This window comes from Uloborus diversus, unplaced genomic scaffold (assembly GCF_026930045.1).
Source record: "Uloborus diversus isolate 005 unplaced genomic scaffold, Udiv.v.3.1 scaffold_324, whole genome shotgun sequence".
NCBI lineage: Eukaryota > Metazoa > Arthropoda > Arachnida > Araneae > Uloboridae > Uloborus > Uloborus diversus.
In genome coordinates this window covers 119,872-181,678 of record NW_026558488.1, presented here as the reverse complement: position 1 = coordinate 181,678, position 61,807 = coordinate 119,872, and the positions used below count along the sequence as shown (strand labels likewise).

The 61,807-nt window shown below is 32.7% G+C and overlaps 1 protein-coding gene across 1 annotated transcript; it reads left to right on the top strand.

Annotated features, from left to right (window-relative positions):
- Positions 1-1,812: 1,812 nt before the first annotated feature.
- Positions 1,813-58,915, top strand: LOC129233308 (eukaryotic translation initiation factor 3 subunit B-like; the record flags this gene model as incomplete). The annotated part of the gene is made up of 17 exons (XM_054867357.1): positions 1,813-2,008; positions 4,960-5,079; positions 20,068-20,125; positions 21,908-22,036; positions 23,492-23,649; positions 25,220-25,357; positions 29,254-29,320; positions 29,396-29,442; positions 30,145-30,379; positions 43,567-43,639; positions 43,725-43,847; positions 43,926-44,004; positions 44,113-44,251; positions 49,483-49,608; positions 53,484-53,561; positions 56,458-56,566; positions 58,378-58,915. Coding segments are annotated over 17 exons (1,976 nt in total), but the record flags the coding sequence as incomplete, so codon positions are not given.
- Between the last annotated feature and the right edge of the window lie 2,892 nt (positions 58,916-61,807).

Below are 61,807 nucleotides of genomic sequence, written 5' to 3'. Positions count from 1 at the left end.
TAAAAAAATCAGAGTACTTTATTCTGCGGAGAGCGACATCACAAAAGATGTTGCAAAAATGCTTCACGCACGCTGCTGTCTTGTACAAAGCTATACCAAACTTACAATCGGTACACCATGTTGTACCGATCGATATGGGTACAATTCAAGTGGCAGGCACTAACTGTAGAAAGTGCACTGAAGATAGTTTCATTGCTGCCTCAGTCGGAAACGATCTCCCTTGGTAATATAAATGCAATTAGAGATTTTGTAGAATTAGTTTTGTTTTCTACCTCAAAAAAAAAAAAAAAAAAAAAAAAAAAAAAGGTCAAATCAAGCAAATAGATGGAGATGACATACAAGTAGAATACTTGGAGAAAAAACCCTTCAGAACATGTATACATCTGTCCCAATCAGTCAGACATATCATGGGAGAAACAGAACATTGTAATAAGAAAACTAACACCCCCTGAAATCATCAATTCTAGATTGGAAATGAGATTTATGTTAAAAAAATTTCCTTAGTTATTTGCAATTTCTCTTATTTATTACTGTGCTAATCATAAAATGTCTGATTGATAACTATTTGTGTATGTTGTTATTTTATTGGCCACACAAGTCACACCCGCAACGGGGTGTCACACCCGCAACAGCAACTTTGAATATTTTTTACAGTGAAACTAATTGAGTGAGTATCTAAATTTTTGTATAGAATAATTAGTTAAGTATTACTATCTAACATAAAAAAAAACCAGTTCGATCAGTTGATATAATTCAGAGTTTTGAATGTTTTGATCGCAAGGTGAAAATGCATGTCCTTTTTATGTCACACCCGCAACGGGTAGAAATTAATTTTTTAAAAAATAAATAAAATATCAATCAACTTGCAAATTGGCATCAATGTACCTGCAAGTAATCTTTATTGAAAAATATAAAAATTGAAACCTATACTCTAAAATATTTTTGCTGATGACTAATTTAGTTAGTGTAAATGTCACACCCGCAACTTTGGATTGGGCGCTCAGTTACCTAATATAAGGCCTCAAAATACAGATTTTTATATCTATTTTTCAAAAATTTTCTTTTGAAACGAGCTGATGTGTGCATCAGATGACTTCCTTTTACTCCAATTTGATGTCATTTGCCCATTATTGGCAGTTTTAATGTGATTCAATAGTTTACTCTCTAAATATCACCAACAGTGACCAAATCAAAACCAGATTTTAAAAAAAAATCGCCAAGTTGGTGACAAAACTTGCCGACCAAAAGACTGCCGATATATTGCTAAGTGTCCGCCAAATTATAACACCACTTGAGTTTACATTGAAATTAACAATGATTTCCAAAAAGGGGCAAAAGACCCCCTTAGAAACATCCAAATGCAACCAAAAGGGAAGGTGCACAACTAAGGCCCCACTAGGAGTCTACATACCAAATTTAAACTTTCTAGGACATATCGTTTTTGAGTTATGCAAGATACATACAGACGTCACGAAAAAACTTGTTGTAATTAACTCTGGGATCGTCAAAATGGATATTTTGGGTGTCTGTGCGTCCTTAGGCATATATCCACATGTTGTCGAGTCGAAAGAAAAACCCAACATTCATTCAGGGTGAGCAAAATAGAAATTAAGGCCGATTTTTGAGTGAAATTTTTTTTGCGAATACAATACTTCCTTTTTTGTAAAAGGAAGTAAAAAGGAAATTTCCTTGAAAAAAAATTATTTTTCATGTTCTGTTTTTAGTTTTTTAATGACCCAGAAAAGTATGTTAGCAATAAAATTTTGTTTTAAATTTTGTAATTTATGCTAAAATAATTTTTATTTTTCACAGAATTGTTGGGCGATTTATTGAAAAACAAGCCTCAGGAAACTGATGGAGTCGAATCTGTCATAATTGTTGATGGTGTCCCAAAAGTTGGACCAGAACGAGTGGAAAAACTTAAAAATGTGCTCCATAAGCTTTATTCTAATTTTGGGAAAATTGTAACTGTTGATTATCCTTTGGATGAAAATGGAATTACTAAAGGGTATATTATTTTATTATTGTTCTATTCCAGTGCTATTTTATTATGTTACACTAGCTACATTGCCTGGCTTTGCGCGATCTACCTTGAAAATAAAAACTGTATCAAGTGACTTATATTCAACAATCAGGCTTGAATAAAAGAAAAAAAAAATCATACAAAATTTCCCTTGCAAAAAATGACGAGAGATATTAAAATACTTTTAAGAAATTATTATGAGAAAGATGGATTTAAAAAGCGTAAGCATGGAAAACATGAAATAAAACAAATTTTAGCAATTAAAATGAGAAAGGTAAAAAAGCGTAACAGTGGAAGGGCAAAAATAAAATAGTTAACTTGAATGGAGATGAGATTTTTCAAACTTGATTTAAAAAGTCTTGTAACTTTTTTCCTTGGGAGATAGAAGTTTAGTTTTTCGACCATAGGTGGAGATACATCTGGAGTAAAAATGTTGCTTTTTCCTGTGGTATCAAAAAGAAAACTGTGGGACAATTCGTTCACTTTTTATCAATACATTTAATGAAAAAAGTAGTGCTTAAATTTCAGCTAAGACTAAAAAATTTCAAGCTAAAAATGCAAATTACTTTCGCCGTAATTAAGTTATAACATTAAAATAATTTGCGTAGAACGCGGTCGCTTTCCAATGATATACAATATTAATATGTGCAGGTAATTTTTCATCCCCATATTCGGTAATTAATGTGGAAATTGGGCCTAAATTAGAATTTTAAAAAAAAACTAATCATCGATTTTTTTCAAACCAGGCTGCAAACCTTTTCCTTTTCCGGAGTTAAAGAACAAACTGAAAATTTCATGGAAATTGGACGGGTAGTTCTCGAGTTTTGAGTGTTTAAACACACAGATGCTGTTTGGAGACTTTAATGTAGATATAAGTATTTTATATTAAACATTAAGTATTTACTGATATCTTTGCCTGCATTGATCAAGGCTTAGTTTCGATAGGTGCTCATTGGAGCTGAGCTCCTCTACTTTTCAATTTTATGCAATTTTAAATGTATTTTAGAAAAAAAAATTGGGTATATTTCCCCATGAAAATAAGTTGTGGGGACTATGGAGCTCTTGTTTTCTTTTGGCTGAAGAATCCCTGTTCGAGATATGTTTTAAATATTGGTAAAACTGGTTGTGAGAATTTTGGGTTGACAGTACCAGTGATTGAGAATATAATCATTGTCTCAGGAGTATACTTATTATCAAACATTGCCTGTATGTTCATAAAAATTCTACTAAAGTGAGAATTGTACAAAGGAGTTAAAGGTACATATGCAAATTATGCTATGAGTTAAAATTAGCAAACATTTTAAAGCAAACCAAAATAACCTTGTGGGAAATGGGAAAATGATTCACTTCATAATACATGTTGTGTAAGACTGAGGGAAAAATCAGTAGTATTCCATGTCGAGTTGATGTCAAAACCAGTGTCTCCACATATAAAGGTCAAGATTCAGAAAATTTCTAAGTGAGCAGTGGCCACTAGACACAAAAAACTTGGTAGCCACCACTGTTGCCGAGTGTTGAAGTACTACTTTCACGAAAAAACAAATAGAACTTTACAGAATTACATTTTTAAAGCTATAAACATGTTTTTTCGCCCAAAAATAAATAGATAAATAAATGTAAATCAATGAAAAGTCGGTAAAAAATTGCATTTTAGATGAAATTTGCAAAAAATATAACTTTGCTGATAAAATTGCACTTTTCTTGAAAATAACTAATTTTTTTAAAAAACCTACTTTCTGGCCCTTTTTATGTTATTTTCAGTATTTTGCACTGAGATTGGATCCAATTCTGTTTTTGGAAACCTAAGCAATTAAATAGTCTTGTCTGCTTCCACCTTGCAAATGATCAAACACAGCGAATGCACTAAAATTTAAGATTTAGGTTTTTGAATTTGTAGCATAAAAATAATTATAAAATGTAAAATCCTCATTAAACATCAATTTAATGTAACTGTTAGAGCTTTTAGCGCATTAGCATCCAATGCAATAAGGATAAGATGAAACTTTAAATACAAAATTTTTCATTTCTTGAGAAAACTGTTTTGAATAATAAAAAATAAATAAAATGCCTTACAGCACATTTTATGTTTTAACATTTATGTTTAAACATTTTATGTTGTTTTTATTAGTTTGCATTTGAATAAACATCAAATTCTGCTTTGTTTTTGCAAACTTAAGCACTTAAGTACTTTGCCTACTTCCATCTTGTGAGTGACCAAACATGGCGTCTATGTTTCTCACGAACTGAAAAGTATTGCCGTTCTGGTCAAAAAACCATCTTCCTTGATGTGTTTTTCTCAGGCATATGCTTCCAAAGCGATTTATTTTCTTCCACTCTCTTAGTTTGCATAATACCTGTTCATCCCAAGATTTTTTTTCTTAGGAACAACAGGGAGGAAAATAGCTACTGAGACGCTTTTTTAGGTTGCCACTTTTTAAAACTAGGTCACCACGTGGCGAGTGGCGACCGTGAATCTTAACCTTTATCCATATAGAAATTCCACAAGTAGAGACTATTTTAGCAAGGAGGTATGACGTCAATCTGATGTGGAATAGGAATGCTACCCTGTTTTTTTTTTCCTTGAGAATAGGGTCCTTAGATTAACAAATTCAGCTCTCTAATATTAGTACTGAAATCTTCTGTATATTTTTGTAGAGATTTAAATAATAACACATGAAAAAAAAATAATGAGAAAAAAAAAGTTTGCAGTATCATAAGACAGACAAATGAAATAGTTGATTCAAAATCAAGAAAGTTTCTAAATATTCTTCATCTGTTTGGCTTTAACAATTAAACAGGCATTAGAACTATCACTGAAATATGAATGCTGATCTGTTAATTGAAATATTGTGACAATTTTCTACTTTTTCTTCATTTGAATTCATTACTTTCTAAAAATCACTAGTTTTGATAATTTCATTATAACGCGTTTTCAGGTACGTCTTCTTTGAATTTGCCTCTCCAGAAAATGCTATTGAAGCTGTGAAATCAACAAATGGGTACAAGTTAGACAAGCATCATGTGTTTGAAGTAAATCTTTTTACAGATTTTGAGAAGTAATCATATTTTTCTTTCTTTCTGAAGCATGTCTTGTATTTGTGTTTTACAGTTTGTTTATCATGAATGTGATAGAAATGTTTTTGCCAGAGTTGCTATATTGTCCACTTTTTTGAAAAATGTCCAAAGCAGACTTGCTAACTTTTATGGATCATCTGTAAAATTTATGGATGTCCCTTAAACTTTATGGGCTTACCCATAGACCCCTGATTTTTATGGTTTTTAGTTACGATTTGCTTTAAAACCGTGTTTTCAATCATGTTATAGATATTTGTTCAAAAGAATCTTTGAAACAGAAAATTTATTTGATTTGCTTGAAAAGAAACCAAATAAAGGTTCTGTTCCCCCAAGCTATCTCCTAAATGTAACTGGCTGTTTTGCCTCTTCTTTTCTTCAGAGCATTTATGCGGCTACGGTGTTGCCAGATTGCGTCAAAATCGCCCACTAGGTAATTTCCCCCCCCCCTTGCTGGTGGCTGTTTCGTTTCAATCCGCTTGCTCTCTGGAAAAATCTGGCAATCCTAGCCACTAGCAGCTTTATTTCTGTAGGCTCATTGGTCTACTCTAGGACGGTTTTCGATCCATGGGTAAAGAACGAGGCGGTGCAGAACGAGTTTTGAAACACAACGTGTGTCTGTTTCGAATCTCGTTGTACAAATGGAGTGGGTTCAAAGGGAAGAATAGTTATTTTCAAATGGACAAAAAGTCTTATACTGCTGAATTTCCATGTATGAAAAGTCGAAAAAGAAATTGGGAGAATATGTATATTGCAAGATTTGTGTGAGTGATTTTATGATTTCTCACGGCAGTCGAAACAATGTAGATCGCCATGTGACAAGAGGGCTCCATTTGAAAAATGTAGAAGTGGCCGAGAAGAGAGTTTAATGAATTTAAAAAAAAAAAATTATTAAATTCAGCTGCATTTTCTGCATATGCTGAAGTTGCTGATTATGAAAATATTTTTAAAATATGAAAGCATCTTTTTATCTTGTAAATTACAAATAGTAGTATACCTTGTAAATAAATATATTTTTTAAAATTTGAAGTATCATGTAACACTAGCATTTGTTTTTTGAAATTTTGCTAAATATAGTAAATTGATGTGTGATTTCAATATTTGCTGCATTATTAATTGGACTTGAGCTTGTAACAAATTTTTACTCCAAACTTTGACTTTTGAGAGGTTGAAAAAGTAAATATCTTTCAAGAAAGTGAAACTGTTTAAGTTATTATAATATACTTCTAAAAGGCTTATAATATTGGCTTAATTAAATACTATTGGCAAAATTATATGAATATTCATTTTTATATTTAATTAGATTTTGTATATTTTCCATAAACTAAAAGTGAATTTACTATTTAAAGTGCAGTAATTAGCTTTATTTTAAATTTGCAATTACATAATAAATTTTATATTCATATATTAGCATTGTGCATGCATAATCTAATGTTTTTCCATCAATTTGTCTCGGTTTTATTAAATGCTCGCAAAAAGTTTTACTGATGCCAGTTTTGAAAAGTTAGCAAGTCTGCCAGAGCAGCAGAAAAGTTGTCCGAAATGAAAGTCCCTCCGATTACCATATGTTGATACGTACAATTACTGTCCTCCCTGCTTAAACGAATACCGTCGGTTCGAAGATATATTATTGATTAAGCGGAGAAATTTTCTATACCATTCCATATTGACTACATTTTTTCTTAAAACTAATAATAATAAATAGCTAGTATATAACAAAGGTAATTAATATATTAGTAAAATACTTTAGAAAAAAGCTAAGTTAATAAAAAAATAATACAATTAAGTACAAAATATACATGAAAACTATAAAAAAAGAAACTTACAACCATAGCTAGATAATATAGACGCACGCCATGGATGCAAGACCTTCCGTCTCAGGACGGATTTCCGTCTTGGACAAAATTTTCGAGACGGAGGTCAGGACGGAAAGAAATTCGATGACTTTCCTTCAGCTTTTACTCAAAAAAGAAAAATGGTGTTTGAAAAATATGCTTTATGCTGCGCCGTTCCATAACCACAAAATTGCATCGACATTCTTTCGATTTTCGGACATAGACTTGTTTTTTTTGCAACGTGCTTTTGTAGGAGTGGCTATTAGACTCGCGCTGTTTAACTTTTTTTAGGTTGCTCTGTTATTTCTAACTCACTGCTTTCGATTTTTCAATTTTATTTTTATATGATAGAGTAACATGTATGAACATCATAGGTGAAAAAATTTTTGCGATACGATAAGTAGTTTTTTTTTAAATTAATTTTTAAAGTTCAAGTGCTTGTGACGTCAAATGGCATAGGAAGTGACGTCATGCGCTCTTCCGATAGGGGAGAAGCCGAAGGTCACGCATTCGACTTCGAAGACGAAACGTAAAAGGCTTATCTTCTCAATTTTAACAACTCGCATTTCTAGAACATTAAACCTCTCATCCTCTGGGAAATATTCGAATATCATCATTGATGTTACATGAGGAAGATCATTTAGATTGTGCTTTAACGAATCCGGTCTCCATAGTTTGTTCAAAAGGATTATTGAATTTCTAAAAAATAAAAATATCAGCGCGCTCAAAATGTCCCTAGCGAAAACAAGGGATCTTCGGCGGAAGGCTGCCCATTCGCGCCCTGTGACGTAGGCTCGCGACGTTTCAGAAGCGCGCACTTTTGCGCGTGAATTTTTAAAAATTCATTAAAAATCAACCACGATGTTTTAAAATTCGGCGATGGTGAATTTTTTAGTTTTGAGGGTCAATTAACAATATCCAATAGCCAAAATATGAATATTTAATAGGTTGCAACTTCCCTCTTCTCCCTGATTTATCGAATTTAACGTCTCTATTTGAAAATATAGCCTTTTCTCTTTCTATTTTCGATCATCCTTTCGGATTTTTTTTTTTTTGCAAAAAATGTCTTATAGTTGGATTTGAATCACCGATTGAAAGTGATTGCTGACGGGATGAAATGTTAACGCCACAGCAAAAGGCGTCCACATACCAGGCAAAATGGGAACTATCATGGACTTTAAAGATTTTAATAAAAAGTGGGAATTTCAAGCTGGTTTGAAACTCTGATGGGCAACTGTTCCTGCATTTTTGACATGTTTCTGGTAAAATATTCTAAGACTTGAGGAATCACTGAATTCCAATTTCTTTCAATCTAACATTCGCTAAAATGGAAATATGGGGCAGAGGGGGGGAGAGAAAAGGAAATGAGAAAAATAACGGCAGCACGATTTTGCGAAAAAACGCTGTTCCTGCAAAGAGGGTTAGTCCACAAATTAACCCATTATGCTGAGGTCAAAAAAGTTTGTCATTTGGACAATGTAAGAGGGGGAGGAGGTGGGGCTACTCAAAGGCTTCATAATAAAATATCGAAAAACTGAATTGAAAGTCATTTTTGAAGCTAGGAATGGTTCGGGAGTTTCCCTCTGCTAAAAGTCAAAAATGTTTCGGCTGTCTTTAATGATGTAAAAGTGGGAGATTTAAAAAAAAAATCGTAAACTGGATTCTTAAAAACACTAATTTAGGCAATCTTTGGTGAATTGATGAGAGATGGTTTTGGTGCTCTAACCTGAAAATGTTTTGTAGTTGATGTATAAAAAACTATTTGAGGCTATAACTTAAATTTCTTAATAGAAAGGGAATTTGGGACCCTCTCCGGAAAAGTGTTTGTAATTGAAGTCTTAAAACTTTTAGGCTGTCTTTGGCAATGTCAAGAGGGGGGTTAAGCGCCATCCTTCAGGGCCCGAATGATTGGGGGGGAGTGGGCTCTCTTTAGGTGAAACTCCGAATTTGGAGTCAGCTTTAGATTATCTTTGAGGGACTTAAGAAGGAATTCAAAGACTTTCTCTCAATAAGTTTTAGATGTTAAATTCTTAAAACTTCGGTGATGAAAAGGGGGAACCGCAAGTTTAAGTCAAATTTAGTGAACTTAGAGGAAGTAGTTCGGAGGGAGGGGTTGGGTCTCTCCCCCGAAAATTTTTCCATGCTGAAGTATTGGAAGGCTATTTTGGCGTTATTTGAGTGAGTTAAGAGTTGGGCAATTCGGGGGTCTTTCTCGGAACATTTTCGAAATTGAAGTATTAAAACTTTGGGTTGTCTTTGGTGATGTGAGGAGGGGAGTTGCTCTTACAATAGAAAAATAAATCTCAAAAACAAACTTGCACTGCCCTTAATAAACACAAAGAGAGGGGGAGCGCGGGTATTCCGCCGCCTAACCCGAAACATTTCCGTTTCTGAAATTTTAATAGCTATGTTTTGGACTATCTTTAGATGACTTAAGGGGGAAGGGAGTAGGAAGCTTCTTTCAAAAAGTTTCCAAAATTATGGTATTAAAACTTTTAGGCGGTCATAAGTCATGTTTATAGGTAAGGAGGGTACTGTTCCTAGAAAAAAATTTTTTAGAAACTAAAGCCTTAAAACTCAAGATTAGGATATTTGTGGTGAATTCAGAAAAAGAGGTTCGGAAGTTCTGTTCCAAAAATTTTTTGACGCTGAAATATTTAAAACGCCACTTTAGACTATATTTGAGTGCCTTAAGAGGGATGTGATTTGGGGGCCCTCCCTGGAGTGAGGATTCAGTCCCCCTTTTGCTTTTCTATTTAATGAATATTGGAAACTGTACCTCGTTTAAAAAATGTATCTACTTCACTGAAGAGATTTTTTTATGGCTATTTTCACCTCCTGCTATTTTATAAAAGAATTCGTTTTCAAATGAAGATTGTGTAGTTTTTTTTAATTAGTCACGCATACCCTTCCCCACCTTTCCTTCTTTTCTGGTTTGTTGGCGCTACCTTGGGCAGACTTTCCGATCATAACTGAGTTATGTTGCAAAAGTGAAAATCTTATGTCCCAAACAATTTTATTGCTGCAATAAAAATGTTTACGATCGGCAAAAATAGCGTTCCCGTTATGCGTTTTTCAAAGGGCGCGGCGCCCTGCCCCTTTTCTTTAAAGAGCTGATGCGCCCTGCCCTCTTTAGACCCGAAGAAACGCGCCCTGCCCCTGCAGTAGAATTTTAATCATGCGCCCTGCCCTTTTACTGGTGTACAAACAATTTATATTTACGATATCCGAAGGGGAGAAAGGAGGAAACGATGTCCGAAAGGAAGATTCAAAATCATGACGTCAGCGCTTTCGCTCCCCATCGAACGTCGATGGAAGGAGGGAGGGGGAGGGGCGGGAACTGACCGACCCAGCACCTCACATCTTGCACCTTTATTTATTTTTTTAATTCCATGCGGTGAACTGGACAAAGCACGTGCGAATTTGTGGTCCGATCTCTGCCTACGTTTTTATGAGACCGCTATTCTGATTTTTTCCGTCATGCCTTCTATGAATCGCAAACGAGAAGATGCAAGAACAAAGGAAGGAGCATTCTGTAAGAAAATTGTAGATATGGTCAAAGTAAGTGCAAGAATTTTATTTTTACATTAATTTTTAATACTATCTTAGGATCGACATCGCTTCAATTAGTGTCGAAAATCGGAGCAGCCACGTGCTGTTATAAAGTAGAAATTGAATTACAATATTTCCTCTTTAACATATCTGAAATTATCATTCTACAAAATAAAATAAAGAAAGAGGAAAAAAATGTTTCATAAATGAACTTAAGATTTAAAAAGTAAAATAGAAAAAGGAACTAGTTTGCGCAAGAAGTGCGAACCTTGGTGATGCGAAAGTATTTTATTGCAATTTGTTGTGATCATCATTTTTTAAAATTTTAATTGTGTCCCAAACGAAACAAATAGTATGAGTAATTTCTTTTTTTTTTCTTTTCATTATAATCGTGAATGAAAGTTGATTTTTGCTTTCTTCGTTTGTTGAGCACATTTGCTGCAACAATCTTTCAACATCTGCTTTTGGACAATTTTCCATATTCCAAATTAGTGAACAAAATTAAAGGTATTTATCGAGAATTCAGAGTTAAATTTAATTTTTAAAGGATGAGTTTCATTTACACGATACTTAGTGCGCAGCAATCTTTGAACACGTGCTTTTGATTGCATGTGGCAAAAACGCGTGCAGTATTTTAGCACTCTGTATTCAGTTGCTTTTCCTTAGGCGTTGACCAATGGCGTAGCCGGGGTTTAATTTAGGAGGAGCTACAAGCGGTTCGCACATCGGGACAACTCAATCTCACTTCTCAAAACTCCTTGCCCCTCCACTTTTTTAATTTCAAAACTACAAATCGATCGAAAAATAATACTGTTGAGGAATTCATATGTTTAACAAAAGTAAAATTGACTTAATAAGTGTGTATTTTATATTTCTCATTAAAAGGGTACATCGCGGCGATTTTTTTTAAATTTATTGCTTTATAATATTGCACTGTTTCTTTCCCCACAATCGTTTTCAGGAAAATATTTATTAAATGAAATATTTGCAACCATTCGCATTTATATCGTAATATCATTCATGTCGTGAATAAAGGGCGTGAATCAGTGATGGGAGATCGCCAAGATCTCCCCAAAAGGTCCTTATTCATCAAATCTAAATCGTAACATTTGATTTTTCTTTTCCTTTTTTGGATGATTTTCTTCTAATTAAGTATAATGTAAGTATGGTATAAGTGCATCGTTCAAGAAATTTCATTCGGTTAAATTAGAATCCCCACCCTCTCCTGAAAATGTAAGTTTCAGCCCCCCTTCTATAACCATTTGATTTATTTATTTACGCTGCTTTATTTCACGTTCATTTTTAATTACACATGCATAATTCTAGCACAGCGCTGTAAGCCACGGGGAAGCTCTTTATACTATCGCTATTTTTAAAAATTAGTCTCTTTATGTCTCTATTTGAAAATTTCGTGTATTTTAGATCTTTTCCCTATTTCTTAATCACATGTGACTATCTTTTTTTTTTCTCTCTCCTTTTTATTTTTCTGCAATCTTTACGCGCACGCCGAAGTTCATCGGCAACGGAGTGTACGCATGACGTCATCTTCGTGGAATGGTGGAATCCAAGCTGAACTCCTAATAAAACGCTATTTTTGGGCTACGGAGACAGCCTCCCGAACAATAATCGAAATGCTAATTGCGACGATCTTTGATGAGCGTAGGAGAAGGTGTTAAGTCCAACCGTTCCCGTTTTTTTTTTTTTTTTTTAATAAAGCTGAATACAGCCTTTTTTTTTTCTGATACAATTGTGCGACTTAGTTGTCCTGAAAGGTTATAAGCCCAAAGTGGAAGAATTTGGGGGATTGTTAGTATCGAAAATGGGGCGGGGGGGATTTTTGGGATACAAATATGCAAGGAGGAGTGGATGCAATTTTGTGATACAATTATGAGAATTAGTTTTTCTAGATGGTATTGGCCCAAAGAGAAAGAATTCGGAAGTTGCCAGTCTCAAAAGTGATCCAGGGGGGAGTGGGGGAAATTTTTGTAATACAATAATGGGAGAGGGGGGATATTTGTTGTACAATTATGGGAGTTATTTTTTTCTGAAAGATATTGGCCCAAGGAGAAAGAATTTGGATGTTACCAGTCTTAAAAATGGTGCAGGAGGGCATGGGGGGGGGGGGTTGTGATGCAATTATGCAGGGAGGAGTGGGGATGATTTTTGTGATGCAATTATGGGAGTTAAGTTTTTCTGAAAGTCATTGGCCCAAAGAGAAAGAATTGGATGTCGCCAGTCTCAAAAATGGTGGTGGGGAAGAGGAGGAGGTTGCGATATAACAATACAAAGGCGGGAGGCAATTTTCGTGATACATTTATGGAAGCTAGTTTTTCTGAAAGGTATTGACCCAAAGAGTTGTTGAACTATGCACGATTTTTGCAGACAGATTATGTAGTTGTCGATGAAAGCTTTTCGCAGACAGCTACAAAACTTTATGCCACTGGGGCTGTTGGAGATACTCCCAAAATGTTTTTGAAACAGCTGTCTTAAAAAATCTCTTTAGCAAAAGCATTCACTGTGAACAAAATTTATATTTCAGTTTGCAATGATATCATGATGTAAACCAAAGCATGGAGACCTCAATTATTTTCATTCATTTGTTCAAAACCGTTAACATTCAGCAATAACTTTCTGAAAACACGGTAATAGTGCATAATTCCTTAATGCTGCATGTGTCGCATGTCATGCTTAACATTACCATGTTAGTGTAATCGTATAGCCATCTTTTAATCTCCGCTTTGGGTTTACGAACCTTTTTATTTTCGCACTTTAGTGTACAATACTATGCATATTGAACTAAAATACAAAAAAAATTTTCGCATATTTATTTTTGTTTCTTTTATTGATTGGCTATTTGTATAAAGCACAGTAATAAAAGGTGAACTTTAGCAGGATGCCCCCTGGGGGGGGGGGGTTCATAGCGCAGATTGAGCCTCGCCATTGAAATTTTTTAAGTGGGGTTGTTTGAGGGCATTTTTCTTTTTTTTTGGGGGGGGGGGACTGTTTATTTTGAGTGGAAGGTCTTTGCGATAATTAGGGAGGGGTGAGCCCTTGCTGGGGGGGGGGGGGAACGATTTGGAAAACGGGGGATGTAGTAAGTATCTTGTAAATAAATTTGTTTATTTTGGAACAGTTTATATTTGGTAAATAGAATTAAAACTGAGAAATTTTTCTTCATTTTTTACGTCCGACACCATAGAATTGCCCAGAACGTCCTTTTAAAGAAAATGTAACAATCTCTGCTTACATCTTGAGAGTTACTTAGTGTTATAAAAATGAATTATTGATGGTTGTACCACATCTATAAAACAACTTTCATAAAACTTAAGTGATGTTCCTATTGATGTGATGCATAAGGGAATCAGCTATCAATATTTTCCAAGACAATTTGATTAGACCAGATCACTAGATATATAATTTTAATCTAAATTTGAAAATTATGAGTATATTCCTGTGAGTTTCTTCCTTTTAATTTCATGACTGTAATACACATAGTTAGTACATGGTTTAATATGTCACAAAAGTGTCTTCAGGATCACTCCAAACTCGATTGTTTAGGAAGAAGAAATTCGCAATTTACTCAACTTAAATTTGACCCAATTATTAAATACGACCATGCACTCATACCTAGATCTAATAGGGGGGTCATTAAGTGTTGTTGAAAAAGAAAAAAAAAGTATGTTGCATTATTGTCAACAAATTTGCAGAATCGAAAATTTTTAGAAGCTCACGTTCTTCTTTTTTGGCTGAGCGGGGGGGGGGTCTTCCTGATTTTGGAGGGGTATGCATCCTTGCTCTTGAGGGGGGGCACCCCTTGTGTTGACTTCCTACTGGGTCATCCCCGAGTGCCTTTTTACTTCCTAAAAAGTGCCCCTTTTTAAATCGAAAATGCCCTCTCTGAGAAATTTACCCTGCCCCTTTTTGAAAAAAATGTGAACACTAGGCAAAAAACTAATGGCGGGTTGCCCCCGAACGCTTTTACCCCTAACATTATCCAACATCGTCTAAAATTGTGTTTTTGGAACTTTAATTTCGACACATTGCCGAAGGAGACCTCCTGAACTCCATTCCTTCGATAATGCATTCAAAAAGCATATAAACGTTGTGAAAGGTGGAGTACAATTTTGTTTTTAAAGCTTTAATTTCGGGGAGAGTCCAGAGCGCCTCCCCCTTTCTCTAATGTTTTTGAAGGTCGCCCAATATTGTGATTTTGGGACCATCAGCTTGAAAAAATTGATGTAGGAGTCCCTGAACCCCTCTTTTCCGTGAACTTTATCAAAATAGCCTACCATTGCGTTTTTTGGACTTCAATTTAAAAAAAATTCTGGGGGAGGACCAGGGTTGGCCGGATTGGACCCAATTGGGTTGGACCCAATGGGTTTTTTTTTGAAAAAACCCATTTAAAAAAACCCATTATTTAGCCCACTTTTGGGTTTTTTTTAATTTTCTGAGAAGTTTTTTAAAAAATTAATATAAATACTTTTACAATTTAAACTTCTTTTTTATTTGTTCTGCACCACAAACAATGGACATAAAAAATGAATTTTGAACTTTAATAGTATTTAACTCTTAATGGCATTAAAAAAATAATTCAAAGATTAAAAAATATATATTTAACTTTTTCTTTAACTGGTCAATAAATAACTCAAATTATCTTGACTAAGTCCTGTCACTTCTGATTTTCTCAATAGTTGTATATTGTACAGAGGAAACTACTCTAGCAAAAAGGCTTTCATGTGGATTATTTTCGGAAACCCAACGTGTCACAAATCTCGAATAAACTAGGTATATTTTTTAGAAATTAACAGGTTTTACAAACAGTCGGACAGAAAACGGAATAGGATGTACAGTATTTTCATTATCTTATGAAAAAGTTTAATATTTCTTACTCTGTGCACAGAAATAGAAAAACAGGCAAAATAAAATTCAAAGAAATGTCTTGATTAAGCTGGAATTCAGTAAATAGGGATTTAAACTACTTGAGCTTCTACAGTAGTTTTGCATAACAAAATAAAATACAATAAAGTAAAATGCAAAAAAAAAAAATTAAATAAATAAAAAATGTAGTAATTAAAAATGAACAATAAAGTTTATCACTCCAGAAGTAACTCTGCCTTACAGGGTTCGTACGGGTCATGGAAATCCTGGAAAGTCATGGGAAAAAAATAACGAATTTCAGACCTGGAAAAGTCATGGAAAATTGAGATTTTCACTGAAAGTCGTGGAAATTAATTTCAAGTCATGGAAAAATGTCCTTTACAAAGAGAAAGTAACAGTAATTGAAGGAGCATTAGAAATCTTGAGTGATTTAACAGTATAGCACATAAAAGCTATTAAAAGTGGAAAATTGAACGATCCGAAAGTCAAATCTGAATTTTGAAATCTCATTGCATCCACTTCTGTCGCAGCCGCTTGCCTTTTTTTGCGATGTGATTTTACTGCTTGGACATCACTTATTTTGAATTTACTTTTATTTTCAACACTTCTTATGTTTCATATTCTGTAGTAGCGAAATTTACGTTCTTAGTTTTGTCCCGCCCACTCAAAAAAAGCAATTCAATTGCATCCGAGTTCGATTCCATCACTCGTAGGAACTTTATTATTACATTTATCGTAGTTTATCTTAATTTGTTGAAGGTTTTAGAAAATAAAGATCTTTAGTCAGGCGATGAATACAGAAAAAGAGGAATTCTAATACTCTAAAACAGTAGTGCCCAACATACGACCTGGAAAACTAATCATGCAACCCACTGCTACGTTCAGTGTCGGGAATTAAATGTGTTCTGGAATTTCTGAACCTATTAATTTATATGCATTTGAAAATGTACAAAAAAGTGAACAAAACAAGTACACTTTTGAATCAGAAGATTGATTCATTACTAAATGGTTTTTTTTTTCAAAAACAGCTCTGGTTTAGAAACAGAAAACTAAACTATGTGGCTTTACTTTAAAGAACCAAAATACTGTCAAGTTACGTGGATGATAATGCACTGTTGACACTAAAAGGCAACTTTTGAAGCAAATTTATTGAAACTTAGTGATGACTCATTCAACCTTTGCCCCATTCAATATCATTCTGCCTGTTTATAAAAAAAAGAAAAAAAAAATTAAGCATCATCATATTCGTTTCACTGCATTTTTACTTTACTTAAATTTATGGTGAAGACAAATAAGAATAGTTTAGTTTTTTAAGTGTTCACTTATATTTTTTCCATTATGAGTAAATGCTTCAATCAGGCTATAGCATTCCATGTAAACGTTTTGCTAATGCTCATTTCCAAAAATTAGTAAGTTTGAGAGAAAATAGTGCTATTCTCTTCCTGTAATGAGGTCATGAAAAAGTCATGGAATTTTTTTATCCAAATAGAGTATGAACCCTGGCCTTAACTGTTGGTAATCATGGAAACTAAAAAATCTAAAACTTCACCATTCTTAAGTTTCGTCGTCTTTTATACTTTTCTTCAGAAATCGCTGAATTTTAACTAGTTTTCTAGCTTTTTTTACCCCAAGAAAACTTTTGCACTTCGTCCATATGCTTACGCTACAATATGCTACAAATACCCCACATTTTCTTTAAAAAAAGACAAAAAAAAAAACACATTACTTTCAAAAAACCCAGCTTTAGTTGGGTTTTTTTGGGTTTTATTTAAAAAAACCCAAAAAACCCTGGGTCCATGGGCTTTTTTAAAAAACCCCGGGTTTTTGCCAACCCTGGGGAGGACCCAAAGACCCCCCATTATTGGCAGTTTTTAGGTTTTGGAATTACGATATCAAAATGCTTAAATATTACAATTTAAACTAAGTTTATGTTAGAAAAGTCAAAAGCTTAAAATTCAAATCAGATTCCAAAACTGGCATATTTAAAATCTTTAACATTTATACACATAAATTTTTCTTTAAGCACAATTGCTTGGGGGGGGGGAGCTGAAAATATTTTCCGTCTTGAACACATCACCAAACTTGCACCCATGCCCACGCCCTGGGCAGATACATATGCTGCTGTGCAGATACATTTGCTGTAGATATGTGCATTGGCTGAAAATTATTAAGAATGATCCATAATTAACACTTATTATCCTCAAAATTTGGCGATAATTTCACCAATATATGTTTGAAAGCAAAAGGCATTTTCTTACTAAAACTTTTATTTACCCACTGCGTGTTAATTTTTCGCTCCTGCAGATAGTTTTGAGCTATGCGCGCAGCAGGGCTAGAAAAATCTTTAAAATGTTACATGCTCTGCCAGGCATGGTTTTCTAAAAAATATATGCCCAAATAAATTTTTACATGCTCAGATTTTTTTCTTGTATAGTAATAAAAATATTTGCATTCATCGTATTGCATTATCAGACAAAAAATTAATTCAACAGCTATATATCTGAATCAAGAACTATTTCAATATAAAATATAAAAAAAAAAGCTTAGATAAATAACATAAGTCATTAAAATTACCAATACTAAATTAAAAAATTATAATAATTACATGCCCAGCCGGGCATGTAAAGGTAAAAGATTCATGACCGATTGAGATTCTTACATGGCCTGGGCATGTCGGGCAGTATAATTTTCGAGCTCTGGTGCGCAGATACTTTATATTTTTATCTTACTCTGCTTACAATTTGAGTTATAAAATCATTGTTTTTTGGCACAATTTTTAAGTACTTTTTTTTTTTGAAAAGATCCATAATATAATATTGCTCCATCAAGGTCTTTTGGGAAAACTTTTCTAACTCATTGTTTCCCTTCTCGTGTGTTATATTTTACATTCAATATTCATCAATTTATTATCTTCTATAATGTTTATATTTGTTTTTATTATTTAGTTTAATTATCGATAGCGCTATCTATTATTTTTTCTTTTGTAATGGCAACATTAAGAGAAATTAGAAAAATAGAAATCTTTTGGGATGGATTGGGAATGTTGTTTTTTTACCCGTTGTTGGCAAAAAATATTTAAAAATAATTTTAAATCAATGAGGCTCTGTTTATGCAGCTGGATTCAACCCGGATTTGCGGAATAAGGCCGTTTTATGCATCCAACCCGGCTTCAAGCTGCGTTCAATATGCAGGAGGTAATTCCCACCACCTACATTGAAGGATTATTGGCGGCTTTTTCCCACAAGAAGTACAATTTGAAGTAATTACTGCGGATAAAGTTCTGTATATGTGTTTCGTCAATAAAAATTTTATTTTTAAATGAAATCAAAAACCGAAATAAAATAAATTAATAAAAATAAATCAATTTGAAACAATTTTTTCAGAAAAAAAGCATATCTCGGAACAGTTGTGAAAGTTTTGTTTAGGGTGTTGGAACCCTAAAAACCCAGCGCTTAAGTGCGGCCATAATATTGACAATCACAAAATTCAAAAATTTTAATTTAGAAATGATTCAGAAGATCCAGGCATATTTTTACACAATTTACTGATTAATGCTAGTTCTCACAGTGCTGATCCCCTGTCGAAATTAGTAAAAGCTATTGCATTTGTCAAGCTATTTTTTATTAAATTTATGAAATTCAAGTAATAAATTAAAAGGATGAAATAATAGGATATTCATATTGAAATATAATATTACTCACAGTGTAGTTGTGATGAGTAATTAACCCATTATGCCCCACATTATTTTCAGAAAAGTTCTGTAATTTTTTTTTAATGCTCAATTTAAATATAAAAAAGACACACACAAAAAAAACTAAATTGTACAATAATTTGATGAACATAAGCGCATGGTCTGATGGGAATGTAAAGGAAAATCCCTGATTTGACAAAAACGGGTCTTCCCATCAACACGGCTGCAATCCCCTTTTATCCACCTTCCGCTTCAACTTGGGGTGAAGCCGGAGTGTGCATAAACAGGGCCTAATTGTTCCTACTTTATTTTTAATTTATTCAAAAAAAATTTCAGAATAAATGTTTGCGAAAGCTGATTAATATTATTCGATTAAGTGGGCATATTTAACATTGCGTCTGTGAGGAAATATTTGGTTCCAGAAGGTTTTAATCGTATAAGCTGGGTATTTGTTTTTATGTTACCTGATTAAGTGAGGCTGACAGTATTTATTATAATGATGTAACAGAATTATAACATAATTTGATTGCATTAATTATTAAAAATTAAATAATTTAAAACAAATCACTTAGTTGAAAAACAGGATGTATGGTTAATCATGATCAAATAACTCAACAAAAATATCTTGTTCTTTAGTTCAACAAATTTTATTCACTTTTTTGCTGTCAAAGTAATAAAATTTAACAAAATGAATAAGCTATCAAGTATAATTGTATTATATTACATATTAAATTTAAAAAGATATTTATCATTATATAAATATTTAAAAATCGATCAATAAATGTAATGGTAATAAATTGAAGAAAATAAATACTGCCATTAGTTAGTGGTGGCGGATAACACCAGGTTAGGAAGGTAAATTTTGATGAATGTTATAATCAAAATATCTTGCATTATAAAAAGAATTATAGCAGTTGTGCGCAAATGAGCTGTATGCATATATTTTGTTAAAGCAGCTCTAACTTAATTTTGAATTTATGCCATTACATTTTTTTTAATGTAATCATTTTTGTTAGATACGAGAATATTCCTGATGAGTGGGAGCCCCCAACACCTCAACCATATGTAGATCATGTAAGATTTAGTTTTCTCTTTTATTTAATTTTTTATGATAATTTTTCATAAACAAATGTTGATTGATAAGTGTATTATTCATTAAATTTTACTTTTATGAAATTTAATACAGTCGACACTTATTATAACAAACCCTGTGGTCCAAACAAAATCGATCTCTGTTAGGAGAGGTCATTATGATGTATTGCATGTTATTAAGTAATTTTTTTTTTAATTCAAGAATAATTTACTCAGTTATGGTTCATTTTAAAAGAGCCAAGAAACAAACAAAGTGACAATAATTTAAAAAAAATTGTTAGTTTCTTTCTCTTTTTAAAAATATTATGCTGCAATTGTAGAAGCCTTGACTTTTTCAAAAAATGTAATTCGTAAAGTCTACCATTTGTGTGCGATTTTCATCGTTTGACCTTATACCTACAAATAATTCTTTTCAATGGAAATATTTTACCTTCAGAAACATAAAATGTTTAAATGTTAGTTTTCGAATTAGTAATCCTGAGGATAATACAAAAATTAAAACTTAGTTTTGGATGTTATATTGGAATGAATGGTTCAGTTTGGAAGTTCTATTGGACGGTAAAATAACATTATGGAATAGGAAGTGGGACTTCATGCATCAATCTCTCTAACGGAAGGGTTGCAGTACCGGAAGGTCGTTCTAAAGAGCGTTGACTATAGCATCTTTAGTCTTGATTTTAATAACATCGCTCATTTAAGCATAGAGTAGTTGATTTCTATCTTCTGTATATATAACTAGTGAATAAGTAAAAATTATTTAAGTTACTGAATATGTTACAATTATTAGCTAGTAATATATTTTTTAAAAACATTTTCCCCTCGAAAAACACTTTGAATGCATTTAATTTAAGGTAAGGTCAATCTTATAAAAGATTTTCCAAAACAGTTCTTTGAATTAGAATCGTTAAGGGCTGTAGGTTTATCTAATATTTTCTTCATGTTTTGCAAAACTTTTAATTGTGTATGTGTTGAAACACATTTCACTATCTGAATTGGGATTTGGTTGTCTTTCTTTAGCCCTTCATTTCTGTCTGTCCAACCAAATTTTCTCCTTTAAAAGTTAAAGCCTTGACTTTTTCAGAAACATATTACAGGTTGCACAACATATCATCAGCATCATGCTAAACTACCAAATGTTAAAATTAGCTCTTTTCAAGAGAGTCAAAATACTGAATATAATTTTTTTCCACCTGACGCGTTATTTTCAATGCTGAACTTTGATTGACCCAAGATTTCCAGCAACTTTTCTCAAAAGTGGTATTCTACAAAACTGCCATAATTCACAATAAGTTCTTGTGTGGGGATCAATCTACTTCAGTTAGTACCTCATGTGAAATTAATAAATATATATTAGCTAAAAATCACTGGTTTCTTAAGTAATGTTATAGTGAGAGAGCAGGAGAAAAGAAAGTGATGATAATCTTTATAATTCATCACTAAACACTTCATTAGTTTCATTCATGGTGTAGAGAAATGCTATTTTTGACGTTTTTATTTATCCTTATGAGTGGTTGCGTACGGAAACATTACCCTTCCCTTCTTCCTTTCCTTCAGAGTCATTTCAGAATATCATGTAGTTTTAGTTTAGAAACTCATTATCAAAATATTAAAGTGATTAATTTTTTGAACATTAAAAAAGTTCATACTTCCCCCTTAATTTTTATATCAATAACAAACATGTTAGCTGTTGTATGATAGTACGTTTGATGTTTAATTTTTTTTCGTATGTACTATTTTGCATAATTAACAAAATTCCTATTCTAGGGTAATTTGAGATATTGGTTGCAAGAGCCTGATGCTTGTGATCAATACAGTGTAATGTATGATGGTGGTGCAAAAACAGCTATATACTTAAATTCCAACCCTGAACCAGGTCTTCTGCAAGAAAGAGAGGTATGTTTTTGATGATATTTAAAATTAGTATTGATAATTATAAAAGTTCAAATAATGAATATTTTTAAATCTGAAAATTAATTTAAAAAGAAAAATGTTTAGAGCTCTGTAGAGAGCAAATGGTAATGAAAGTAGAGTATGAGTTTTCTTGATTTAAAAAAAGGATAATGTTCTAAAAATGTTAATTTTCTTATGAGATGTGCCAAAGCAACCTACACTATACCACATTGTTTGGTTTTTATAATGTTTGGCAGTTTTCTCTTGTTTTCGAAAAACGCAACAAGGAATCCAAACGATAACTGCATACTTCTGCGAACAACAACTGCGCCAAATGATTGCTCTTTATTAGCACATAAGCGCAACTTCTGATGTGGTGCTGTTAATACTTAAGTACCCAAAAAAACTGCTAAGTGCTCATTATTGTGGTATATGCAGCAAAACTCATACCAAAAATTATGATTTCATTTAACATTGCAACTCTGTCTCCTTTGTTTCTCCCTTTTGCAGCAATCCTTAATTTTAATTTTCTTTCAAAAGAGAAAAAAGCTTCTCTCCACCTTTTTATTGAGGAAGAAGGGGTCAGGCCCCCTTAATAGTATATCTCTTTTTGCTTTACAACCAGTAGAGTGTTATAAGCTGTTCCAGGATTGCTCAATTCAATTCTAATTAGCTGGGCTGTGATGTCTAAGGGAAAGACTATGGAAGTACTGAGAGTTACTGACTTTGAGGAAAAATGACCAATACAGATTCTTGGAATTTTAGCCTTCTGCTTCCGACTCCACAGCCCTGCTATTTCGGTGTTTTTAAGTGTTATAAATAGTATTTTCAGAATACTGAATTTTCTGAATATACCTGCCTTGCCTGCAATATTCGAGTTGAACCGAACCATTGTTTCGGTCACTCGTCTGGTCAGTGCTAATTCTATGTTAACTACCAGTTTGTTTGGCACTCTTGGCTTCCTTAAGAGGTTTTCCACCTCCAGCTCAGTTAGTCCTATGCCGGGCTGATGAGTGCTAATAAGCATGAAACTGCAGTCCTCGGCTGGAATTGACTGATCTGCCGGTGTATTTCATGTTATAAATAGTGATTTAGATTGAAAAATATTGGTTAATTTATTGTTCACTTGGGCAGAATGTCATTGTTTAACTTTCGGAGAAAAAAAATTGTTTTGGCATCTTCACGGGACATTACGTTATGAACTGTAAGATACTCTGTGTTGAGTTTTAGTTATATTAAAAGTTTGGATTTTTCTTTAAAAAGTTAACTAAAAAGGTTAAATCACCCTAAGTGAAAAAAAGTTCCATATCAAAGTGATATTTGTGTTACAGTAATTCTGTGTTGATATTTTTGCTGCTGTGTGTGCTCTCTTTTACGTACTAAGGATCTTGTTTGCATGTATTTTTGGTATTAATGTATGTTCTGATCTAACTGTTTAAAATGCTATTTATTTTATAGTCATGGACAGAAACATATGTAGAGTGGTCTCCTTTAGGTACCTACTTAGCAACATTTCATCCACGAGGTGTTGCCCTTTGGGTTGGTGAAAAATTTGATCAGTTTATGAAGTTCAGTCACAACAATGTCCAGTGTATCAGTTTTTCTCCCTGTGAAAAGTAAAATTTTGTTTCATATCTGTTTCTTTTTTGTTAAAAGCAATTTTAAATATTTTTCCAATATTTGCTGTGAATTGTTGATGGGAATAATAGTCATGACACCAAGCACAGTTTGGCCAAAATGCTGAATATCGAAACTGTGGCCAACTTATAGCTGATGCTTCGACTGCTATGCATAATGATCTTTTTAGCATTAACACAATAATATTGTACCATATAATTTGATATAATCTGTAATACTTTTTCAGCTTACAGTCTCTTTGAAAAACTAATTTCACCAATTAAGGTACAGAAAACCCTCAATTATCCACGGGTGGCTTATCTGCAGCCCTTCATGCTTTCAAAAAATTTTTTCCCGGCGATGATTAATTGACTGTAGAAAAATGTACCCATGTAAGCAAAACAAGTAAAAAAATCTATTTTTAGACATTCATATTTCTTTTTTCCCATTCTTCAAACAACACTTAACATTCCAAAATCATCTAAACCTGACTAGTTGAAACCAGGTTTTTAGATCTATATTACCTTTTACTTAAGATCACAGTTTACTGATTTTTTAGATCTACACTACTTATGCACAAAACTATTGACCAGACCAGTTTTGTTCAAAACAATTTTATTCCTTCCCCTGTATTTTTTTCGTTGTAATCTAGTTTGATGCATTGTTGTTAATCCGTTTGCACAATTTGCTCACATTTGTGTCAAATTGGTTTACAAGAATAAGCAATCTTTGTTTTACATGCATTGTACAGATACAGTTATTGTTTTTAGCTATAGGTAAACGGAGTGTTATTGATTTTTTTTAAGCCATTGCATACATTAGTATTGTTTTAACCTATTTTGCAAATTATCCACAAAATTCGCTTATCCATGGTTATTGTTCTATCCTATTCCATGGGGAGTTTAGAGTTAACTGTATTTATATTCATGTTTTGTTCGGGTAGTGCCGAAAAGACGATTATTTCTCTTTTTTAATTGCAAAATAAGTAATATGAGGCATTATTTGGATTATTAAAAGCATGTTTTGCAGTCAAATTAATGTTTACCATACCCAAATAATGTGATCAACCAACAACCATTAAATCGTAGACAGAGCCGTCGAGAGCAGAAGCAGGTTCATTCTCAATTAAGTTACTGGACCTCCTCCCCTTAGACCATGAAGAGTGTGTTGGGGGGGGGGGGGAGCTTTCTTACAGTTTCCTAAAACTTCGCACAATCTTCAGAATTTTTTATTTGAGTCCACTTGCATCCCTGGGGCAATTCTCCCTTGTTGACCATGATCTGAGGATAATCCAATTCAAAATGACTTTTCTGACTTCAAGAACTGATATTTCAGTCAAAGTAATGTAACCAGAAAGAATTGCCCTAACAATCTAACAGGAGCAAGCAGACAGGAGACACTTCTGTGAAATTACAGAAATCTATTTTTTACAGTTTCTGGAAATTCCAAATGTGCAGTAAAACTTGAGATGTGCATAACTAGTTTTGTTTTAATTTTGAATTATGGATGGTTTATGTGTATTTTTAGGTATCACTAACAGTTTGAAAATGGAAATTTTTTTCTTTGCAGGTATTTAGTAACATTCAGCAGTATTCCAGAATCAAGAGATGATCCACATTGTGTTATGATTTGGGAAATAAGAACAGGCATCAAAAAACGAAGTTTTCATGCTGAATCTCATCCTCTCTCAACGTGGCCTATGTTCAAGTATATATTTTATTTTTGGATCAAAGTATTAGGTTTTTTTTTTGTCTATTGGTTGATTTGGATTTTTAAGTCAGGGATCTTTCCATGGTTTTTCACAGGACCTTTTTTTTATGAATTAAAAAAAAAAAGTGTAAGTCTAATGTTTTTGTGACATTTTCAATAAACCAAAGAGTTTCTCTTTAGTTGGACTATTTGTGAAAAGCCCTTAATCAGACCTAAACTGCTGCCACCTCTACCTTATTAGGCCCGTCATTTAGGGTTGCCCCCACCACGGCTTTGAGAAATAAATTCACATTTAGGTGGTCGTGAGTTTTGCTGTTTTCCTTTGAAACTTCCATTGTATTTGCATCCTTTGACCCCATCACTGGAAGAATTTGAAATGGCGGGCCTGCACCATGGTGAGTCCTGAGTCATTTCAGTGCAAGAGAAATATATGTAAAACATTAAAACGGATGTTTAATAGTATATTTTTATAGCTTTATGTTATATAAAGATTTTTTGAAATAATATGTCTTTTACTTTCTGCAAGAATTCAAATGATCTACAATGTGCCTCCAAGTTTTTAATGTACATTACAGTAGCTACAAAGTGTATTTTTGACACTATTAGGAATAAAGTAAATTGAAGGGATCAATGGATAAAGGTGTTAACTGACATTTTTTAAAAAAACGAGTTTTGTTGATGGATGAAAATTTTAAATGATTGTATTTCATATAAGCTAGCATTGAAAGTCCTATTCTGTGTATTTTTAGAGATTCTAGATGATAAAGGTGTTATCTAAAATAAAACCGTAAATTTTCTAGTGGTTAAAAGTGTTTACGTATGTTAACACCTTCATCCACTAGAGTGCGCCGTTTTTTATAGAGTTAGCACCGTTTTTGGTTCGAACGATGGCAGCAAACAGCTATTGAGTTGATTCCTCCTGACTGATCTGTTTGCTTACATTACTTTCTGAACGTGATTTAGCTATTATTTTCTTGTAATAGCCATTTGCGCTTTATTGTGATAATTAATATAAGATACATTTTGTCAAGAGAAATAATGTCAAGGGCAAAGTTATTAGTTCAAAATTGCCAAAAGCATACTTCACAAGAATGAAGATAATTATGAAAATATTGCGTCTCCATGCTAGCATGTAATGTAGCATATAAACAGTTTCCCAGCAGAAAGTTCACATTATTCCAGGTGCAGCTGTCCTTACAGAAAATACCTTTCCCCTCTTCTTTGTATCTCATAAATGTATGCTTTATATATTGAACGATTTAACGAAACTCACCAACAAGAAGCCTTTTTTATCAAAGAGTGGACATACAGAAGTATTTTTAATAGCGAATTTAACTTGTCCTTTTCACAACCAAGAAGCGCTACATGTAGCACATGTGATTCCGGTAATAATGATGAAGAACATGAAGAGAATTTCAAAGCTGCTTTCAAAGCCTTTTACTTGCGTCAGATGTGGCTCTACAATCTAGGAATACATATAATTTATAAAAATGTAGCCAAAGCCACATTTTGTACACGGACTTAAGACGTTGCCCATCGAGGAAGCTCAGAAGTCTGTAGTTCAATTTTAACGGCAATAGAAACAGATGATGAGCTGAAAACAAAAGACGGTTTAATAGTATGGAGTGACTCTAGTGCTGGTCAGAACAAAAACTCTGCAATAATCTGCCTCTATCAATTCCTTATGTTGAAAGGTTATTTCAAATCAATTGACCACAAATTTCCAGAAGTGGGACATACATATCTAGATTCAGATCGGGATTTTGGAAGAATTGAGAAGGTTCTTAGAAAACACGAAACGATATATGTACCTGACTAGTATCGGGATATCATCCGGAGTGTATCTCGAAAAAACAAAGTGATTGATATGACAAACCATTTCCGCCATACTGAAATGCTTGCAACAATGTTAAATTTGACAAACAAGAAGAAAAATTGTCTACAAGAGAAAATTAGGTTTAGGGATGATATCAGATGGATTTGAGTTGAAGAATATGAATCTTATCTATACAAAGAAAGTTATGATCAATCTTTATCATTTAAAAGAGTAGATTTACTACGAAACAAGAAAATAGCAAGTCCACTAAATACTTGTATTCGTCTTCCTAGAAAAATGAGTAAAACAGGAACTATAACAAAGGAAAAAGCTCAAAATCTTAAAGAGCAACAAAAGTTTGTTACAGAGAAACATCAATGGTTTTACAGCACTGTTACAAATGGAAATGATATGTAAATGACAGTAAAGCTTATAAAAAAGTTTGTTTACTTTATTTGATTATTAAATTCAGAATATTGCGATGTTTTCTTAATTTTATAATTCAAAAAATGTGATTCCGATAGATGTTAGTGTATTTTATTACCATCATCCATTGACATGGTATGAAAAGTTTGATCTGAAATTTAGTGGATGAAGGTGTTAACTGCACAAAAGTGATAAAAAACTCATTAATTAATGGTTTTCACAGCTGATCATTTTATAATAGATATTTCAAACAAAAAACTAACATTTGCTACCAAAAGAGAAACATTTTATCCGTTGCATAAAAAATACTAGCCTTTGAACTTTGACTGCGTTTTTCTCAAAACAAATGATTTGTCAGTTAACACCTTCATCCACTAAGCCCTTCAATTAATATTTGAAAAAATACATGTTTTTAAAAAATTGCAGATTTTTCTATTTTTTCTCAACTTGAGGTCTCTTGCACGGTTTCAAAAATTGTTTATAATTTTTTTCCCCGTTATTAGGATGCCTATGGGCAAGTTTTCCGTGCTATTAGAAGTTGATTAAAAAACAGTTTTTCGACCCACCCTAATGTATATACACACAGTCGAACCTCGTTAACCCAAAGTTCACTGGACCGTGAAAGTTATTTCCTGTTAATTGAATTTCATCTTATCCCAGGATTTAAAAATTATACTGCCCGACATGCCTAGGGTATGTAAAAATTCTGATTGGGCATAAATCTTTTACCCTTACATGTCCGCAGGCATGTAATTTTTTGCTCAAATATTTTTTCCTAAAATTTTATTTCGTATTTTATTGAAAAATTACGGTATCCTTACTTGAAGCTCAACATTTATTTCAAGCCCTACTGCTAAGATGGTTTGCTGTTTCCGATTTGTGTGGAAGCGATCCTTCCCGTTATATAATTTAAATTTTGTTAAATTTAATGATGGCTTATTATGTTCTATTTATTCAAACTATTTTATTTATTTTTTTATGATTTATGTAAAAACAATTCGTTTGATTAATGCTGTACGACAAATTCAAATGCTTTTATTGATAAACAATAAGGAAAACTTTGCATGTAAAAATTCGGGCATGTATCTTGTAGACTAACATGAACGGCAAGGCATGTAAAATTTGAAAACGTTTTCTTAGCCCTACTTATCCAATAAATTATTAAGTCATAGTTAACTCACGAGAGCAAAGAAGTATCTCATTAAAAGCAATATTTCATGTTAATTAATTTCACCTTTACAAGGTTCGACTGTACTATAAAAAATGGTTTATGAGATATTTTTGAGGAAAAAATACTCAACTTGAAATCAAAATTCAGATATTCCGAGTTGCTAATATTAACTACTTGATAATATTACTAGGGTTTGATTCCACTTGAATGTTAAGTCAAATATTTGTTGTGATCTTGTGCATATGATCATTTTGAGACAAATTTATTTCAGTACAATCTGTTATGCATCAATACTGAAAATCAAGTTTGAACTACATTTCTTTATTGCTTTGTTTGAGATGATATTTACAACATTTTTCTGTTTTGTGTTATTGAAATGTATGTTTTTAATAAATAAAATATGTATAATCCAGTGTTAAACTCTCACTTAGGACAAAATTAAAATTAAGATCATTTTGTGATCTCTCTTTTTTTTTTCAGGTGGAGTCACGATGATAAATACTTTGCTAAAGTTGGTAAAGATATGCTTAGCATATATGAGACCCCTGTAAGTTCTGTTTTTAAAAGTTTCTACAGTTTTAAACTTTTGTTGTTTCATATTAATTTTATTTCTTCTATTTAGTCTTTTGGTTTGCTGGGGAAAAAAAGCATTAAAATTTCTGGAATCAAGTAAGTGCTTGTTTTTTTAACACTTATTTTTCTTTACTTAATAATTTGATAACTTTTATTTTTTTTCTATCTGATAAAAAAAGAAAAAAAAATCTTTGCAGTGAAGTTTCTAAACATTGACTTTTTTCTAAAAGTAATTTAAAAAGTTAAACTGGATTTTTTTCATTAAAATTTACGAATATATTAATTTTTTTATGTGCGTTGCATTTGTTACATGCTCTACAAAACATACAAATGTCTTGATACTGTTCCCTTGGTTCTTAGAAAGTCCTAAAAAATACTTACTTTACTTTTTATTGTTAAAAAACCTCAGAAGAGCCAATATGTATTATCCATTACATATAAATAGGCTAGCTACATCATCCGGTATTGCAGGTCTGCCTCGAAAATAAAAGTTGTCTAGTGAGGCATGTTCAGCAATCAAGCTTAAATGAAAGAGAGAGAGGGAAAAAAAGTATAAAATTTCCCATCAAAATTTAAGTTTAGACCTCATCTAATTTTTTACAATCTCCCGCTCCCTCCCTTATAAATACCGGAGCATCAAAGGACCTCCTTCATGGACACAGTTTTGTATATCTAGATCATGCATCTAGACTGATAATGTGTTTCTAAAGATTCTATGTTTGTTCAAAACTTGTGCTTTGAAGATCCTAATTGTTATTGAACAATTTTTTAAGTTAATGTGAAAATTTTCCCTTTCAGAAATTTTTCATGGTCTCCTACTCAAAATATTGTTGCATATTGGGTTGCTGAAGAAAAGGATGTGCCTGCCAGAGTCACATTGCTTGAAATTCCAAGTAGAACTGAACTTAGAGCAAAAAATCTTTTCAGTGTAGCTGATTGTATGATGCATTGGCAGAAATCGGGAGGTTATTTATGTGTAAAAGTTGATAGGTATACCAAAGCGAAAAAAGAAAAAAATGAATGGAAGTACAGTGTAAGTATTTTTTTTTTGCCTATTGTAAGCATTTCTCTTATTAACAATTTAACTTATGTTTTATTGTGAGAACTAAGAGTTCGGGGAGACTACTTGAGCAGAATGTACTGAAACAAACTGAATTTACTGTTGCTTGAACAGGCAGCCATCTTGCTGCCAAGATAGCAATCAATGATTTATCACATTGAAGGGCCGTAACCAGAAAATTATTTAAAGGAGGGTTTAAAAACTTTCATGCAGAGCTTTGCCCTATTTGTGCTAATGTTCATGTCGTTGGGTTATCTATTATGAAAGCGTTTTATGCAATTAATATACATATAAAAAACATTTGAGTTTTGTAACAATATTTTTTGGAAAATTTTGAATATAAACGAACATTTAAATGTCAAACCAATTTTTTTTGGGGGGGGGATCCCCCCCCCCCCCCCGGATATGGCCTTGTCACATTGCATACTTACAAGCAAGCTTAAAATGTGACAGGTGGTACGGCATATAACTGTGCAAGTACTTCTTGATTTTGTGTTATATTGATACATCTTGATGCTGACTAATATTTTAGTTCAGTCCTTATTAAAAGTTTAAGAATAAGTTTTTTAAATTAAAAGTTTTTCTTTAAAAAGTTAAACTCAATGTCTTTACCAAGGTATCTATTAATACGAGAAATACTTGAATTAGTAAAAATGTTCTAGATTTCTTTTTTACATACAGAAAATCTGTAGGAAAAATTACGTAGAAAACTATTTCATGTTTATTCTGTTGATTTGGTATGTCCCCTGAGATGCAGAAAATGAGTCAGACTAAGCTTTTTGAATAGTATGAATTTTAGTGTACAATCTACAAACTTTCAGAAAATTAGATATACAGTAAAACCTCGTTAAGTCGTCACTCGAGGGACCAAAAAATTTTGACCTCTTATGTGGAGTGGGAAATAAGGAAGGAAAAAAAACTTCTCTTAAGTACTTTCATGAATAGCTGTAAAAATCAGTGAGAAAACCAAAAGCTTGTGTAATCTATGTCTATAAATTAATGGAAACTTTAAAAAGAAGGAAAAAACGCTCATTATAGTTACCTAGTTTTATTTTCTTTTACTTATACATTACTTAATCATAATAACTCATTTTAATGTACTTACTGTTCATTAAAATAATCCATCAGTGTTGATTGAAGTTGTTGCTTACTGAAAATAACTCTTTTAACGTGCTTCAAGCTTTAAATTCTGCGTCTGTTGTACCTATAACGAATGTTAAATACTGACAAACGTTCTCCAGGTATTAAAATTTTGTCTGCCTCAGGGTTCGTACGCTCCGGGAAAACCGGGAATTGTCAGGGAAAATGACACTGTCAAAAATGTCAGGGAAAAGTCGGGGAGTTTTCAAATTTTGTCCTCCAAAAATTTTTTTTTCCATTTTTTTCCCAAGGAATTAAGTACCATGAGATCTAGTCTTCGTTTTTATTGTGATTTCACGAAAAAAATTGTAAATTTTTATCTAAACCGACGCTGGCACTTAAAAACTGCAATCGAAAAATGAACGTTTTTTTTTCACAACGAAAAATGCTCCAAAAGAGCGAAGATTTCCTTACATGGAGTCAGTGAGGGGAACGCATTTCTTTTTACTGCCTAAACTTTTAGATGGGTTGCCACAACCATTCTGTTCGTTTCAGGGTTCGTACGCTCCGGGAAAATCTGGAATTATCAGGGAAAATAACATAGTCAAAAATGTCAGGGAATTTTCCAAATGTGTCCCCAAAATTTTTCTTTTCCCAATTTTTACCCAGGGAATTTTGTTTTATGAGATCTAATCTTCATTTTTATCGATGTATTAAAAAAAATTGTAACAATTTAAAAGCAATAAAAAAAGTGGCGACCCAAAAAATCATCAGCAGCCGCCATTTTTGGCTCTCAGTAGTTCCCAAGAGAAAAAAAAAAAAAAATCAGGTGAACAGGAATTATGTACAAACTCAGCAGGAGAGAAGACAATTTACTGCTTCGGAAGCACAACCTGTAGATGGGAGGGTCGATCGGGGAAAATCGTTTTTTTTTTTTTTTTTTTTTGATCGGAAAATCATTTCAGCTACGTGTGAAACGTAGTCGCCATCTTTGGTCATTCACAAGATGGAAGTAGATACGATCCTAAAATGTCTAAGTTTCTAAAAACAAAGCAGAATTGGATGTTTTCTTTAATTGAAACTTGATGAAAATAACAAAAAATGGTCTGCAAATTGTTTTTCTATTATTATTATTATTTAAAATTTTCTTGAGAAATGAAAAATTTTGTTCTTAAAACAGAAGTATAAGATTATATCCTCACTGCCTTGGACGCAAATGTGATAAAAACTTTTCAATGAATTATAGTTTCATGAAGATTTATTATTTTTTAATTGTCTTCATGCAACAAATTAAAAAAGTTATTTATTATTTTTGGGCAAAGCCGCCATATTTGGTCATTCCTAAGATGGAAGTTCACAAGACTTTTTAAGTGCCTAAGTTCCCGAAAACGGCACTGGATGTTAATTGCAGTGCAAACTATTGAAAACAACACAAATTGTGCCTTTTTTTTTCCAGATAATTTGTAATTATTTTCTGGATAAATGCAAAATTTAATCTTCATAACATTTTTTTGTTTTAATTGATTTAGACTCTTATGTGCTAAATACTGACTATTTTGCTTTTATTGTAGTTTTTTAAGGATTATTGATTATTTATTACTACTTTTATACTACAAATCCAAAAATCTACTTATTATTTTAAATTTTTCACTTTGTCGCCATATTTGATCGTTTGCACAATGGAAGTAGACTTAAAATTCCAGAAACAGAATTGGATGTTTATATCAATGTGAACTATTGAAAATAACATTAAAATATGCAATAAGTTATGAATTTTTGAAAATTAACTATTACTTTCTGGAAAAGAAAATTTGAAATTTTAATGTAAGCGTCCTTTAATATGTGAAAAAAAAAAAAAAAAAAGATTATTTGCATTGGCCTATGATTGGCGGATGTTGATTTTTGTTACTATGCATTACATGGTATGCCGATCGATGCAACAAGTTAATCATATTTATACTGAAATTTAGCTTTGAACCTACTAATAAGAAAATAAAAAGAAGTATTGTAAACCAAAAGCGGATGCTAAAAGGTTGCTGCAGGACTACAGCAAAACGCTATAATATTACGCGTGACATCAAAGAAACGCTAAAATAAGTTGAAAGTATTCTGTTTTCAACAAATAGTAAACAAATTAAAACAATTTTGAACAAAATATTTTAAAAAAACTTAAAATTTTGACAGAGAAAACAAAGGGAAAAAAAAATTCCAAGTTTTTTTTTTTTTTAAATCTAAGGGGAGAAGTTTCAGTTCTTCTGCATTGCTACTTTAAACAATTTTAATTATTTTGAAAATATTACTATTTAAACATAAATTTTGAATAAAGCGAGTAACCTAGAATTTTCTAAAAAACAACCTGGAAAACCTGGAAAAGTCAGGGAATTTTTTTTAACCAAAAGGGTATGAACCCTGTGCCTTGCTGGATGGAGTTTGATTCATATGATTGGTACTAGACAGAGTCACAGCAAGAAATATGCTTTTAATGACCAGAAGTGAGAAGCGAGATTTCAAGGAAAAATGACTATCACACAGCATTCTAAGTCTAATGCTAGTTTCTAAGATCTGATAAGAAAAGAGAATTTTAGAAAACAATTTTTGAGTGACTAAATAACAGGGGTAAAATTAAATTTGGTGACCAGTAAAAGAGGATCATTTTACATTACTGTGAATTAGACCTTGTCGGGTTTGGGGTCAAAATGTCGCCACCGAAATGTCGCGGGACAAAATGTCGCCGGTCCAAAATGTCGCCGGGCCGAAATGTCGCTTGTCCAAAATGTCGCCAATCCAAAATGTCGCCGGTCCAAAATGTCGCTTGTCCAAAATGTCGCCGATCCAAAATGTCGCCGGCCCAAAATGTCGCCGGGCCGAAATGTCGCCGGTCCAAAATGTCGCCGGGCCAAAATGTCGCCTGTCCAAAATGTCGCCGATCCAAAATGTCGCCGGCTCAAAATGTCGCCGGGCCAAAATGTCGCCGGGCCAAAATGTCGCCTGTCCAAAATGTCACCTATCCAAAATGTCGCCGGGCCAAAATGTCGCCGGGCCAAAATGTCGCCTGGCCAAAATGTCGTAGAACCAAAATTCGCTCATTCAGTTGGTAAGAAAAATGCAAATGTACAAAAATGCTGTTTAACACCAAATTTGCAGAATTAATGATTACTGCCTTTAATGAATGCCTTCGTTAAAAATGGGACTGAACTAACTGAGTTTCTTGATGAATTCTAAAAAGATTATTCCGTTTTGATTCACAACTCTCGGCTGTTTTTCAGCAAACAAATAGAATACAAGTGTTACGTTATCTTATTTCTTGTGACTCGCTATCTACCAACTGTAAAACGTTCTGACGGCGTTCAGTTCTGACGTTCGATAAATTTTTTAAAACTTTTCTTCAAGAATAGTGTGCGTTTGTATGTGACCGATTTTTTGGGGCCATTCTACGTCAAAACCTGTGGTAAGAATTCGAACGATACCCGCAAGTACCCATATATGATTTAGGGCTGCGTGGTTTTTTTGCGTATTTTCGTTCAAGATAGTGGAGTAACTGAACGTTTTCATCGATATGCGTGACTGTCATTGCTCAAAAAATGATGAACGGAATCAAATAAAATGTTAGGAAGCAGCAGGGGGACAGATTTTGGGGCCAATAACACCAGAGGGTGGAGCAATCGAATGTTTTTTTTTCCTTTCTTTTTTTTAATCTGTGACTGATATATCTCAAAAAGTAATACAGTAGACCCTCGTTTTCAGCAGGTTTATTTTACGCGGTTTCGATTATACGCGGTTGAAGATTTGACACCTTTATTTTATTTACGCAGATGAGTTTCGGTTTTACGCTGATGCGGCAATGCAAACAGGTAACATTTTCCTCTCTTTCAAAACCCAAGCTCCTATAGATTGCAGATTACTCGTAACTAACTGCATTTTGGCGTGCTAATAATCGAACTTGGGTCCTTGGAGACATTTTATGCGATTGGTTCCAGAGCTTTTTCCATTATAGAAGTAAAGTGATTAAACTCACACAGTTCAGAACTCACTGGAAGAAGAGCTTTTAGGAGTGACAAAGGAGGTCAAAACCAACGAGGATACCGACTCCGGTGACACACAACCAAAAACGCTCACATTGAAAATTTTGAACCATTCGTAGACAATAGAAATAATCTTCTTTCTGATTTGTTAGTAAAGGAAGATTTTATCTAGGAAATGACGCAAGTGGTCATGGATGCGTTAATGCTCAGCAAAGAATTAGAGGAAAAATTCTTAATGACTACCAAAAGACTATCATAGCCAGCTCTTCTTCATAAACAGAACACGAAATTAGTTTGTTTTCTTTATGCATATTATGCATAAAAATCGAGATAAGTACACATTAAACTTTTCATACAATTAGTCATCACTAGAATGAAGTATTTTTTTATCTACGGAACCTAATCCCTATTTTGAACCCATTCCCTATTTTTGATATTAGGTCTCAATTTACGCGGTTTCGATTTACGCAGCATTTCCGTGGAACATAACACCCGCGTAAAACGAGGGTCTACTGTACAAGGGTTAAGACAAAATTTGGTCTACAGGTATATCTTAAAGGGCGAGTTGCTAATTTATTTTTGGCTTCAGTCATCCCAAAAGGATGGATCACCGAATATTTTTAATCGTTTTATGTGACTGCTATATCTCAAGAAGTAATGCGAGGATTCATACAAAAATGTAGTATGCAAGTGAAATTAAACGAAAACAAGCCTTATTTTCGTTCTAAGTTGAGTTTCGTAATCGTTTACGTGAGTCAGTGTAATTAAATAAACAATGAAAAATATACTGAATTTAAATATGAGAGGTTGAGCAAGATATCAATAAAATCTAAATTAGCCGTGTATTCCTCTCATTTTTGTAGCACTTTAACTAGCGTGGGTGTTAAATAAAAACTGAGTTTGCATTCTTATACAATTTGCGTAGTAAAAATTCAATAATTAAAACAGCATTTTTTTCTGAGAGGGGAAAACTTATTTGTTTATTATTATTATTATCAGTATTCTTTTCTTTCTGAATTACCAAGCTATATTGAGCTAGACTATTACTTTTTGAAACTCATTTTAAAAATAAGTCTAGGTCAAAATTGATCTGAATAATCTCATTGATATCAGTTATTTCACCCTACATTGTGAAATTTTTTCTTTTCTATTTAAAATTGGAAAATGTGATTCAGCTGACAAGCGCTACTTCGCAAGCATGAAAGTATCCTCTTGAAAAACCTCTAATAAAATAGCTGTTCTGAAATTGTCCCCCTTGATGTTCTATCGAATATATAAATTTCATGAATGTTGAGAATTGAAAATATTTGTCATCGCGTAGAGTCGTTTTCAAAAATCTGAATGAAAGACACCTGTTTTAGCAATTACGGGTTTCATTGATTTCAAAAGATTTGATGGTGAAGGTTTCGACGTAATTTCAGAATTTTACTCATAAGACAGAGTTTCCACGGCAATAATCTGTCATCTCTGTTAAACATTTGTTTTGCTGTCCCAAAATCCCGGTCGCAAAGGACATACAAATGTCCTCTCAGAGGAAGGTCTCGAGCAGTCTTGTTAAACTTCTTCAGTTTCATTTCCAGAAAAAGTCTCAGAACAGTTTTGATCTTACTTTACTTTAACCAACGTATATCTCACTGAAAACGTACAGTTTTTTTTTTTTTTTTTTACAGTTCTTAGGGTGATGTTAAAAAATCTATGAGAAAATTAAATTTCATTAAGATACCTTTCTACTTGATTTCCACCCTGGCCCGTGATTTCGAATTTTTCTAGTGAAAGGGGAGAGGGAGGATAACGGGCATATAACCAATGCAAATTTCATAGGATTGCTATAAAAAGCACTTCCACTTGTATATATAAAAAAAATTCAAAGTCGGGGGCCATTCCGCCTGATCCCCTAAATTACTGACTTGTCGCTAAGGTAATAATATGCTAGAGTGAAGGAGTTATTTGTTTTTACTTCATTACGCCGAAAAATAAACCGCCTATTCTCTTGCCATATTCACATAGCGCCTCACTATTCTTTCATTCGCCTTTAGAACAGTTTAGTTTTACTTCCATACCAATTTTTTGTCTGAATCCTTGCGTTACATCTTGATCCTTTGCTTTACATCTTGAGTATTATTATTAATCAGATTAAGCGAGAAAGAGAAATCCGTTGCAGCAGCCTTTCGCATGTTTATGTTCTTAATAGTATACAGAAAAACGTACATTTTTCTGAAAACTATTAATTTTCTGGAATTAATCTGATGCTTACGAATTAAGACAGGAGAAAACGTTTGGAATTTTTGAAGGAACTTACTTTGAAAGGCAATTAATATTCTTTCGCAACTTTTATGCTGAAAAGCGTCGACGTACATTTAAATTTTTCATACCAATTGAACTAGCGAATTTTGGGCCGGCGACATTTTGGACCGGCGACATTTTGAACCGGCGATATTTTGGGCCGGCGACATTTTGGGACGGCGACATTTTGGACCGGCGACATTTTGGACCGGCGACATTTTGGGACGGCGACATTTTGGACCGGCGACATTTTGGACCGGCGACATTTTGGACCGGCGACATTTTGGACTGGCGACATTTTGGGACGGCGACATTTTGGGACGGCGACATTTTGGACCGGCGACATTTTGGACCGGCGACATTTTGGGACGGCGACATTTTGGGACGGCGACATTTTGGGACGGCGACATTTTGGACCGGCGACATTTTGGGACGGCGACATTTTGGGACAGCGACATTTTGGCCGCGACATTTTGGCCCGCGACATTTTGGGCGTATACCCCTTGTCGGGACCAAAGGAAAACGACGACTTAAGTGGAGTGACTACTTAAACGGTTGACTATTTATTGAGGTTTTACTGTATGACTTTAACAAGAGATTTGAATAATGTTTTGATCAGTTGTAGTATCTAGAATATAAAATAGTTTTTTTTTATTATTTAAAATCTTTGTACTATATTTTTTTCCTGTTCTGTTCAGATTTTGGAAATGAGTAGACATAGGTGATGTAACAGGAAATATCCAACGTTGTTTAGCACGAATATACTGATCACCTGTTTATTTGTTCTAAACAACGTTGGGTTTTAATGTTATTTCTCAGCAAAAAGGTATTTATTTCTCAATAGGTGCTGTATTTAGATGTAAGTAATTATAAATACTATTAAAATTCAAAATACATGTTAAAAAAATATGTTGATTGGCTGTTGTGTAGTAAATATAGTCAATTTGTGAATGCATTTTAAGTTTCTTAAAAACAAATTAAATCCTATAAGTAGGCATTTTTTTTTTTTGTAAAATCCTATTGGTTATACTGTTTCTAACCTTGGAAATTATACAAGAATTTTTATTGAAATCAGGATAGCATAAACAGGGTGGGCGACAGATCAGGGAAAAGTCAGGGAACTTGATCACTCAGAGAAATATCGGGGAATTTTGAAAAAATAACAAAAATTCAGGGAAAATTGAACTAATGAAGCAAAAAAAATTGTTTTTTCTCTTGCAAAATGAAGTACTTTGATTCCTTACTAATTTTGCGCCTGTTTGGTTTTAAAAAGTAAAATTAATGAGGTGTGATATTGCATTGCCGCATATTTATGCATCTTTTTTCCTCAAGGTCAAAGTGTTCAATCTTAGGATGAGCTTCCTAAGATTGCTTCTGTGTCTGAAAAGTTGTTTATTTTACCTAGCTTGAATTTTTCTTCCATGCATTCCATGCTACGTAAAATAAACAACCCTACAGGCAAAGAGGAAGCTGTTATTGATGACTTTGCTTCCTTGCCTTTACTCATTATCTTGAAGTGATTAGTATACTGTTATCATGATTCCAAGAAAAAATCTTTGTTTTTTAAATTAGTGCTGAAAATACCTTAAAAGTTATCACTTGGCGTTTTTAATTTAATTGCTAAAATTGAATTTTGACTGAAAATTAAATTTGTTTTTCGCCATGGTATTACTCGCTGTCACTTCAAATTATACGAAGGGTTTTTTTTTTTTTTTTTCAGATTTTAAAACTTTTATTTTAAAACCATTTTCATATACATTTTGAAATTAATACAGTTGGCTCTCTGTTTAACGACGCTCTATTTAACGACGTCTTTTCACGGTCCCAGATGGTTCAAGTGTTAAAAGCTTTCTATTTAAGGACAATTTTTTGTGGTCCCTTGAAAGTCGTTAAACAGAGAGCCAACTGTAATTGTTTTCGCATATCAATGTGGCTCGTTACGAAAGTAATCTAAGATTTTTTTCGACAACTAATGAAAACATTTGAAATTGAGTTGTGTACATCAGTAAATATTTTTATTATTTTTTAATCGTTAAAATGCTGTAATGGTTCATTAAAACCTAAGTTCTTGATTAGAGAATAGCTTTATATGACTGGGTGTTGAAAGATTTCAATTTGTTTTCTATAAATATGTCTATTCTGCCGTGTTTAGGTGAAAGGCAGTAACTGCATTTTTTTTTTTTTTTTTTTTTGCATTTTTGTCATCTATTGTACTTTATTTTTATTGTTCAAACACGCTTATTTGGTTTCTGCTGAAAAAGAGAGGCGAAAAAAACGTCTAATTTCAAAATTTTTCTATTGTTAGTACTGAATTCACCACACATTTATTCAAATATCTCGAAAACTAATTTCTGCAGATACTGCCGTTTGCCTTGCACACGGCAGTATTATTTACGTAAGTAAAACTACATTACTTCTACTATCTTCTACTTTAACTATCACTTGTTATTCTTGCAACAACAATTATACTGCTTGAAAATTCAGTTCAAGAATATCTCCATTTAAATTTTTTAGTTTTATCAGATTAGATATGTCTTCAAGAGTGGTTTTAATAATTTCTTAGAATTCTTATGTTAACTGGTAGAGGTGCAGATTAGCGGTCGCCACTCGCCAATTGGCGACCAAAAATTTTCGATGGCTACCAAAGATTTCAGCGCCGATCGCCACCGGGTGACCAAAGGGGGAAAAAAATCCCCCCTAGTTGAAGTTATCGATTGCACTGTGCTTTCGGATCCAGTTTTTCATGCGTTGGTAGTCACTCGTCTAGACGTGAGGTCACTTACTGACCTTCAAGAAAAGTTGAAATGTTGCCCCTCTCCTCGCTGATTCGTTGACCACTTCCCGTTTGCTACACCTACACTGCGTTCGGGGCTTAGAGCATTGTTCGGGAAGGGGGGTGAAAACTGACCCCCCCCCCCCCCCCCCCCCGCGGTCCAGCAGACATGATCCCCGAACCCAATCAAGGTGCTGTGGTGCCTGAGGAGGGGAAACGTAAATGCGGCGGCGTAGCTAATTCTGATGACTTTTTAAAAGGTTGAAAATGACGAGTAGAGGTAGCTCAAAGAGAATAAAATTGGATACATCTCCCAAGACTTTATTTCAGTTCTTCAAAACGAAGACAACCAGCATCAAGTCAGTTCACTTTTCATTATTATAGAAAAAAAAATTTTTTTTTTTTTGGAAATATTACTGTAACGTGTGTGACAAACTAAACATGGCACCAAATACATTATTTTTCTGCTGTATAATACGCTATCGATTTAAAAATCAATTTTTAGAAGTACCAAATTACTTTAAAGTGGCCGACTTACACCGGTGTCATGAAACTTTTCACGACTTGCTTCGCGAAAATCTGCTTCCCTTGTTCCTTTTACATCTTGCGAATATTTTAATATAATATAATTTTTTTTCAATCTGAAAATATTTTGACAGATGCAGCGTTAAATTAGCTTATTTAATGTTTAATTTTCATGACTTTTTATTTAGGGAGCCATATCGTGCTTCGCGGGGAACTGAACCTCGTGGTTGAGTTTTCAATAGTTTTGCATCTTGTTCATTTCTTAATATTTTTGACAAATGAAAGTTATTTTGACGTACTACCTTAGATTAGCTTGGTCTATGTTCCATTTTAATAAAAGAATTAATTTTTGAAGCCACGCTTCCTTTGTAATCGTACTTTGCGGGGAATTGCACCTCGTGGTTGAGTTTTCAATCCCTTTGGATCTTGTACAGATTTTAATATTTTTGATAATCGGAAGTTATTTTGGCGCAGGCTGCCTTAAATTAGCTTATTTTTATGTTTATTTTAAAGACTTGATTTATTTTTGGAATCGTGCTTCTTTGTAATCGTACTTCGCGGATAACTATAACCACGTGGTTGAGTTTTAAATCCTTTTGCATCTTATACATATCTTAATATTTTTGACAGACAAAAGTTATTTAGACAAATGCAACCTTATATTAGTTGTTTTATGTTCTATTTTTATAAAAGAATTTATTTTTGAAGCCATGCTTCCTTTGTAACCGCACTTCGCGGGGAGCTGCACCTCGTGGTTGAATTTTCAATCTTTTTGCATCTTGTACAATTGTCTTCATATTTTTGATAAGTAAAAGTTATTTTGATGTGTGCTACCTTAGATTAGCTTGTTTCATGTTCCATTTTAATAAAAGAATTTATTTTTGGAGCCATGTTAACTTTGGAATCGCACTTTGAGGATAATTGCATCTTGTGCTTTAGATTTCCTTTTGCATCTTGTACCAACATATTTTGATTTTTTTGGCAGTCGGAAGTTGTCGGCTTATTTTAAGTTTTATTTTAATAAATAATAAATGCAATTATTTTCGGGAAACGTGCCGACATTGCACACCAGTTTTGCTAATCTTTTTGCATTTTTAAAATGCTTCAGAAGTTTTGATAATTGAAAGTTATATTTTAATAACTAAAAAGTAATAAATCCTGTTTATATATTTATTTTTACAGGCTTTATTTTAATCAATTTAATTTTATCCTAAAATATTAAATCTAAACATATTTTTTTTGCTATTGAATTTGAAATGTATTATTTCTATAAACGATACTAAATGTCGTATGTTGATAGGCAGATTTCTAGAGTAGTGGATAGCTACTTTATTATTAGTTCAATTCTAATTCAGACTTTTAAAATAACCATTTGTTCGCAAACTACAAATATTTTTCTAGTTTGCTTTTATTATGTGGTTTTGAATTTTAAAATTTGGTCCTACAAATTTAGATTTGCAAATATGTTGGCTAGGGGGATTCCATGAAAAGTGAAACCAGTAGGTCAAACAAATATTAGATTTTTAACTTAATGTGTTCCTCCATCCTATTTCAATCCAAATCATTCTCAGATTTCTTCAATGAGAGAAGGAAAATACTTACCAATCTTCACTGGCACTGATTTTTATTGTGCTTAGATTTTTAATACATAGATATATAAAATATATGTACAGTGAAGCAGAGTTTATACGTTTTTGAAGGGACTGTATGAAAAAAGTGTATAAGGGGAAAAACGTACAATAGGTATATGCATTAAAATGTATTGGATTCTGCAGGGACCAATTCAAAAAACGTATCAAAGAGAAATGTATAAACGGTGCTTTTCTGTGTATATATATATATATGTGTGGGTGTATGTTTGGCTACCAAAAATTTGAAGTGACTACCAAAGTTTTTGGTGTTGGTAGCCACTGGCTACCAAAGAAAAATACCAGTCTACACCTCTATTAACTGGTTCTTGGAAGTAGAGTATTTGTCTTAGATTTCCTACAATATTTCTCTGTCGATAATTTAATACATTATTTTTACCAAAAAAAAAGGAACATCTTTTCAAAATATATTTTTAATTAACAGCTTAAACCGTTTTAAACACTGCATTTTATTTAATATGCAATGCTTTTCAGGTAGGGCAAAGGAAGAAAACTATTATCATTGGTAACGTAAATCAGGGAAATTTGGTGAACTTAATCAGGGAAAAGTCGGGGAACTTTTTTTCCAGTTTCTGTCGCCACCCTGATAAGAAATTGAATGTATTATGTACTATTGAGGGGCAAAACATACTGTAGTTAATTACAACCAGGACTGTGATCAACATTTTCTTTTTTTCAAATTGAGATTTCATTTATAGCACCATGATTTTCTTTAAAGAGAAATTATTGCTTAAAATTATTTTTCAAAATATTTTGTTTGCTTTGAATTTATGTTGGAATGTGTATTACGAAAATGATTTTTTTTTTTTTTTTACATTTTTATTTTAGGGCATGTATTATAATTTTGAAATATTTCATATGCGTGAGAAACAAATTCCTGTTGACAGTGCAGAAATCAAAGGTAATTTTCATTTATTTTTAAATAAGTACTTAGGTTTGATGGAACTGATAGAAAAATATTGATATGAATTTGCTGTTTTTTTCAGAAAATATAACAGCTTTTGCATGGGAGCCAGTTGGAAATAAATTTGCTGTCATTCATGGAGATAATCCTCATATAAATGTTAGTTTTTATGGAATAAAACCAGGTGGAACTGTTAGCTTATTGAGTAAGTTATTAAAGTTTTGACTTTGTTATGAAAAGATTTTGAAAAAAGAATTCTTTTACAATAATTTTTTATCTGTAGAAAAGTTTGAAAGAAAGCAGTGTAATCGCCTCTTTTGGTCTCCTAATGGTCAATTCATTGTGTTAGCAGGATTAAGGACGTGAGTAACTATTGTTGTTTAGTAATAAATTAATGAATACAGATTTCTGGAGCATGCTCTTAGCATTTCCTAATTTAAACAACATTTTACTTTTTTTTTCTATTTTAGAATGAGTGGAAGTTTGGAATTCATCGATACTTCTGATTTTACCATTATGGCACAAAATGAACATTTTATGGCTACCGACATCGAGTGGGATCCAACCGGTCGATACGTGGTCTCCGGTATAAGCTGGTGGATGCATAAAGTAACTACCTTTTTTTTCACCTTTTTCAATTCTTCCTTTTTTTTTCCTCTTTCCACTCTTTTATTACGTTGAGGAAATTTGCTTTTACAGGAAAGTTTTTGGTCAAAAAACTTTGCTGTTAATGTAAAACTCAGCTGTAGAATAAGCCATACACATCATCCTAGACACATTATGTCTAGAAAATGTAATATTTTGCAAGGTTTAGAGTCAACACTTTCAACTAAAGATGGCACGAAGCGCAATTAGGCCGAAGCAACGAGTACCAATGCTTCGGCTGCTCTGTATGTTGAGTTTTAGCATTAAGTGCTCAATAAATGCATATAACATCTTATAATTCTCCATATCCTGCGCTACTCTTAGACTTTTCAACATTTTCAGCTTACTGTGTGTTTTTAAATTAATACGTAACACCAATTAAGATTTTACTTTTGCTTTGCACTGGTAGTACCAGAAAATCACATTTCTAATTTTTCTTTAGAATAAGTAATATGAAGTATTATTTAGAATTATTAAAGGCATTCTCTACAATTAAGTTAATGTTTATAATAACCAACTGATATGATCAAATATTAATCTGTTATTTCAAGTATTAATCTAGAATTTCTTTGCCTTAATCAACTAATCTGGAGTAAATTTTTGGATTTTAATCATTTGCAAAAAATATTTAGAATGTAGATCTAGAGTAGATGTGCTACTGTCTGTCCTTCACAAGAAAAGCTCCCGCCGTCAAGTAGTCCGGTCAATTTAAACAATGGAAATAACAAAAATTCTGGGAAAGCTAAATTTTTGTAGAGACCTTGGGTTTAGCATTACAAATAAAGTGCCAAAAGTCCCCATCGATCCCATGTGCGCTAAAAAAGTTACTCGGGGTCAAGGGTCAAAATTTTAGGTTTTTTGGATTTTTCTCAAAAACGGTAAGTTTTATCGAAAAGTACCGCAGACCAATGTTGTTGATCTCAAAATTCTCTATAAAAATGGTCCTTATGATTTTTTTCTCCAAGACCAAACCTTCCCAGATATTGCGTACTCTCAAAAGACAACCAGTCATTTACAGAATCCCCTCTACTCGCGTGGCCTTGAATATCATTTGGCTATTCTAGTCCGTGTGGCATCGTTCACGTACCCAGAGGTGCCCAACCCACTAAGAGCAAAGGCGCACCTCCCTCATTTTCGCGGAAATCCCCCCAAAAGCATGCCTCCCCCCAAATGAAAAATACCCCTCAAAACAATCCCCCTAAAAATTTCGATGGCGCAGTCTGGGCCATGACCTTTCCTGGGGGGGGGGGGGCACCCCTGACGTACCTGCTTCTTTTAGAGTTAAACGTGCAGTTCGAGTGAATAAACGTATTTATCACAAGCGTCTACTGTTGTTTGTTCCGATCAATATTTAAGAAAAGTTGCAATAAACTTTTGACTGAAGGTGAAACTATTGTGCTGGGCAGTTGTGGAATGCCAACTTTAATCGATGCAAGTCTCGGGAGAAGTTATAAGAATGCTGATTATTTAAGAAGTAAAAGTCCGTTATAATTCGCATGGATTGCAGAAAATCATACACCCGGAAAAATTCAATATCTGCAGCAACGTGAGGATAAAGAAGCTAGTACTTCAAAAGTAAGTCCTCCTCGTACTGTAGCGCGATTAAGTGAATTTGAATCCAGCTTTTGTTTTTAAAAACACTGCTTATTTTGGGGCTGTACAGCGGATGAGGAGGCTGAGAAGAAGAAAATGCAGAATAATGAAAGAAAAATCATAAAGAAGCGACTAAATCATACTCAAAATTAAAACGTGCAAGAGCAGCTTTTGACACACCTCAGAACGATCTTTAGCTAATTTTAAAAGGGATTCTTTAAATGTAAGTGTGGAAACTTGATAAATTTTTCTGCGATAATTCTGCGTTTTGTTCTTCTCAGCCTCTTCATCCGCTTCCTTGCCACAAAATAAGCTGTGTTTTCTGTGGCAAGCTGGAGCAAAGCTGGATTCGGATTCACTTAATCCCGCTCTTGTTCGAGGTGGACTTTTGAAGTACTGGCCATGCTCATTAGGGTGGATTGAAAAAAATCAAAATCTGATAAACGCTAAGTAATAGCCCGGAAAAGTTACCATTTGTAGAAATATTTGGTTCAATAAAAGGATTTCGACCGCAAAAAATATCTTGAGGTGTCGCTCGCGCCTCGAAGTTGACCATAAATGCATAAAAACTGAAAAAAGTTATATTAATTTCATCAAATATCAAAATTTGAGAAATTTGATGTTATCGCTCTCAAGAGCAGGCTTTTTGTGTAGATTACACATTGCATAAGATCATTTTAATAATAAACTGTATTTTAAAGTTCCACACATGCGTTGAGTCTTGAATTTGACCAATACAGTCAGAATTGAATAACACCGTGTTGCTCCGTACTTAGAGAAAAAATATTAGAAGTTATGATTTGTAAAAGTTTGCTTTCATATTAATTAATTCTTACATAGATACGAAAAAAAAAGTAATAAAAGCATTTCTTATCTAGTAAAAAAATGTTTAATTCTCCACTTAGCAGATCTTTTTGACTCAAAATGTCAAATTTACCTGTGATAGAGATCAAAGGTTAAGTATAAAAATTTTAAAATAATGTGGCTTGCAACAGCCCACATCAGTCACCCTTTGAAACAAAAGACGTTGCTAAAGAAATTTTAATGGGTTTTGAGCCCTCAAACTGTAACCACATTGATTACAGTAAAACATAAGTTTGGCATGCGAGTTGGACTATTTTACTTCTCATAATTTTCAGTCTTGATTAAAATTGTGGCTTGATGGGATTATGGCTTAATATTTCTAGATTCTAATCTGACTCGAATAAGTTCATCCCTTTTGTTTATGCAGCAAACTATACCTGACATTTATTTTTCTTATTTTACCTATCGTCTCACTGCATTAGTATGACATGTGAGGTTTTGAGTACCTGACACTTCTTTTTCTTATTTTACCTATCGTCTGTTACTTTAGTATGACCTGAAGTTTTGAAAACCATACTACTCAGTAGGTACGCCACCAATCAATTTCTTTCAAAGTTTTATCGGAAGTCCCCTTTTTGAAAGAGGGAGCTGACGAGTTTTACCAGTTCTGCTTATCGATGAGCTCATAGCAGTCTCTTTGCTTCAAAATTGAATCTGGAATTATACATGTTCATTGTCCATCTTCGAACTGATCGTCGTAATCCGTCTTGAAACAAGTTCTCGGATGATGGTCATCCGCAATGCCTAGTGTTATATTTTTTAGATTCTCAAAGTAACCAGTTTGCAGAACAAGAGCTGATGATCCAAACATAGTACGATGGCAAGTTTAAAAAATTCGATTGTATAGCGAAAATTTACAATTTCAGATTTCAACTTGAGTTCTTTGATAAGCAGAAGTGGGAAAACTCGGATCATCTTCTTAAAAAAGGAATATCAGATAAAACTGTAAAAGAAATGGTGCTTGAGGGCGTAACTACTGAATTATATGATTTCCAATACCTCACGTTATACTAAAGCAGTGAAACGATGCGTAAAATTAGACAAAGAAGCGTCAAACACAGTTTGATATCTAACCAAGAGAGGTGGATTTCTTAGAGTCAGATTAGAATCCAGAAATCTTACTCACAATGTATCACTAAGGCCAAACATTGTCAGAAGTCAAGATAATAATGCGACTCGCCAGCCAAACTATGTTTTATTGTATGAAATGTGGTTATAGTTTGAGAGCTCAAAAAACATTTAAAAGGGGGTTGTTTTAAGGGGTATTTTTCTCAGTTTTTGGAGTCTCTTGCTTCTTAGGGGGGGGGGGGCTCCGCGATATTGAGGAGTGCGCCCATGCCCTTAGTAGGTCCGGCCCCTTTGGGTACGTGAACGATGCCACACGGACTAGAATAGCCAGATGTTATTCAAGGCCATGCAAGTAGAGGGGATTATATAAATGACTGACTGTCTTTTGAGAGTACGCAATATCTGGGAATGTTTGGTCTTGGAGAAAAAAATCATAAGGACCATTTTTATAGAGAATTTTGAGATCTACAACTTTGATCTGCGGTACTTTTCGATAAAACTTACCGTTTTTGAGAAAAATCCAAAAAACCTAAAATTTTGACCTTTGACCCCGAATAACTTTTTTAGCGCACATGGGATCGATGGGGACTTTTGGCACCTTATTTGTAATAGTAAGCCCAAAGTCCCTACAAAAATTTAGCTTTCCCGGAATTTTTGTTATTTGATCACTATTTTTATGTCTAAATTGACCGGGCTAAAGTCTGAGCCTGTCTACTACCATAGAAACAGACTTCATTCATTTTCTGCAAGGTTTAGCAGGAAGGCTTTTTGGCGGCATTTCGCCACTCGTCTGCTCGCCTTTGTGCAGTCGTACGGGTTTTTCCAACATTAAGCTTCCCTTGGAGAAATGAGACGCGCCTCGTTACTATAGCAGTAGACAAGTGCAGACATTTCAGCGGTGACTTTTCTCGTGATGGTCGGACAGTACTAATAGACTGGATGCCTTCCTCATATTTTGATTTGCAAAAAAGATAAATAAAAATATTGCTTTAATTTATGTATTGACAATTATCTGCATGTTTTAGTCCTCGTTTATTGTTGATAGTCTTGATCAATGAATACAAAATAAGTTAAAATATGTTATCAGATTAATGCATCTATTTGAAAAACTGAAATATTTTACCTATCACTGTTAAGTAAAATATAATTTTAAAACAAATTACTTAAGAATGCTCATTAGATGCATATCAGCCCATGCAAAAAGAAAAAAAAAAAAAAAAACATCTCTATTGTTATGACTTTCAAAGCTAGAAATGTTTGAAGAATTTTTAATCCAGTATGTTTATATAGCTTGATTTTACAACTTAAGTTTTTAAATAAAATTATGAACTAAATATAAGGTAATGCAACTTCCAATAGAATGTATTATTAATAAACATTTTATTAATTGCTGAATGAATTCTGGCTCCAATGGTTCAATATACACAAATTTTAAAATCAAACATACATTTCTGTTGTGATTTATCATAAGTATAATTTTAAATTTAATAGACGGAATCTTATAAAAAAAAAATTCACAACATAAATTGTTTGAGACCGAAGAGGTCAAATCGCGGCTCATGATCATGGTTCGGCCAAGCCAAAGCTTCATTCCATCTCTACTTTCAACCTTTGTGACATCCATGTAATAATATTATTTCTTTCTTCTTATTTTCTTTCATCCTTTGCAGGTAGACAATGCATTTTGGATGTGGACATTCCAAGGTAGACTATTACGAAAATATGATTTAGAACGATTTTGTCAACTTTTGTGGCGACCTAGGCCACCAACATTGCTGTCAGAAGAAAAAATTAAAGTATAACTTTCATTTTATGTTCATTTTTTTCCTGTCTGAATTTAATGGTTTCAAAGTTTCAACATCAACACTTCCTTTTAAAATAACTTTTGTATCTTTAGAATTTTATTTATTTATCAGCTCATTAGATAAAAATACTTTAAACTAATGCTTTTCTCATTTTTAATTGAATTTTCAATATTCAACTTTACATTTTGATTTTAATACCAGTCAACAAAAAGTCTTTACTTGTACAAATTTGTTTTAATTTAATTTTTTTGTTGTGTTATGTAAGAACTTAAAACATCCAGTTTAGGTTCTATTTACAATTTAGATATTCTAGTGGGAGCTCAAGAAACTTGTTAGATTGTTTTTATTCTATTGAAAGCTATGACTTTTAATGGATCCATTCTTATTTTCTATCTTTTTGTGAAAGATTTGGTTTAAAATTCAAAATAACTCAAAGCAAACTCCAACACCTACGAGAATTAGTGATTTTATAACTGTTTCCTGTTCACAACCATTGCAAAATTGCTGCATGGCAGGGCTGCAAAATATTCTAACACCTGAACTGGAAAAAATAATAAAAGAATTAGCCATTCATTTTGTAAAGCAACTTTACAATTAATTCAGTTTAAAATGGTTAATATTTTGTGATAGTTATATATCTGTAAATGTGAAGTTATCTTATAAATTTACATGAAGAATTTTAAATCTTGTATTCTGTTATTTAGGTAACTCAAGTAAATATAGGGTCTGGTGGGGTAAAGTGGTCATAAAATCGTAGGTTTTCAACTTTGGTGGATAATAAATACAACAAATAATTTAAACACCTCAACTTTTTTTGTTGTTATTTTACATTGCATTATTAAAGAACACAGTACATTGAAGTTTAGAAAAAAAAATATTGATTTAATTAGTTTTATAACACTTTCTTTTCCCTTTGTATTTATGACCACTTTACCCCATGGGATGGGGGAAAGTGGTCATAGCATGGGGTAAAGTGGTCATAGTTAAAAATAAATGCAAAACCGTATTAAATAACCCTAATATTTGTATATTTCAGTTATTTTTATGGTTACAAGTATATGCACTAATATATGCGTGTATTCACGAGTATATACGTGTCGTGTAAACATGAGTAATCACGTTCATATATGAGTAGATACCGTGCATACCTGAGTATATACATGTATAGTAGATGTATATACGCATATATGTACAAGTGTACATGTGGGTATATACATAACTGTACATAAATGTATATACGGGTATACACGAGTTAATTCGTGGATGCATCCAGTGCGTGTTTGTACGTGTCTACTCACGTATATACACGTATATATGGAAGCAAGTATATACGTATGTATACGTGTAAACACAATTATATAGCTGAAAAAACGTATATACGTACATTTATGTGTCCGTACATACTCGTCAACCAGTACATATATGTATTCACGAGTATATACGCTTACATACATGTATGCCTACAGAGTGAATCCAAGCTCTTGAGCAAAAATCTAAGGGGTGTGAGAGGTGAGGATAAAAAGCAAAGAATAATAAGGAGTTTATGGTCGTTGACGCGTTACATGCACACAAAGCCAGAAACTGATGGATGCAAAACAGGTCACAAATTTTTTGCCAAAGATGATTTTACTCAAAATTTAGGTTTTTAAGAAATATTTAGAGCACTTTTTAAAAGTTACGGCCCGTAGTAGTTCTAATACACGCATCGCAACAAAGGCGCAGCGACGGATGAAAGTTTTTCAAAAGTCTCGTTATTAAAACAGAGAGTGCTTTGTGATTGCGACGCATGCATTACAGCTGCAGGCCGCAAATTTCTTCAATCGCTTTAAAACCTTCTTACAACCTAAAATTTTGTGCAAAATTGTCTTAGTGTAACAAATTTGTGACCTGTTTTGCATCCATCAGTCTTTGGCTTTGCGTGCATGTAGCGCGCCAGCATTGTGTTTGTGACCATATGTTCCTTGTGATTCTTGCTTCTTGTCCTCCCCTCTAACACCTGGTAAAAATTTTCCCAAGAGCTTAAACTAACCCTGTATACTTGTATGTCATATGCTTGTATGTAAGTATCTACTCGAGTGCGTACGTGTATATACGTGTCTACCTGAGTATATAAGTGTTCGTATACATACGAGTAAAAGCAAGTATATACTTGTATAGTCGAATGTATATCTGCATAGATAAAAAATACCCATATCGCAGATACCCATATAGTACGTATTTATTGGTGCATTTATGTGAATACGTTTGTATACGTGCCTACACGAGTATATGCGTATGCATACGTATATACTCGTATATTTAACCCCATTTACGGTAAAAACAATACATATTAAGTGAAATTAATATTTAATTCATATCTGCCTTATACATAACTCTTAAGTGACATTAGAAGAACAATATTCGTTAAGCCTAATATTATGACCACTTTACCCCATCTTACTGAAATTGTTCTAAAAAATGATCTAAAATACATTCAGCTAACTGCTAATGAGTAAGCGATCTTAAGACATGCAGGAAGCTTCCTGTGCCGTCAATCTGTTCATAATTCTAACAAACAAAATTTCCCAAAGAAGTTAAAAGAGGTGTTTAGATTTTTAAAATTTTCATATTTAAGCAAAATAATTTTTTTACCAAATAAAATTTTGCCAGGTTTGGAAATTTTGTATTAAAAAGGTAGTTTCTAACTCCCCGAACCTAAAATAAAATTTTCACATTCATTCGAACATTTATTTCCAAGCTATAGTCATTTATTTGACGTATGACCACTTTACCCCATTGACCACTTTCCCCCACCAGACCCTATATTTTTTTGGCATTTTTCAGGAAATCCAATTAGTTCTTTAATATTTAATATTTTTTTTCATTAGTTTGTTGAATAATTGAAATTTTAAATGTTTAAAAATTTGATATGCCTGCTCAAAAGCTAATATATTCGGCTCCTAAATGGGGAATTTCGTTTTGTTTCAGTTTGTTCTCTGCTGCTGTAAAATTTCCTTTACTTCTAAAAACCATTAACTTTTACTCCTATTTGTCTATCTCCTTCCAGATGCTCCAAAACTACTTTGCTGCGTTCATTCCTGTACCATTCCCCATTTTATTAATGTAATATTGGAAAAATTGTATTTGAAACTCAAAAATTTTATTTTTAGTCATTTTCTTTTTCACTTCCTTTTACAAAAAAGGATTTTCTCTTCCTTTTACAAAAAAGGAAGTATTTATTTGCGAAAAAAATTTCACTCAAAAATCGACCTTAATTTCCATTTTACTCACCCCCGAATGAATGTGGAGTTTTTTTTTTCGACTTGACCACACATGGATAAGTGCGTATGGATACCACGGTGGCGTATAGACATGCGAAATATCCATTTTGACGATTCCCGAGTTAATTACAAGTTTTCTCGTGACGTCTGTATGTGCGTATGTATGTCGCATAACTCGAGAACGGTATGTCCTAGAAAGTTGAAATTTGGTACGTAGACTCCTAGTGGGGTCTAGTTGTGCACCTCCTCTTTTGGTTGCACTTGGGTGTTTCTAAATTGGTCTTTTGCCCCTTTTTGGGGGGAAATCGCTAATTTCGATGTAAACTCAAGTGGTGCAATAATTTAGCGGACACTTGGCGATATATCACCAGTCTTTAGGTCGCTAACTTGGCAACAAATTTGGCAAATTTTTTTTTTTCAAATCTGGTTTCAAGTTGGCCACTGTTGGTGATATTTAGAGAGTAAACTATTGAATTGCGTTAAAAATGCCATTAATGGTGAATTGACATTAAATTGGTGTAAAAGGAAGTCATGTGATGCGCACATCAGCTTGTTCATTACTAACATCTAAGAGTTGAACTTGTAACATTTTTATTATTTTTGCAGGAAATAAAGAAAAATTTGAAAAAATACAGTGCACAGTTTGATATTAAAGATCGAATGTCATTATCTAAAGCTTCCAAAGTAAGTGGTTATAATGATGAATGTATTTAATTGAAAAAAAAGCATAATTAAAATAACAATTTAAAAAATCATAAACGTCATATTGGGAGTGAATGCTACATGTAGGTAACTGCAATCCAGTTTTTAGTATAGTGCTTTGAAGAAAACTCACCATTTGAATATTTTTTTCACATTTTTTTGGGGGGATGTGAAGACTTGATTTAAATGTTATTTAACTACCATTCTAAATTTTATTTATTTAGAAGTATTTATGTTTTTCAAATTTTGCAATAAAAGTGAATTCTATTTTTTCTACGTTTGCTGTTACCTAGAGCCGAATATGGGGGGGGGGGGCTTATTCACCCTATTTTAGCTTTTTTTTTTTTGAAACTCAATATGAAAACTTAAAAAAAGATGGGTAGGGTTCAACACCTGCTGTGGTTCAGAAAAATTGTGAATCTGACACTGCACCTAGTTGTAATAATTAGTTGAGGAAATTTTATTGTTTATATCTGGATTCCCTCGTAAAGCATTGATGTTGTAGCATTCACATCAATATAAATACAGTCAATTATTTTAAAATTATAATTAAAATTATGATTTCTACTGTTCAGTGCTATTATAATGCAGTAATTTTCTTTCTGTAAGTACCCTACTGTTAAAGTACATGTATCTTATTGATCATTGATTTTGTGCTTCATAACAGAGTAATCATGTTAAATAGTAACGTTTTTTCTAAAATACAGTAAAAAGTCAGTTCTTTATAAAACGTACGGTAATATATAGCTAAGAAATGGTTTGAAACAAGTTAAGGGGTGTTAACACATGTCTGAAATAATTGGGTATGCTTATAAAAAAATTCTAAACATACGTTGTTCCACAAGGCAAAATTCCGACTTACATGAGGGTCTTGTATCGCATCCCTCGCATAAGTCGGGATCCAACTGTAATGTATTCCACTCGTTAGCAGACAGTAAATCAGCTGAGTTTTGTTTTATTTTTCTGTGTCTGGTAAGATTTTGCTCAGCACTTTCCACTCCTTTACGATGTTCTGGGACTAACCAGTACCCATAAGAAGTTTTAACACCCCTTTTTTTCCGAAAACAGGAGCTTTTCAAGTCGAAGCTTATGAAAAGTTTTGTTTCCATCTCATGTATGAAATTTCAGCAAAAAACAGAAAACAAAAAATCTTTTTTTTACACAGTACTTTGCTTAATCAGTCTGCATAGGAGAGGTATTCATTACAAAAAATACTCTTGTGCAACTTAACCGTACCCCCCCCCCCCCCCCCGCCCACTAGATTTTGAGAGATGAGCGTCGGCGCTGCGTCCTCCCCCTCCAAACGCTGATGAGGAATTGGCACAGCATTGCCAGATGAAGTAAAAAGTAGCCGATTGGGTTACATTTTGCTACCATCTAAAACAAAGAAGGTACTGAAAATCAACGACATTGATTCCATTGTGCTTGACTGGTTTTGTTCAGCTAGGGGAAACAATTTACAAATGCCTTCCTCTTTTATTTTCCTGAAAGATTCAGCGGATTGTTTACTTATAGAGTACGCTCACTTATATTCACACTACTAATTTATTTAACTTAGAATTATACACTAAGTGTAGGTTTAAAATACAAAATTAAAATGTCATTGTAAATTCAGACTCCCCAATAGCGGACACTCCCCGTTAACAGACAAAAACTTTGGTCCTAGTGGTGTCCGCTATTGGAAGGTTTCACTGTATTTGTTTTAGGTATTAAATTCAATGCCTTTTTAACAATTCCGCATTTTAGAGTTATTGGTTTTGCCGAAAAGGGGGGTTTCAAGTTTTAAGGTGGAATCCTCATTATTATACTTCAATTAAAAAATATAATCAGTAAGTACCCTGCTGCTGTTTATGACAGGCATAAAATTTGGTTAATTATTCATCAATTAGAGATTAGAGAAACATTTAGAGTGGCATTGTTGTTGCCGTGTGTGACAGCTAGGCTGACATTTTAGAGTGCTCTGCATCCATAGGGTGACGTTAACTTTGATATTTGAAATCTTTTTACTTTCCAAAACACATTAGCATATCAGATGAGCTACTGAACTTGAAATAACTTCGAAATGTGAAGTAAAAACGTGCACTGTATTCCAAAATTAAATATTTACACATTGTTTTAAATAAATTAAATTTTAAACTTATTTTTTCTGCATTATATTTGACTAAAAAACCGCACTCCAAGAGTTAACAAGATTTTTCCCAAACGCCACTGCATAAAGCGTTTTGAGCTCATGCTGCGCTCAAAAAACATTTGCACGACGACACCAATCAGGCTTGGCACGGCCTGTCCGTAAGTTGTATGGACTTGATCTCATTTTTTAGCATTTATGATTGAAATAGTGTCGGTTTATTTTGCAGATTATTTTTGGATTTTTAACTTGATACGCAGACTGTTAAAGAATATTTTGCTACTGAGACAATCATAATGTAAAAATTAACGAAATCTTTGTAGAGGCATATAAGATTTACAATTGCCTTTGATAAATAGATTTTTCAATGACTTCAGTAATCTGGCGTTTTTTAAATTCATCACTTTTTTTCATGTCTTCGGACATTATTAATACAACAAGAGCCAACGGAATTCATTTAGTTAAATGCAACACTTTATTCATTTTTATAACAGTTTCTGTGTTATTTACTTGAATATTAATGGTTTTTTTTTTATTTATTTTTTTTTTTTAATTATATGCATGAAGCAATTTGAATCAAAATATGCTTCCACTTTATAATAGCTTAAAGTTTAATTGCAATTCTGCTATAAATTGCTGTGATTTGTTCAGTTATTTTTGCTCTATTTCATACTTTTAAAATTAAACCAATGTTATATTAATAAAATTTGGATGTCATAGAAAGTGATGGTTTCACCATTTTTCTTCTAGGAAATTGTAGAAAAAAGGAGAAAATTAATGGATGAATTCAGAAGCATTCGCCAGAAAAGGATAGATGAATTTCACAATAAAAAGAGGTTGCGGCTAGAGCTAAGAAATGGTAAATTATTTGTTTTTCTTTTTAACATTTTCATGAAATTTTTAATGATGTTAATGAAGCAACCAGTACTCCAAGGATTCAACTAAGACTAAGCTCGGTCGCTGGTATTGTTTTATTTAAAATACAAAATGAATGAAATTTTGTATCTCTGCACAAAATATATGATAGGCGCCATAGCAAAGCAAAATCATTATCTGCCACACACAAATTTTCAGTATTATGTTTTTAAGTTTACTGTCACCAATCTTTTTTAAGTGTTAGATCCAATTTTCTCCTGTAATTACTTTGCGACTATGATCTTTCGTGCTTGAATGATATTACAGTTAAATACTGTCTAATGATCTACCAGTTCCCATGGTAATCTTAGTTGGCCAAAAAAGGGACTTTGATCTTTCTTTCCTGTGGTCTTTCATATACTCCCCCGCTCCCCCTCCTAGTTTTGCAGTTGAATTTTGGATTACCAAAATATTCTAAAATTTATCAATTTAGAAAAACGGTGGTTTATAACAAGGCAATTGTAAAACATATTCTTTTTTTTACTTGTGAATCACTTAGCATTTTTGTATTATCGTAAAATATCAACTGTCAAATAAAATCATTAAAATGTTTCAAATTCAACTGCCTATCAATTTTCATAAAAGCTCTTTTCTCAGAATTGTTTTTTAGGAATTTAAAACTAACTGCAAAAGAATGTGAAGTTTGTTTTCTGATTATGAAAGAGATTTTACCACAAATGGAAATGTAGTTCAACTGAAAGAAAAGGATGTCAGCATGGGTCAAAGTTAAATACTTCAAATATTGTCCCATAACATCTGCAGGAGCATGAGTTAAAGGATAATTTCATTATTAGAAATAATATTATAACAAAATCCTTGAGAGTATTATGGTCTATTGAAATAAAAGCAATTTTGCATACAATTTTTCTGTGTGAATACTTGTTTCAATGTATATTCATCACCTTCAAAACAAAATGCAATAATGTTTTTTCAAGGCAGCAAGGAAAGGTCAATCAGTGTTGATTCAGATGAGGGGACTTTTCTGTACCTAAGTTTAAAAAATATATTGTATATTTTAGTCATCAGGGATGAAAATCTGCCGCGGATCGCGATTTTCCGCTTTTTGTATTTTTTTTCATTTTCCGGCGGCCAAGCATTTTTAAGCGATCGATTGCGGTCGCGTTTACATCAGTAGATTAATTTTGGCTCTGTATCATGGGAAAATAAATGTACATTTAAAATATAAGTAGATACTTAATAAGTTAAATTGAAAATTCTTGAATTAAAACTATTTATTAGTTTCAGCTAATACCGAAAATACTAGTATTTTCCTCGGCAAATACCGGTATTACGAAATTACAAAATCGCTCTAAATACTTGTATTGCAATCCCTAAACACAACCAACAATTTGTTGTACTTAAATGCAAAGAAAATATTATTATAAGTAAACTCTACTTTTGATCCCCAGATGATTCTTAAAAAAAAATGTCTCCTTTTTCTTTTGAAGTTCGTGGATTGCTATTCACATTTTTGAAATGGGTATAAATGTAGTTTCATTTTGAAACTTCTGATTTCAATCAATAAATTTATAAATTCGTTGAATGTTTGCATCCTAATCTAAACCAGAACAATCCCTCTTGCAAATTTAGACTTAAAATGTAGGTTAAAAATTGTGAGAACTTAATTAAATTTAAAAAACAACTACTAGTCATGTGTTATATTATTTATCAACTTTTGGTTATTAATTTCCTTTTTCCATTTATTAAACTTTGTAAATTCAAAAAGTTGATTTTGCATAAACTTTGTTTTTAAAGGTGTTGATACTGATGAACTTGATGCAGAAGCTGGAAATTTGGAGGAGGAAGTTGTAGAATTCCTTGTAAAAGAAGAAGTATTTCCTCTAGAAGAGGACTAGTGTGAACAAATTTTAGGATTCTTCAATAAAAATAACTTGATTTTAAAAAAATAATTTGCATTTTGTGCTGGTATACGACTGTATACGAAGGCCAAGTGTCATATTTCTTACCATAGCATAAAAAAATTTCAATTAAAAAAAAAAAAAAATTTTTTTTTAAACATCTTCAGATCTACAATTAATGTTAGGTTTTTCACAATCGATAGTTTTTGCTTTCAAAGCAGTACAAACTATTCTACTAATATACACTTAAAATTTTCAGTCGCATTTACGTTGCTAAAAGGTTTCAACTTGCAGTGGTAAACTTTATAAGGTTAAAAACTTTTGGATTTTTTTTATTTATAGTACCTTCGTTGTAAATAAATCTGAAATTATATTTGTCACAATGTGATGCTGTATAGATATTTTTCTTGACAAATAAATTTTTTGACTTTGAATGAAGTAAATTTTATGTATAAATCATTTTATACATGAGATAGAAATATTTTATTTTGCTTCTGTATATAGTTTATATATATATATATATATATATATATATATATATATATATATATATATATATATATATATATATATATATATATATATATATATATACTTTCTCTACACATCATTTATTCTCTGTTCCATCTTAACTACAAAGCATTGTGAAAAGTAGAAAACGCAACTCCATCAGGTAAAAAGTACTTGGACAAAAATTTGATGTAAAAAACATGATGTGGATTTCAGTTTCCTTGTATTAGTATTAAGTAATTATAAATAGTTTTAATAACTTAAAAGAAATGGGTATATATTCATGTATGTGTGCCTACAGTTAAGCTGCATCAATACTTAAATTTGTAAATGAAATTTCAGTTTTCTTAACAATCCTTCAACACTTTCTGACACTTATCAAGTACATTCAATGAAGGGAATGGAACTTAGCAATTTTGGTGTCATGGGGGAAAAAAGGCTAGCAGTTCAGTCTGTTGAAAGTCTTTATTACCTATCCTCTATCACTTGCTTTCAGATAACTTTTTATATACATTTAAACTGATATGCTAATGAAACATGTTTTAAAAATTTATTTTAAAAAGTTTTTTTTTTTTTGTAAACAATACAGTAGTGCTAGCTAACAAAGAATGATCAAGTCATTATTTTCCCTCCCACTTTAGAAGGATTGTATCTATTACAGTTGACTCACGATTACTTGAAGCCTTAAACTCAAATATTCCATTATGTAGAAAGTTTCACTTGGTTCCAAACTCTTGAGAAATTGTTGGATCTGACCATAACTCAAAGATTTTAGCCAGTTTTTTTGGGACTTAGAAATGTGAAGAGTTGACAGTGTGCTCCCGTTTTACTTGTAAGACGTCTATATTCGTAACCAGTGTAATTGTTTTGGATGCATACTTCCAATTGCAAAAATGGTCAAAATAAGGGGAGGTGTTACAATATTGAAAGTTTGAAGCAGAAAAATACGAAATCTAAGTTTGATCTAAAAAAAATTGTAACGTTTGTGACTAAAACTCAAGGAGATGTTGAAATTCAAAATTATAAGTGAAAGTTGACAAGATGAGATTCAAACTTATACCACCTTTTCTCATGAATGAAATGTTGTCAGAATAAAATATATATATAAAAAATAATATTGCTGTCGAAAAAAATGCTATTTTACGTAAAAACATGCTTCAAAAGCTCCCACAATTTGAAGAAAAAAAAAAAAAAACACGATGCACGCTAATAACTTTAAACTTCAAGTATCTTGGAAGGTGTTTTCTATTTCTATTGAGGGTTCCACAACATGATATATCTTTAGTTTCAAGGAAGAGGTTATTCGAAGTAAAAAATTCGTCCATAAAAAGTTTGTGACCTTTTCCGAAAATGGGTAAAAACAAATTTTTTACTATTGCAGCCAGGGGCGGCATTTCAGCATTTCATTTGGGGGGTCGAGTTTCTTAAATATGTATTACCACAGTGCGGTACAAAACACACATTAGCTAACAGGGAGTGGTCATAAAATCGGTTTACTATGAATAAAAATTTGTGTTTGGAAACTATTAAAAATTTGATTCATTTTCCAATAAGTTATCATATCAATACTAAAGTTTTTATCCCTCTTGGATAAGTTTTAATGCATGATTTTTGGAATTCGGAAGAGCAGGAAATCGTGTTAGTACTAATCTGTCAGTGCCTAGTGTCGTGCTGTTTTGCCAGTACAACTAAATAGAATTTTTTTTTTTTTTCGCCCATTGTGTTTCGAAAATAATTCTCTAACCTCCTGAGACAAAAAAATCTTTCTCTCCTAGCTGAGCTGATTAGAATAGTTAAAAAATAATTGAAGTAACAAAGTTATGTATGAAAACACTTTTTATATCATGCTCTTCAAAATCACCCAGGCAACTTCAAAAATTGTGAGGGGCTTAAGTTTTCATCATTGAATAATCTAGTCTCGTCGGCACTCTCAGCTTCAATGAGATGTCATCTGCATTAAGCTCTGTTATTAACTATTCCAGACTGATGAGTCCATAACGAGGACGAAACTGCAGTCTCTGGATGTGATAATCGGTCTGTCGGTATATTGCATGTAATTTTTCTTGCCTCATGCTAAAAATTTCTTATTACTGAAACATTTTATTTTTCGTTTTCAACATCCAATCCAGATAATATAGAGCCAACCATGCAGAAAAATAATTATCAAATCTTGTGTTAATTTCGTTCGAAACTGAGTTGATTACTTCATACAAAATATTTAAAAAAAAACAATGTTTGACTTTAAATCATGTGGGTTTTCGTCACTTTTTTTTTTTTTTTTTTTGAGCTTTTTTAAAATTGCTCGAAGGAAGAATTTTTTTGAAAGGTTTCACGATTGATTGAAATATGCATCCATATAAAATCTAGTTTCAGTTTCAATTGTAGATTGAACTATTGTAGTATGCTGCACAGATCAATTGTAGACTGAACTGTGGTTTGAATATTCCGAAAACTAAGGGTAGTGGATTGAAGATGTTTTGATAGAGTAAAGCATTTTTCAAAAACTTTCCTCAATACAAATTTAATAAAAATTCAAACGAAGTCATACATGGTAAAGGGCATGAGCTTTTTCACCATTGAAAAAATCGTTTTGCAATAATTCTTCCAGTCGTCAAATCACTGCTTTGAAGTTATAGAGAAATAATTTTATGGTTTTAACTCTTGAAGACCATCTTCTGTCACGCCGAGATCACATAATTTCAGAGCTCCATAAAAGGTATTTGTTGATATGTTTTTTTTTATTCAATAATCACATGCATTTTTAAGAAGTTTCTATGAAAGCATATACAGTAAAACCTGTAAAGTTGACCACCTTT